General features: G+C 35.8%; 8 protein-coding genes across 12 annotated transcripts; 5 read left to right on the forward strand and 3 right to left on the reverse strand.

Moving 5' to 3' along the window:
* The first annotated feature begins 4,198 nt into the window (after positions 1-4,198).
* Positions 4,199-11,299, forward strand: LOC143469181 (glycerol-3-phosphate dehydrogenase, mitochondrial-like). The gene is made up of 15 exons (XM_076966777.1): positions 4,199-4,390; positions 4,759-4,927; positions 5,124-5,208; positions 5,492-5,629; positions 6,050-6,213; positions 6,424-6,588; positions 6,917-7,061; positions 7,155-7,348; positions 7,663-7,797; positions 8,135-8,299; positions 8,501-8,646; positions 8,737-8,946; positions 9,069-9,203; positions 9,459-9,557; positions 10,670-11,299. Exons 1-15 carry the CDS (start codon positions 4,283-4,285, stop codon positions 10,793-10,795), a joined length of 2,184 nt encoding a protein of 727 aa, XP_076822892.1. The 5' UTR covers positions 4,199-4,282; the 3' UTR covers positions 10,796-11,299.
* An 875-nt stretch (positions 11,300-12,174) lies between these two features.
* Positions 12,175-15,817, forward strand: LOC143469397 (protein FAM98A-like). Its single transcript, XM_076967076.1, has 13 exons — positions 12,175-12,308; positions 12,594-12,742; positions 12,846-12,980; positions 13,219-13,292; positions 13,396-13,515; positions 13,602-13,799; positions 13,888-13,987; positions 14,116-14,192; positions 14,269-14,356; positions 14,501-14,542; positions 14,908-14,970; positions 15,232-15,288; positions 15,398-15,817. The coding sequence occupies exons 1-13, from the start codon at positions 12,262-12,264 to the stop codon at positions 15,520-15,522; spliced, it is 1,275 nt and encodes a 424-aa protein (XP_076823191.1). The 5' UTR covers positions 12,175-12,261; the 3' UTR covers positions 15,523-15,817.
* LOC143469395 (voltage-gated delayed rectifier potassium channel KCNH1-like) lies at positions 15,815-31,323 on the reverse strand. 2 transcript variants are annotated; one of them, XM_076967075.1, is made up of 15 exons: positions 31,057-31,323; positions 29,194-29,424; positions 28,718-28,846; positions 27,070-27,191; positions 26,423-26,659; positions 25,108-25,302; positions 24,765-24,878; positions 23,062-23,209; positions 22,697-22,849; positions 18,928-19,127; positions 18,544-18,629; positions 18,311-18,477; positions 17,935-18,131; positions 17,162-17,283; positions 15,815-17,042 (listed from the first exon to the last, which is right to left on the reverse strand). In XM_076967075.1, the coding sequence occupies exons 1-15, from the start codon at positions 31,142-31,144 to the stop codon at positions 16,364-16,366; spliced, it is 2,868 nt and encodes a 955-aa protein (XP_076823190.1). In that variant the 5' UTR covers positions 31,145-31,323; the 3' UTR covers positions 15,815-16,363. The 2 variants fall into 2 exon arrangements, with proteins under 2 accessions (XP_076823190.1, XP_076823189.1); XM_076967074.1 differs by having other exon boundaries at positions 26,420-26,659.
* A 2,021-nt stretch (positions 31,324-33,344) lies between these two features.
* On the reverse strand, positions 33,345-37,483 carry LOC143468821 (CCR4-NOT transcription complex subunit 9). Its single transcript, XM_076966241.1, has 7 exons — positions 37,208-37,483; positions 35,220-35,281; positions 34,764-34,927; positions 34,575-34,684; positions 34,252-34,350; positions 34,044-34,135; positions 33,345-33,812 (listed from the first exon to the last, which is right to left on the reverse strand). The coding sequence occupies exons 1-7, from the start codon at positions 37,370-37,372 to the stop codon at positions 33,647-33,649; spliced, it is 858 nt and encodes a 285-aa protein (XP_076822356.1). The 5' UTR covers positions 37,373-37,483; the 3' UTR covers positions 33,345-33,646.
* Positions 37,484-39,803: 2,320 nt separating this feature from the next.
* On the forward strand, positions 39,804-47,571 carry LOC143468820 (uncharacterized). Of its 3 annotated transcripts, none has more exons than XM_076966239.1 (19): positions 39,804-40,013; positions 40,909-41,017; positions 41,110-41,178; positions 41,721-41,906; positions 42,125-42,212; positions 42,297-42,395; positions 42,593-42,657; positions 42,789-42,896; positions 42,974-43,042; positions 43,232-43,378; positions 43,437-43,508; positions 44,407-44,511; positions 44,882-44,997; positions 45,109-45,276; positions 45,723-45,816; positions 46,129-46,350; positions 46,481-46,537; positions 46,672-46,773; positions 46,881-47,571. In XM_076966239.1, exons 2-19 carry the CDS (start codon positions 40,909-40,911, stop codon positions 47,102-47,104), a joined length of 2,100 nt encoding a protein of 699 aa, XP_076822354.1. In that variant the 5' UTR covers positions 39,804-40,013; the 3' UTR covers positions 47,105-47,571. The 3 variants fall into 3 exon arrangements, with proteins under 3 accessions (XP_076822354.1, XP_076822352.1, XP_076822353.1); XM_076966237.1 differs by having other exon boundaries at positions 39,808-40,013; positions 44,383-44,511; XM_076966238.1 differs by lacking the exon at positions 39,804-40,013 and adding an exon at positions 40,680-40,828 and having other exon boundaries at positions 44,383-44,511.
* A 1,571-nt stretch (positions 47,572-49,142) lies between these two features.
* LOC143468856 (sialate:O-sulfotransferase 2-like) lies at positions 49,143-51,759 on the forward strand. Its single transcript, XM_076966306.1, has 8 exons — positions 49,143-49,313; positions 49,444-49,522; positions 49,806-49,914; positions 50,006-50,172; positions 50,301-50,496; positions 50,581-50,843; positions 50,916-51,116; positions 51,278-51,759. The coding sequence occupies exons 1-8, from the start codon at positions 49,218-49,220 to the stop codon at positions 51,625-51,627; spliced, it is 1,461 nt and encodes a 486-aa protein (XP_076822421.1). The 5' UTR covers positions 49,143-49,217; the 3' UTR covers positions 51,628-51,759.
* Positions 51,760-52,947: 1,188 nt separating this feature from the next.
* Positions 52,948-56,357, forward strand: LOC143469778 (annexin A7-like). The gene is made up of 7 exons (XM_076967594.1): positions 52,948-53,077; positions 53,500-53,594; positions 55,033-55,167; positions 55,243-55,392; positions 55,557-55,727; positions 55,865-56,053; positions 56,128-56,357. Exons 1-7 carry the CDS (start codon positions 52,948-52,950, stop codon positions 56,245-56,247), a joined length of 990 nt encoding a protein of 329 aa, XP_076823709.1. The 3' UTR covers positions 56,248-56,357.
* A 5,149-nt stretch (positions 56,358-61,506) lies between these two features.
* LOC143469683 (carbonic anhydrase 6-like) lies at positions 61,507-67,803 on the reverse strand. Of its 2 annotated transcripts, none has more exons than XM_076967462.1 (11): positions 67,482-67,803; positions 66,466-66,614; positions 64,968-65,129; positions 63,779-63,941; positions 63,404-63,451; positions 63,106-63,267; positions 62,868-63,001; positions 62,703-62,765; positions 62,434-62,546; positions 62,096-62,246; positions 61,507-61,970 (listed from the first exon to the last, which is right to left on the reverse strand). In XM_076967462.1, the coding sequence occupies exons 1-11, from the start codon at positions 67,543-67,545 to the stop codon at positions 61,878-61,880; spliced, it is 1,302 nt and encodes a 433-aa protein (XP_076823577.1). In that variant the 5' UTR covers positions 67,546-67,803; the 3' UTR covers positions 61,507-61,877. The 2 variants fall into 2 exon arrangements, with proteins under 2 accessions (XP_076823577.1, XP_076823579.1); XM_076967464.1 differs by lacking the exon at positions 67,482-67,803 and adding an exon at positions 66,740-66,878.
* Positions 67,804-68,721: the final 918 nt, after the last annotated feature.

Here is a 68,721-nt window from a genome sequence, read left to right on the forward strand (position 1 = left end):
TTAGCATTAAAAAAACGATACGATACGATACGATTAACCATAGTCAAAATGTTTACCTGCATTGATTATGGATTAACTAAGCCTATTAAAACTACATAAATCAAACTAATGCAAAATTACTATGAAAAACTTGTTCATTTTTTTGCTAAAAGTTCTACCAAAGGGTTGCGAGGATCACTATTTGCTGATGCCCAGAGGCAATCGCCTCAGTGTGCTTTGTAGTAAACTCAGTGTCGTACCAAATTTGTTCCAGGAATTGTTACGTGGAGGTTTGGCATGACTTAGCGTAATTTTTTCGCTGGAAAACCTCCGAGCTTGTCCTCGTGCTCGGGAAAACTTACAAACAAGAAAACCATACATACAAATTTATCGGGAATACAAGGTTTTAGATCGAAAAAATTGTGACATTTTTTCGTCACAATGTCACAAATTTTACGTTACGTCACATAGGGGTCAATATTTGGCAGGGGTCACTATTTGGCACGAAACCGGAACGAATTTGGCACGACACCAGTCCTGCACTTGACCTTGGACCTCACTTAGTTACGGGCTGCAGACGGTTACATCTTTCGAAACTTGCACTAAAAAGGTCAGTGGCTCAGACCCCAGCACTGAGGGATTATCGGTGCGCTAGAAAATAAAGGTAATGACAAAAACATCGCGCAGTTTGGCGAGAACCTTCAATTGACTTCAAATTTAGTTCGGTGGTAAAGCAAAGAAGAGCGATCTGGTGTTTATATAATATCTATGGCTGTAATCTGAATGTCAGCTGCTTAGCCACCCCATAAAGGGAAGTACCGGTACTTGTTTGGACAAGTGGTCAACTTGAGGTTTTGCGCAGACTGAAGAATTGTCCTTGTTCGTATCTGCAAAAGGTGTTGTGTTGTGTAGTGTTGCATATCACTGTAGCTTGCGTAGGCCTAGCTGGTAGCTGCACACTCATAAAATCGAGTGACAGGTTTTAAAATGTAGAAAACCGGTGTAAGTTTTAATGTAGGCCTAGACTGTTGAGAGGTTTTTTGTCCTAAATAGTCGGTGAATTAAACTTTTTGGCTCTGAGAAGTTGTTTTATTTCCTTAGCACACTTCGAAATTAGATAAAAGCAATAGGCCGAAGCCTCAGAGTTTTTTTCACAGTCTCGGACATGTTTATAAAATCTTTACAGCACCGTTACTATACCATACTATTAATGAAAACTAGCCTACACTGCATGTACGAGATATACCAATGCATTAAAATTTTTTATTCAATTACAAACATATCATAGTTTAGTAAATTGTAAATTTTAAGTCGGGTTTGCAATTAAGGACCACAGCAAAATTGCTCCAACAGTTATTTTTTCGATAAAGTTGTGAAATCTTTAATTTTGTGTTTGACATAATATTACAATTGCTATGGTACATACATAAGTCATAAGTCTGCTCTAAAGGACTTCTTTATTTTTATTTAAACATGGTATTTAAGAATAGTGGTTATCATACCATACACATTATAGGGTATTAGGTTACATGTTAAACAGAAAGAAAGATTTAGGTTAGGTTTAGGCCAGTACGATATATCATAACGTTAAGATATTACACTTTTATATAAGTTAGTCAAGAAACTGTAAAAAACAGCTTCAAACGCTTGATTTGTTTTTGTGATATAGTTGCAGCCTTTTATTGAATAGGTAATTCTCATTTTTGACCTATTAAAAGCTCTGAAGTAAAAGCCTCAAATCTGTAATTAAAATTATGGACGTCATTGTAGAATATATTATGTGAGCTAGCCTGTTCATTCTGCAGTGAGTACATTTTTTAATAGTTCTATATAAATATTGTATGTTGTATCTTTATCATTTGGTTATAAAACTCTTGCATGTTTTAAGCCTTTGAGCTTTGCTACTTTTTCCCTGTTCATTGTTTGCTAGTGGAACTGTTATTTCATCTCGCTATAATGGTTAGCATTTTATTTTTCGTTCCCCTTCAAACAATGACGAAAAATAAACAATACACTATCTAGTGAGTGTATCTGACTGTAATGAATTGTAGTAACATCAGTGTCCTAATCAAATTCACTTTAGAAATTCACGTATGGTGCATGGTTAAGGAGGCCTATGGCTTTCAAAAAAGGATCAATTTGTTAGTTTATTTCTATATGTAGTAAAATTATTAAAAATATTCTTACTCAAAAACCATTCCATGGGGATCCCTTAAATTTTGCATGTGAGTTAAGCTTGTCAGATACTATCTCAAACTGGAATATGGCAAAAATCACAGATCTCTACATCCTGTTGCATAAACACACATTTTGACTCCTAAAGCCGATTTTACGTTATTTAGGCACAGTGACACAAGAATGCTCTTTGTTGGTTACTCATACGTGCTAAATATTTTCTGTTAAGATAGTTAGGTTGTTTGTTTGTGTTTTTTATACACAAATTGTACAGGAACAAAGACTGTGGAACTTTGGTTTATAATGAATTTTATTCTGCAATTTAACTTACGTTTCATTATGTTTCTTGTAAGCATATTGAAATTGTATCTTTTCCAAGTGCTACGAACAAACAATAGCAGCATTGGATATCTGCTGTGGATAAATAACATATCCAGCAGGTTTTTCTGGGATGAAACCACCGGATTAAGTGGATAAAAACTCACTGCCTGTAACCGATATGCAAAACGCTGTGTTAAAGGTTTATAAGAGTTTCAAAGCTTATTTATTTTTTTGGCTTTTATTTATTTGGGTTTTGTGGATCTTTTTATCTTGAAGCGCCACGGCATAGTTAACATCTAGTATGTTTTAAGCCCTTAAAGTTGGGCCATTTTTTCCCTGAAGTTGATAGTCAGCGAGCATTTTTTTGTTCTATAAGAAGTTAGCATGATTTTTCTCACCCCACAGTCAACCTTATTTTGACTTTCGAACTATTTAGACTTCATTCCTACTAGTATTTAGTGGATAGCTTTATGTGTAGGCTTTAGTACAGTGGTTCTTAAACTGGGGGGCGTGTAACATTTATAAGGGGGGCGCGAGAGATGACAAACTGTCTATTATTTACATATGAGCTATGTCTAAACATGCTTTCTTGACTTTCGCTATAGGTTCATTTTTACTAAAATTTTAAAGTGTGTCACGATGGCAATTGTATTTTTGAGATTTGGATTCTGAAATACGTCAATGGTTACGTCATAATATTTGGTGTCTCCGTTTTGAAGCATATTGTTTTCGTTTACTCATTCACGCACTACTAGCTCGACTAACTGTTCTCTTGTGTTCTCTTTTTGCGGTGACCTGTTTTTCTCACAACGGGGGGCGGCGTAACAAGAAAAACTTTTACAAATGTATCACTTGTAGAAATACTTAATTTGCACTAAATGCATTTTCTTTAGTTTTACAATTATCATGTATACAGGAAGCCAGATGTTTTTGCTACTAACCTATTCAGTTTACAACGTATAATTTTGGAGTCATTAACGATTGAAAATTTGTGTGCAGTGTCGGCCACACATAATAAAAATAGTAATGTCGCGCACCTGGTTTAAATAGGGTAAAACCAACGTCAGCCAATATTAAAACCGTAAAATGAAGTAAAACGTAAATTTAGTATTGATTTAATAACCAGGTATTTTAGTAATTAAACTAATTGTATTGACACAAAATGAGTGGAAAAAAGAGAAAGTATGACCAAAATTATCTGAAGCATGGCTTTATAAATACCACAGTAAACGGAAAAGTCGTATGGCAATGCGTGATATGCTTAGAAAAGTCGTTTTCAGCGTCATCTTCATGAATATAAAGACAAAGCCAAGGAGCAAACTTGACTGTGAAGCCGACCTAAGATGTGCATTATCTTCTACAAAGCCTCGAATTAAACGTTTGGTTTCCCAAAAACAACTACATCCTTCACATTAATGAAAGTTAATTGAAAATAAATTGTTGTTTTGCTTAATGCTTTTTTATTTTGCAATGAGGTGGGGCGCGAAATTTTTAGGTACCGTCAAGGGGGGCGTGTGCCAAAAAGTTTAAGAACCCCTGCTTTAGTATATTATACCTTATCCAGTTTTGTTAGAAACTTGTGAAAGTAAGAATTATTTTTGTTTGATTTTGTGACATATATGATATGATATCTATATACTGGTTTGGTAGTACCAGTAGTAAATTTGGTTGTAAAGCCACTTACAAGTTTGGAAACTAGCCCAGGCTAAATAATTATGTACAGTTGTACATGCTCTTTTGCAAATAGGATTGAAGCCGTCTACTGCATTAATTTAACTAATGAATGTGTAATTTGAGACTGTAACCAATGGCATATCGACTACTTCAGTGGGGAAGACAACACAGGGGCAAAATTTTTGTTGGTGTTGGTGTTGGTGTAGGTGGTTTGCTGTTATGGCAATTAAATGGAAGACAGGTAAATTGTATTTTTAGGATTCAGTTTTTTTATAGTAAATACAGGCCTGATTATGCTTTTCACAGATTATATATTTGCAGTAGTTTCTCGCCAATATGTAAGTGTAATTATGACTGAATTTATTTCAATTTCACCACACACAAAGTATGGTTATTATAAAACTGCTTATGCTGAATGGGGTTGGGCAAAAAATATCTCCTAAACAGGTTCTTTGACGTTTGTTGCCCTGTGAGAAGTATAAGCTTAGTGTTCAATTAACTGCATTTTCAATGAAAATATACAATAATTTTCAATAAACTTAAACTAAACTACAAAAATATGTTTGCCAATCAATTACTTTGCACATCAAGTTGCTGATCTTTTTTCAGTTACCGCTTCAAACTGAAGGTTATATTCAAGCCCCAGCATGGACTCAAAACCCCTTGCCAGGTAGAGATGTTCAGTTAAAGACACTTGCCTCAACAAAAGAGTTTGATGTCCTTGTTATTGGTGGTGGGGCAACTGGATGTGGAGTTGCTTTGGATGCAGTTACAAGAGGTGGTGATTTCTGGGAATGAATGCATTTTTGTTTGACTTTTTTCATCTATTTTTTTTGAATTTTATGTTTCCCTGTACCTAAACTTCCTAAAGTTGTATAAATATTTAAATATTAAATAAATATTAAATTTCATATTTCTTTAAATTTTATTTTTATCAGTATCTTAATAACATTCTTTTGAATTTTATTTTGAAGGTCTATCTACTGCTCTGGTTGAGAAATATGATTTTTCGTCTGGCACCAGTAGTCGCAGCACAAAACTCATACACGGAGGTGTAAGGTATGGTTGTTTGGTTGTAATTATGTTGTTCATGCAAATAGTGCAGTTTATTTTTTTGTGTATTTTCATGTTAGCGTATGGGGCATAATTGGGTAGACAGTATGCAGAACGCAAAGCAGTTCATTGTACTGTACTTATACTAAAATTATGCAAGTATCAGTTTGACTAATGCAACACAGTTGCATGATATAGTTATTTCTGCATTAAATTTAAATCTTATACTAACAAGTAAGTTTAAATTGTTACTGGTTTTGCTATAAGTTAATTTATGCTTTTTCCTCAGATATTTACAAAAAGCAATCATGGGGTTAGATTTAGAGCAATACCATCTTGTAAAAGAGGCACTGCACGAACGTGCAAATTTGCTTCAGATTGCACCTCATTTGTCTGCGCCACTTCCTATCATGCTGCCAGTATATACGTAAGCTCCGTTTTTGGTTTGGTCACTTTAATGATGTCCTTAATCAAAACAAAAACTGTTTGACCAATATTTTTGTATTGGATACTGCAACCCGCAACACTTTAACCAACCTATGTATTGAGCTGCAGTGCCCAAGAAATGACATCATATTATTTATACATAATTATTTATGATGATTTATGACAGGAAATTGGTATCATTGATACATGTCACATGTCCTAAGTTTATAAAAAGCGATATGTTTTTTTTATATCCACAATTTATGTGCAAAAACTGTTGTATTTTTCTCTCATGTCTTACTTATTTGCAGCTCAGTCTCAAGCTAATACGCCATTATAGGCTATTTTGTACGAATTTATTTTATGCTGCCATTAGTTAAGCACATAAATGATCTTAATCAATATTCTGTTTTGCATCAAGGTGGTGGCAGGTGCCTTATTACTGGGCTGGGATTAAAGCTTATGATCTTGTTGCTGGAAGCAAGTGTGTTAAGCCAAGTTTCATTCTGTCAAAGAGTAGTGCCTTGGAAAAGTTTCCAATGTTGAAAAAAGATAAATTAAAGGCTGCTATTGTTTATTATGATGGTAAATAAAATTTTGCATTGACATGTTTAAGCCAATATACAATAGTGTTTTTAGTTACATGATTTTTACTTCTTTTCATGCTCTTTTACCTGCATTGCTAAGAAGATATTATTATCCCATTTTTCACAAACAATGCATCCCCATTCGCAGGAATAAGTTTTCCATTTCCATAAATCTGAATGACTATTATGAATTATGCATTTAATTAAGGTCAACACAATGATGCTAGAATGAACATTGCCATAGCTTTGACAGCTGCTAGACAAGGTGCCTGCATTTCTAATCATACTGAAGTGCTAAAACTTCTGAAAGAGAAAGATGTAACAACTGGCATTGAACGAATATGTGGTGCTACTATAAAGGATCACAACACAGGTTTGCTGTGATAATGTCAACAACTTGTCAACTTTAAGTTAAATTGCGCCTGTAGCTGTTTATTCAGATTGCTGTACCATGTTTATGCAGTTTTTCATCACTTGTAAATGTCATATGCAAAGTTTTTGTACTAATAGTTTACAACAAGTATGATGTAAGTTTATATGTACCAGTTATAGAGTTATTAATTTCAAATCAGTTTTTTGAAGAAGTAATTTGATGTGTTTCTTTAAAATTTGCTTGCGAATAATTACAGTTACTTTAACTTCAAATATACAGATAATTTAATTTGATTTTTTTTCTGAATGTTAATTGTTTATTGATCAAGGCAATGTTTTTGATGTTCGTGCAAAGTGTGTCATTAACGCAACTGGTCCGTTTACCGATGGTATAAGGAAACTAGATGATCCTAAAATTGCAAATATTTGCCAACCAAGTGCCGGTGTCCACATCATACTACCAGGCTATTACAGGCAAGGGCATGCACAGGATAAAATCGTTGATTGGAATTATTTACATTCCTCAGCTATGTAGTGGCATCTACCCTGGAGTTTTTATGTATTTAGTCCGGACGCAATGGGTTTATTGGATCCGGCGACTTCTGATGGTCGTGTTATATTTTTCCTGCCGTGGGAAAATCTCACAATTGCTGGAACCACTGACAGTCCAACAGGCGTCACTCATCATCCTGCACCTCGGGAAAAAGACATCCAGTTCATCTTGAAAGAAATTGAAAATTATCTCAGTCCAGAAGTGCATGGTAACCAATGCACAAGACTTATTTTATCTGAATTTACTTGTGTATTTTACTCAAGTGTGTTGGTCAATTACATTTGCAAAAGGCAAGCCAAAATGATCGACTAATAAAGAAAGCTCTATGTCAAAAGCAAAATATATGTACAATTATAGATGTTCCGATACTGAGTTCCTTTTGCACTTACTATATTATGTACGGCCGACTTAAAGTGTCTTTGCAGTTGACTGATCAATAGCACTGAGATATTGCCATTGAAGGTGTATATACTTCACTGATTAGTTTTTTTGAAGATTACATGCTAATCGATAACTTTGCAGTGCGTAGAGGTGATGTACAAGCAGCATGGAGTGGCATTCGTCCATTAGTAACAGATCCTAATTCAAAGAACACTCAGTCAATATCTAGGAACCATGTTGTAGAAGTGAGCAAGTCTGGTCTTGTCACAATAGCGGGTAAGCATTTATTGTAATGTATCATTTGTATCGTAACAGTATTTTTAACAACATCATGCAAATACGCACAAGCTTGTAGTAGTACATTGCAATTTTAAAAATTTAGAGGTAAAATACTGAAAAGAGAAAAGTTTGCCTAGTTTAACTACTAGACTTAACATCAGTTGAGTACTTGCTACAGGTAATGTCCACATTTTATGCTGATAAGTTGAGCAGTTTTTACATTTGAAACATCTGCCAGTACAATGGCTTCTGCTGTATTTTGGCTTTTATGTTTATATTTCATTCATTCAATATGGCAGCTATTCGATTCCGTTTTAACTTAGAATTCTTTCAGGTGGGAAGTGGACCACATACCGTTCTATGGCAACTGACGCAGTGAACGCAGCTGTCAAACATTGTGGTCTTTCACCAAAGCGTCCAAGTGGCACAGATGGCCTCATTCTAGATGGGGGTTATCACTGGACTCCAAATCATTACATTAAGCTTGCTCAGGATTACGGTAAATGTGTAATTGTGTATGTATGTTAGTTATAGACTAATGCTTTGCAATTAGTTTTGCTCCTCGCACCGTATGGGCTGATTATTATCACCATTTTATTATTATCATCGGGACGAATTATCATACTCTCAGCAGAGAAACGTTGTCATAAACAGATATAATTGGCATTTCCACTGTGCAAAGTGATCGCATTGTTTGTAGGCCTTGAAACTGATATTGCAAAACATCTGTCACGTACTTATGGAGACAACGCTGTCAAAGTAGCAAGAATGGCGAAAGTAACGGGCAAAAGATGGCCCATAATTGCTGAACGTTTGGTTGAAGATTTGCCTTATATTGAGGCTGAGGTAGATATTTAAATCGGGATTATTTTTCAACGGAATGCATACCTTAAACTCTTAACCGTCTCGGATTTTACTCAATCCTTGTTATTCCAGGTTAAATATGGCATTGAGGAATATGCGTGCACTGCAGTTGATATTTTGGCTCGCAGAACCCGGTTGGCTTTCTTGAATGTGCATGCTGCCGAAGAAGCATTGCCAGCCATCCTTAAGATCATGCAAAAGGAACTTGGTTGGTCAGAGCAGAGGGTGGAGCAGGAACGTGCTGAAGCTCTTGAAATGATCTATGTTGAGATGGGAACAAAAGTATTCTGTTTGCTTATATAAGTGCTAAGTAGTTATAAACAGCAATGATATGTGTTTATTAACTGGAATAATGTAACTACGTTTTGTTTAAAATGAAATTCAGCCCGTGTCGTTTTCCATAGGCAAAAGAGGGTGCACACACAAAGGGAATCACATTAAGTGCGATTGATATACAGAAATATAAACAACGCTTCAATATAGTTGATAGAGACAGGAAAGGGTTCATAACAAGACCTGATATTCAGAAACTTCTTCAAGTGAGTTTCTTCTATTTGATGCTGTTTTTGAAATTATTCCCAAAGTTTGTTTCTATCAGCGGCTATGTTACAACAGGGTTTGTAGATTCATAAATAATATTATGATTTCGAAAACTTTACTTACATTGAAGTGTAGCACTAACAGCAAATGGCAATTTTTTAATTTTTTGTGTTATTAATATGTTTAATTTCTGTGTGATGATGATTTTGCCATTTTTGCAATGTTCTGTGTTCTGAAAAGATTCCTGTTTGCAGGACATGAATGAAGGTCTAGATGAAGACGCACTTAATGACATGTTGAAAGAAGTTGATCTTAATCAGAATGGAAAGCTGGAGCTTGATGAGTTCCTTGAGGTATAGTAAGCTTAAGTAACTTAACCGCTTAAAATTAGTCTTCCACATTTATGAAGCAGTCACGTAACCTAATTTTTCAACTAAGTGAAACATTGATATTGATATTTTTTTCTTGAGCGTTTTTAACATGAACTATTCATTCCACAGCTTTGCATTTTCTCGCTCAGGAAACAACATTTTTTAATGTTAGAAAAGGTTAAAGAATAGTAATGGTTGGTGACATTCTTTAGTTAAGTCACTGCATGAAAAATGCTTGGATCTTTAATATGGAATAACTAAGGCAGCCTGTAATATTTTGCTTTGCGCAGTTTTAGCATCCAGCATTTATGCTGAACATGAGTTGAGTCTACTACTCGGTAACAACTGCATTCCTGTTTGATAGAAATTAAAATAAGAAGTACTATTAAAGTACAAGTATTGCTGTCTTTAGCTATTTTTAGGCGAGAAACATAAGTATTTGGGACTACTGAGAAACAGCTGGGGTGTGCAATACTGCGTTTAGCTTAAATCTATATTCTCATAGCGATGTATGGGCAAATTTGGGAGATGCATATCAAATAGAAACCTGGCAGAACCAAAAAATATTACCTACGATACAGTGTTTCTCTACACCTTTTATTCCACATTTGCTTCTCACTATTATGAAACATAATTGCTTTAAATTTTCTTTTTTGCTTTCCCGTATTTTCCTGCCTATTCACGTTTTAGAACTTGCTTGTGGTAATGAAAACTTTTTTGTTACTTCAGTTTTTTTCTTAATGTGCTTGTGCACTTCCGCTTGATTTCCTATTTGCCTGAAGACATAACAAAACTTGTCTTCAAACCTGGAGCTTAATTGTTGTATAGCATTCTCCTGTTTTTCATGAATCAATCGTCATACTTAGAATAAGAGTTATGTGTGCGGTTTTGTTTAACACCTTTGTCATATGAACTTGTACCTTCAATGAATTCTACGCAAAAACTATCTTAGTTTTATCTGAAGATTTGTTTTGATTGATTAGTGGACAAGTAAAACGAGTTCATGAAAAGTTTTTATTATTAGGTATAAATTATTTGCACATTTTATTAAAATCTTTATTGTATTCATGTAATGAATTGAATAAACTTTGCAGCTCATGAGTAATGTTAAATCCGGCGAAGTGACACAAAACCGCTTGGCAACTCTACTTAAACTCGGAGAGGAACAACAGCACCAGAAAAAGAACATCTCAGTGGATCGTAGTGGGGGAGGCTTATAAAATTTGCACTAATGCTTATAATCTTCTGCATTTTTTCTCTTTCTAAATATCTGCCGCTTTTAATTTGTATGAGATTCTAGCTTAATTTTTTTCTGTGTATTGTATTCGATATTGCTATATAGCTAGTAAAATTGGGCACGAATGACAAAAAGCAATGTTATTATACATCAAAAACTTAAACATTTTCACTGTGATTAGTTTCTTGGCACCCTGTTGCTGCGGTGCCAAAATTGCGGTTCCTATAACCTTATACGGTTTCATGATGTGCACTTGAGTACTGACATTGCAAAAAATGTATGTCTTCACTTAACTCCCTTGTTAATACACAACATTTGTTTATCAGATAAAAATGTTTTTTCGTAAGTATTTTCTAGCAATGCCCTGTATGTTTTCGCTTAGATAATTCTTCTTTGCAAAGATTTTACTAACCTGTACAGTGTATCCCATTGCAGTATTTTTTGCAATAAACAGGTGAAGGCATGACAGATTGGTGTCTTCTGTGTAGCTAAATTGTGTTTTTTACAGGTATATGAAATTTAGAGATGAAGGCTGGATTATGCTTAGTGGTTAGTAAGCGTAGGTTATACTAGTTGACAGAACATGCTGACATTGCTGAGATTATTAAATGTATTAAGAAAGTGAGGATGTAAAAGAATAAGGAAGGCAATGCGACAATATAGAAATCACTACCGAATAGAATGTGAAAATAATTGGCAAACAGATATGTATCTTTGCACAAATAGATATACCTATTAGTGCGCCTGTGAATGAACATATCTAGTTGGTTTGCTCAGCATGAGCTAATATTTTCACAAAAAAAACAGGCTGGGATTGCTTATAAAAACAAAACCTAGTTATTGAGAAACGAGGTTTGACACTGTTACCCTAATTTGGATGCGATGAAGCTAACGTTTATACAATAAAGAATTAACTACGACATGTCATTTTATATTTCTAAATGCAACGTATCCAGCATATATAACGTGCATTAGTAATTCATAATTGGCAAAGTCGCATAAGCACAATTTTCTAAACTTATGTTACCAATATCACTGTACATTTGACAAGATTATTATGGGGAATACCCTAAACTGAAATGTTGCAAAAGCTCAGCATCAGTTTTTATTAGTAAGCCTACATGCACAGTTCTCACCATTAGCATGAATTTTGGCATTGAGACTATGTAGTCGAGCTAGTAGCATGAATTCATATTCAGATATCTTACTAGTAGACTCACAAGCTAAAATTCAGATTACTCCATTAACTTTTGTTGAACTCTGCTAGTGCAGTCGAGTCCAGTCTAGAACTTGAACCACACCAATAGTTGCCGTTATTTAGCCTAGTTTCATTAAACAGCCGTCTTTTTCTCAATCAAATTTAGGGTTTATTTTTATGAATTTTTTTTATCATTAGGAAACACTTAGGCATGCAATATTCTGATATTCAAATAGAATCAAAATAAGAGAATGGCTTCCATAGAAAATGATGTGCTGGATGCTTTGGATGATATTGGGTAAAGAATCCTGTTAATTTCAATAATTTGTTGGACGTAATTTTAACGCTGACTATAGTATAGGGTTATTAGGATGTTTGATTTAATGTCAACAGAGTATAGAAATGTTTGTATAACTTAGATGTAAAATTAAACATTAATAAATGCATAATTGCATATATATTGGACAATATTTTGTTTTGCACAGGTAACACTCATAAAAAAATGTTTGTAAACTTGCCAAAGTTTCTTTAATTTTGCTCTTCCCAAGTTACTGTATATCACCTAACTATTTTGCAAATTTAGGTGCCCTACTGAGCTAAAAAATGAGGCAGAATTGGTTGAAGTAGTGAAGTTAGGTGTTAGTTCCCCACAGTTTACTGGATTGATTTCATTGCTCACATCAGAACTGCGCAGTTTTTATAATTTAGATGAAATAGTCAACCCAACAACAGGTTAGTTGTGAAATGAAACAGTTTTACTCATTATCTGAAAAATGGAAGAATTTCTATCAAGTTTTTTTATGCTATTTTTTAAATGCTTACTTCTTTTTTTTAGGTGATGAAGATAAAGAAAACTTTTTGTTTGAAATAAGCAGCTTTTTGTCAGAATATGGATGCCCTTATAAGGAACTTGTGTCGGGGGTTCTTGCCAGCAGATTGCAGAAAAAAGAAGACTGTTTATCACTTCTATGTAAAAAGTTTTGTTTCTGTGCTTTTTATGCAAAGTATTGTTAAAAATACTTTGCATAGAGTCTAATTTCAAGTAAATCTAAGGCTAGGTTATTATTATAAACCAATATTTATTGAGGATATCCACCAATATTAATGAAATACCGGTACTGTTTTTTTCCAAATTGTTTTTTTAATTAAGACCAGGTATAAATGGATAGGCTCATTGGATAATCGAAATTTACTTTTTTGATTTTCAGTGTTTCTAACATCTGAAGTACAAGCTGCAAAGATGTACTTTCACAAACATCCACCAAGTGGAGCTGAGAATGAGGTTTGAAGATATTTTTTGAAAATCTGTAACATTGCTCATGCCCCAGTTTGGAAAATGTTTGTTTTCGGTAGAGCAATTTAACTTTTTTGAACATTTTTAACAGACTGATTCCATAAATAATGATATGTTCAATCAACTAAAGAGAATTTGTATTGCTTTGAGGATGTCTAAGCCCCCAGACAACATTGGTCTTGAGAAATTTTTCTCTGGCATTCAAATTAAGGTATTGTAATTTAAATTGTAGATTTAGAACGAGTTATTTTCACTTTTCACCCAAGATTGTTTAAACCAATTTGCCACTTTGACAAGTTGACAGAATCGGTAAAGAATACACCTGCAAAGTATCTAAGCCAGCCTGTGATAAAACAACAAATGGGCCCAGCACACTGGGAGAAATTGGAGGCTATAAACTCTGCGCTTACGTCTGAATACAAGACTCGCAGATTTATGCTTCTGAAGCGAGTTGATGTGACTTTGGCATCGTTCAATTGGTCTGATCGGGCAAAGGTGAGATGATTGTATTGGAAAAACTTTATTTCAAAATTTGATTTTATTAGGTTTATTTGGCAAAAATAACCTAATGTTTTATTGACAGGCTAAACTGAATGAAATTGCAGAAGCATATCAAAAGAAACGTCGTAGTTTCAGTGTCAACCCAACCATTACTCTTTCTCATCTACTTGCTGCCAGAGATGGTAATATTTTGCTCTAATGTGCCGCACTGCTATTGTACATTTAACTTTATGACATTTCATTTATCAGTACACATCTGTGTGCATACGGTATAAGGTTCATTTAAGTCACGTCATTCTCTTAAACACAGATCTGTCTCAAGTATGCAAAACGTCATCTGGTCCAACCCGCCATGCGTGTGCAATCAATAAAGTTTTAATGGGAAAAGTAAGTAGGATTACTTCCATTTAAAAACAGCAAGCACATTTTATTCTTCTCTTCTTGATCTTTATAAAATATTTAGGTTCCTGATCGAGGAGGCCGTACAAATGAAGTTGCTCCTCCGCCTCCAGAGATGCCGTCATGGCAAAAGAGGCAGGATGGTGGAGGCTGTAAGGATCTTTGTAAAATCTTTGCTCTTTAATGTCAAAGCAGTGCTTACAAAAATAACTTGCTCATATTTGCTACTTGCTATTGTGCAGTGAAAAGTTCCATATTGTTTAGTTTCCAATTTATTTTTATTCACAACACTTTAGATGGGCAAGGTGGGCGCGGCAGGGGTGGAAGAGGAGGGAGAGGTAAGATTTAGGGCTACAACTTTGCTTATAATGAACTAATGTTGGTTTCTACAGTTCCTGGGATTCTGATTAAAAATAGCTCATAGACGACTTTACACTACCATGTGCACTATGCACATAATTTGTGCAATAATTACATCAAGCTCTTGTACCGTAGTATTCGTAAATAATAATAGTGCACAAGGTGATCATAGTAAGCTTAACGCACAAATAAAATAGAATTGAATCCTATACTTCGTCCTAAAAGTTGGCGCGATTGGTGTGTTCCATCGATTCGAAATTTAACCTTGTTTGATATGATATTTACAGTGCATTTTTAGCCCAACAATTTTCCCAAGAAAGTTTCTTATGGTTTCTCATTTTAGGTGGAAGTGGCGGTTGGGATCACGGCAGAGGAGGACGTGGTGATAGACCTCACAGTGGCAGAGGTAGGGTTTAGATCACCATTACGCTCAATATCTGCTGATTTGATACAATATATTTTTGATAACATAAGACTGATGTTGCTGCAAACAAAGTGTTCGAACTAACTACAAGCTAGCTATAAAATTAAAAAATTCTTGCAAAATGCTATCTTTACATTCCTAGACCTTGTATATGTACAGTACGTATGATCTACATGCAGTCATACTGGGAAGTTCATTATTATCTTCCTCTTGTAAATGATTTATATACACTTTTTTTAACAGGAAATCGGGATTATGGTGGAAGAGGAGGTCACGGTGATAGATCACAAAGTGCAAGAGGTATCTGGTTACATTGCGAGTTATGAAAATAATAACAATAAGGAAATAGGTGTCAACAGTAAAATTAACTAAAAGTAACACAACTTAAAATTAATGCTCTTCATCTCAGGAGGGAGCAGATGGGGAAGAGGAGGCCGCGGGGAGCAGGGAGCTGGAGCTCAGTTTTATGGTGACGGAGGACAGGGATACGGCAGGGGTGGTTTCGGGTCGGGCAGACAAGTTTATTCCAGTTAATGTGGTCGACTATACTGCTTGGCTCTATGAATCTTGCCATTCGAAATAATCATTAGAAGCCTTCGCTAAGCGCGGTAGAAGTAGTTGAGCACAATGCAATAGTTAGGAGGATCTATACCGCAAAAAAGTTCGCTTTTTTACCTGCCTGTTGCCTGCATTTGTCTTTGTTCTTCTGTAAACTGAAATGAACTATATTAGAGAGAACACTTGGACATGCAATCGTAAACACCTGCAAAGTGGTAGGAGTGTTGTATTCTTGAAACAAAAACGATAATAAATGTAAAAATCACTAGAATTAGTCTGTAAAGGGAAAAAAGTTGCACATGCTTTACTTTTAAAGGTCTTCATTGAAAAACGTAATGATAAACGCCAAAAATGGTAAAATTCAGAAAGTTAAGCATCTATGTACCAAATTTGCAACATGGCAAAAGCGCAAACACTTACAAGTACATGTCATACTTAGGCCCACTCGCAACTAAATTGGAAATGCAGAAGTCGTCATCAAAACACTGTTCAGCGTTTCCAGAACGACAATTCAGCAGGTAGCAGCATAGCTGACTGGTTTGGTCTCATGGTCTTCAATAAGCGTTTGCTAGCAGAAAATAATTCGATAAAAGTGTTGCCAACGGCTTGATAATTATACATGACACACGGTATATGCGTGAGGGATAGTGTGGAACGTATAATGTCTTCGGAAAAACGTTAATTGCGCAATACATAAACGCAGTATAACGTAACTTTGCATACAGTTTTTTCATAACTTTGCATACAGCCTCGTACATACGAGAATAAAGTTCATTTTTTCATTATGAAAAGTCAATTTGAAGACGCCATAATAACATCAGCGCCCCGAACTAGTGTCGTCAACACTTTCTAAATCAATGACCACGACATCCGACGAAGCGCTACTAGTCCTAGACGAACTTGAATAAGCCGTTGGGTTTTGCGTTATACTGGAAATGTTTTGCGTGCGTTTAACGTATTTTGTTGAGGTTCGTATATTTCGTTTAATTGTGGGCAGCTGAACTTTCTCATGGCTGAGCTTCACCACAGAACTGTTTGTCAAGAAATCCCGAGGGAGTTGACCTCTGTTTTCTTCAAAACAGGTGTTACTGTTGTTATTATTTCGATTTTTGTCCTTAGAGTTGGCTGAGAGCGTCTTAATACCGACAGATATATCTTTCAAGAGGTTCGTTATATCTTCATTCTGCTGAAATATCTTTTCTACCCACGGCTGCAATTTATTCACGGCGTAAATTATTTTCTCCGTGTCAACGACCAAGTACGAGTCGTTTTCGCTGTCCGCCACACTCCCATCACTCCTTAAGCTTTGAGGTCGTTTTTTATGCTTTATCCGACGCTGGTTTTTCACGCCGGAAGTCCCAGGTGAGCTCGCGCTGACTTCGGAAGATGGGGGTGCCTTCATCTCGCTTGCGTTACGAGAAGTGCTGTCGCATGATTCCTTTTTTTGCTCTTTTTCATTTTCTTCTCCGTGTCTTTTTTTATGTATCTCCATGAGTCTGAATCAATTTAGTTAGGTTTTAGGATTTAAAGTGGGACATTTTCAGGCTGGAAGTTGGTAAAGTTAAATTACTTCTATCGCGTTAGTCGACTTTTGATTGCTTTTGCATTCACTAACTTTCGCAATGCTTTTCGAGCTGGATGGTCATCTGGAAAATTGCCTTCCCAGTCGGGATCGTTTTTACACCTGATCACTTCCTCTCTCTCTCTTTGAATCTCTGATACTTTGTGAAAAAGGTACTGAAAAATTCAAACATGGTTTGATGATAAAAATGTATCCTACTCGCGTCAGCGACAAGACAAAAAATGCAACTTTACAAATAATATAGCGATGATTAAATATCGACTATTCCAGTTATAGCCAGCTCGCAAACCATTCGGCGGTTTTGTGCGGCCCAGTTAAACGTTTTTGTCATATAGACCTGCGTGCAGTTTATCAACAACGATATTCTTAACTTACACAACCAGAAAACAGTTGTCAAGAGTTTTTCGCCGATGGCAATTGACTAAAACGAACCGATTGTATACTGATGTATTTGTTAAAAAATTGTTTTACTCTCGAAAACGAAGTTCTACACGGTCTAAACTAAATAGTGCTTTTGTTATTTGGTTTGGATTTCTGTAGGCTGTTTGTTTCCATTTTTTTTGTAGGCTATTTTCCATCAATATTGTATTATTTTGATTAACAATAGCAAACTATTATTTATCAAACTTGATCAGATGTAATAAGAAATTTAGTGCCAAGTCTTCCTTAAAATAACGACATCATCTTTGATGGGACATAGCTGGACAACACAAAGAACATAAAAACCTATTTCAGTACAAAACCATACGAACTATCACTAATTTTAAGCTACAATTCAGCAAAGTGTTTTGAAATATAGTGAATACCCTCTTTCTCAAGTTAAAAGTGAGAACCATCTTCTTGCTAAATGAAGGTGCAAAGGACTGGTAAAATCTCAAAACTCGAATCAGCACATCCCGCTTTATTGAATGTAGATCGCAGTACGTTAGCGCCCTCACGTGGGATGCAGATTGGCCGACATTGCCGTTTTCCCAAAACGTATCTCCAAATACGTCGCCTTTACCTTTTAGTGGAAAATGTTTTATTTAAGACAATTAATAGGCTATTAAGGCATGACGCACGTTTGCAATTAACCTTTATACTTTCACTGGCGTTTAAAATTGAAGCAAGGGGAAAGCAATTTGTTTTAGGGTGCTTAACAACGCTTTAAATTTTTTATCGTTGTTTATTAATGTTTCATACTTAAGATGGCGACCACTTGATCGTCTTGTATTACTTCGAGTGAGCCGGAGACCACAAAATTCAAGGCGTCCACGCTTTCCCCTTTGTGATATATCATGTCTCCTGGTGCATTGTGGGTGGTGACGAACTCAATAGCAAGTGCACGTAAGCAGCTGTCGCTGGCCAGCCTAAAAACAAGCAAAAAGTTGTTATTTTTATTTAAAGTTGTTCCCTGAAATTAGCATTTCTTTTACCGAAATGCGGCGTGTTTGTTGAAGACTTTTCGGTTCAAATGAACACAGATATCCGCCTTCATGTCCTTGGGACAGTAGTTTAATACCTGCAAAAAAATCATAATTTCATTACAAGAAAAAATTTGTTTTCAGCGAAGAATAAAGTAGAACAACAAATAACGTTGGTAAAGTTTTACCCAAATTTAAAATTTCACTGTATAAAAACGTTAATTTAAGCCTAAAAGTTATAATCTGCATCATTAATACTCGTTGCAACTAAAAACGAAAGGCTAAATCGGAAACAGGCAGATGAACGGGGATATAAGCATGCAAAGTTTGGCTTATATTTAGTCAACACCCTGTGATGAGCTCAGCTGACACCAAAGAAAATGAAGAAACTGTCACCTTGTTCGTATCAATGCCTTTACTCATTGACCATGTAGAAACAATGTAATCCATTATCCTGTCACAAAGCCCCTCGGGTATTTGGTAGAGCTTCAGAAACTCTCGCACGCTGTTCAGTACGTCATGATATCGATTGGTATCAGCGTACATCTGTTGGATGATGGTCGTCACGTTACCAAAAATAGTCGCGTAAAGCAGAGCTGCGAGTTAAATGCATCGTAGATTAAGGTGAAATAATACCTCCGTGAAGTAATTGCACGTCGTAGCGTGCTGTTTTAATTAGTCTACGCGAGGTCACATTTACCGTGAGTCAAACGTATACCTATACTGCTATAGTATAGCCATTTATAAAAGCATCACATTTCGCTTGGAAGAGTTTTAGAAAAGATACCAAACCGTTAGAATATGAACGGCTGTTGATATCTTCAAGTACCAAGTCCAAATCAAATTTGTTTAGTTTGGTTATTGTGAAAGTGACAAGAAGATGGAATCAATAATGTTTCAATTTGTTTACTTTTGAGTTTACAAATTTTGCAAACACTTTTGCTCATACTAACTTTCTTAAAAGTTTTGTAATCATTTCACCCTCTTGACCAGCTCCTATGAACAAAGAATTTTAGCAGTAGGCTATTTTGTCATTCCACTCGCGACAATAAAGAACTTGAACTAAATCTGAGCGCCAAATTCGTATTCATTAAATTGATTAGAACAGCAATAATCAGGGTTACCACCGTCCGGACTCAAATATAAGCACAAATGAAAGAAGAATACTACCTTAAACAGTGCACAACAAGAGGAGGCAATCAATGTTCTTAAAAAATTAAAAAAAAAACAAGACACAATTTTCATGTTCTTAATTTTGGCGTCTCTTCAGTACAAAATGGTATTCAAATGATATACTAAAGACGTCGAAATGCCCAAAGTAGGAACCTCTGCCCAAAAAATAAGGACGCAAGCGAAAATAAGCACGTTTCTTAGACACAAGTACATTAGTATTTTCTAAGACATTGTACTTGAAAATAAGTACAAATCTTAGAAATAGGCACGGAATGGTAACCCCGACAATGAACAAGGTGGAGTACTTAAATATCTGTCCACTGCTCTCTTAGAAAACCGTCCTGGTGTAATTGTTCAAACTGTTCATAAATCAGAAAGCTCTATACAAACTCGATAATCATGCGTCATATTCTGATCTGTGTTAAACTCCGTTATAATAACTTAAGATTACAATATAGAAGGCAATATGACTGGATAAATGTATTGCATAAAAACCATTTCTGATGTCGACTTGCATTAATTTTTGGAATCTTTTATATCCGGATTTTATCTCTCGACAACCGTACAACACAATTTCACTTAGGGCCTATTTTGTAAAATTAAACTATGACTGGAAGTTTTTGACCTGCATGCACAGCGCCTCGGAACAGAAGGTCAAAAGAAAAAGACTTTGCTATCAATACACTTAGGCTTCAATCAAGTACGTACCTCAGTTTTAATCAATTGTAGTTATGACAATTTTTTTACCAATGTTGTTCACTTAACTGCTATTCCTTTGAATATACAATACAACACCAGAAATATGCATAAAATTATCACAGGTTAACATTTTTTTTCATTTTCACTTGTAGGAGTTTTTTTCAGTGATTCCGTACAATTTTTGGATACTGATTTCAAATCTGCAATCAGTTTCTTTCTGCATACTTTAGTTTTCAAGCAATCGACAATTTCACATTTTTTAGTTTGTGGTACTTAAGCCTACCTTCCACAAAAATCTCCTTCATTGGCACACAACACTTGTTAACTATTCCGCCCATTTTCCTGTTGTATACGTGTTTCTGAACCATTGTTAACATTAGCTTGTCACAGATAACTGATTTGCACTAGGTGACGTATTTTTTGCAGGTTTGAGAGCTCAACAACACGCCATAGGCTTATTCAGATTTCCTATTTGTGCGCCTTTTGTCTGCAACGTGGTATCCTACTTTAGATAAAATGTTTTTAACTCTTCTAAGGTTTAGGCATAATGAGGTTTAGGATGCATCTGCTGCCTGATAGGAATTACGTAACTTGCACGTAACATGAATCTGAAGACTCTTTCTCTGAAACCGAACGAACTCCTGAGCAATTTAATCAGTCAGAGCTGAATGACTTGGTACGTGATTTAAATCTGGTCAAGCAAGCAGCTGAGCTCTTAGCCTCCAGGATCGATGAAAAATGTGTACTGGATAGCTCCGCAAAGGTATCCTTTTCCCGAAAAAGAGATGAAATCTTCCTATCCTGTTTTTCAGGGGAAAAGCAGCTGATTTAATGCAATGACATACCAGGCCTTCTTGGGCAATTAGGCATCTCATCATATGATCCGGGAGGATGGCGATTGTTTTTGGATAGTTCCAAGCGTCCTCTTGCACAATGGAAATATTTATGGAGCTGTTCCTATTGATCACTGCACTGTCTTGAAGGAAAAACATGATGGTATCAAAATAGTCATTGATTGCTCAAGTAGCATGAGCATAAGTGGATCACTTGCGTTGACCTGAAAATGGTTAGTTTTCTTCTTGGCCAGCAAAGAGGATTCACGAAATTCCCACGTTATCTCTGTATGTGGGACAGTAGAGCACGTGAGCAACACTGGACTCAAAAGGAGTGGCCCATACGCAATACACTCGAAACCGGCATGCCGAATGTACCAAACAAGCCAAATGTAAACAGAAATAAAATTGTTTTTCCTCCCCTTCACATCAGGTTAGGCTTGATGATACAGTTTGTCAAAGCCTTACGTCTTGACAGTGAATGCTTTCATCACCTTGTTTATATTTTTCCAGCTTTGTCGTATGAAAAAAATTAAAGCGGGGGTGTTTGATGGGCCACAGGTTCGTACACTCGTGCATGATTTTTCATTAAATTTCTCAAGGAGATGAATACCAAGGAGAAAGCAGCATGGTTGGCTATTGTAGATGTCATGAAGAACTTTCTTGGGCATAAAAAGGCAAAAAACTATGAGATTCTTGTTTCCAAGATGCTCTTCGCTTTTCGTGATCTAGGATGCAAAAGTTCAAAGTTCCTTTTCTGTTCAGCCACCTGGACAAGTTCTCAGAAAACCTTGGAGCCGTCAGTAACGAACAGGGAGAATGCAGGACCTCATGACGGTGGAAGAACGCTACCAAGGTCGATGGGACCGACATATGAAGGCCGATTACTGTTGAAGCATCAAACGTGACTGTCCTCAAAAAGTCTACAAACGCAAAAATTACAACGGCAAATTTTTTCCCACATCGTGCTAGAACGTAAAATACAATTGACATTTGCGTCTTTTCATCAACAGCTTTAAGGTAATTGACTGCTATCATTCTTTTCTTTGGCATTTGCATGGACAACTTGATTTTTTCATGTATTTTACTTGCAAAAAATCCCCTTTCTTTACGTTTTTTCCCCAAAGTTTGGTGCATATCTGTCCGTAAATACAACTTTTCGTTAAACAAAAAAATAAAAATATTCCGGCAGATGTTGTTACCTTGAGGCTGGTTTTTAGACTGTCAGCAATAAATTCATTGGACATGTCCCTTTGCGAAAAATTTGGATATTTTCAAAAAATGAAAAATCTTAATTTACAAAAAATTACAGCTTGCAGAAGAAAACTAAGGTCAGATTCGGATTGAGCACCCCAAAATTACCTACGAATAAGTTTTGGTAGATTTGCAATAAATTTTTTGTTGACCAGTGTTACCTTTCCCAAAAACTAATGAACAAAACACAAATATCGCCAGTTTACCTCCAAATATTAGCATGATGACGCAAAATATCTGTTCACTCTCCGTATTCCCCGCGACGTTGCCAAAGCCAACCGACGTGAGACTGGTCATAGTAAAGTACAAGGCAGCTGTGTAGCACTCGTGAAGGGTTGGACCTCCGATTACTACATCGTCTTAACAAGATACATTTTAAGTGTAATTATTACCAAAAATACAACATTTTTAAGAGTGCTTTCAATGGAAATTGTGCGATTTTTCAAATTTCATCATTGATAAGTTATTTTTGTAGTTTATGCAATAGTTACGTACGGAACCAGCTTTCGTAGAATAGAAAACATTAGGCTTTGTTAATATGAACAAAAATTTATGCTGCTTGCACAGTTACCTTCCAAATAATATCTTTTCCCTATCGTATTTCCGAGCAAAACTAACCAGTTATGTTGTACAATTGTTCCATTCACAGATATCTGATTAACAGCAATGGTATACCAAATGCAAGCAAGCCAGTGACCGGAAAGCACAAAGAAACACACCTGTAATTAAAAATATACGTTGGAAATGAAGAAAACTCGAAAAATCTCAGTTTAGTGGTCACAAAAAAGGCTATTATGATAAGCATTGTAGGGCTACAACAAAAAAAACAGCATTTAAACATGCGTTGTTCATAACAATATCGGCAAACAGTAACGTATGGTTAAAGATTAAAATTCTAACTTGAATTTCAGAAAACAGCAAAAGAAACTTGCCACAAAACTCTTGCCCATAACACAACTCAATTACACGAGTACACTCATTAATAAAACATAAAGTCTTATCTGTGATAGCATCATGATGTGTTCATTTTTGTTTCGAAACAATTTCACATGCAAATTAATTATTAATAATGCAGGTAGTCCGTTATGCATAGCCTAAGCTTTTAAAACCAAGAAAAACTAAGGGTTGCTTCTGGCGTGTATTTATTTTCTTATTCATAGATTTATCATTTATTTTAAAATTAAACTACCACATATACTATGCCCCCAAGATAACCCACTTACATTTGACTAGCATTTGCAATTAGCAGCAAGTACATATGCCTTGGACTACAAGAGGCGTGGGGATTTTTGTTTTGGAAATTTAGGGTATGCCATAACGTTAGCAATTGCATTTGTGTGATCGTCGGGAGAACTTAGTCATTTATACTCTAATTAAGCTCTTATTACACCGTGACTGCAATTACGTAAATCATGATTAACTCGACTTGATTTAGAAATGTAATTAACGTGACTTCAACTTGACTTTACTTTTGTCACATCCATTATGACTTCCATCACAGCCTAAATCCTTTATTCGAACCTCATCAGAAACGTCGATAAAAGATTTTCCTTAAGTAAAAACATAAATTTTCCTGAAGGATTTCTAGCTACTAATTTACGGTGTAAAATTTGGACAAGTATTTTTTAGGTGTTGATAACATATTCACAAAACAATGTTCTCCATTTTCATCCATATACGTGGTCCAACAGTAATAATAAATCTAATAATAAATAATAAACCTAATAAATCAGTTGTTAAATTAAAGGATAGGCAAAGCCACATTAGCGAGTAAAAAGGTTTTCAATTTGTCGTGCAGTGAGGAAAAATCGCTGTCATATTACACAAGTTGTGTACCACCTTTTACATCATGTTGCAAATGTATGAAGGTTAAAGATTCTTGCCGAAAAGTTTCAAATGCAAATACAACTCTTTCGCGATTTGTAATTTTTATATAATTTGCTTTTGAAAGAAATATGTCGGCATATGTCAACTTATATTCCTAAACCACAAGCTAAGCAGGGTTGTATCAACCAAACCGCCTGAGACTATAACACACAGACGTAGTAGTCTTTCTCACCTGCGAGAAAATGTTTACAAAGTTATGGGTATACTAATAATGTAGTATTTATTGCTCTATTTTATGGTTGCGGGATTTTGAAATGACACGATAATATAGAATGTTTGATCTAATGGCGTTTAAAGGATATACGTTGGAGCAAGAATGTGTTTATAAACCAAATGACTTTAAACAGTAAAGTGTTTGTGTGTTACCATTTAGTACTCAATACTTACCAGTAACACAAGCATTGCGCCGCCATACTCAATGTAGTGATCTAGCTTTCTTGCTACTCTACCCAGTCTAAGTAATCGGGTAACTTTAAGACTGCTGAACAGACTGCTAATTCCCTGCAGATTCAAACATGCATAATATAATAAGAAATAAGGTTTCTCTGCAAACACTAGAGGCCTATACATAAACTGTGCAAAGTTTTATGAAATTGGATAAAAACAACTAAAATGATTGTGAAACATAACGGCTAAAAGACTAAGGCATTTTTAAAAATAAACCTTTATAAACGAATATAATTTCTATTTAGTATTCGGTAGTATACCGCTGATTAAACCACGAGCTTACGTCATCAGCTATGCCCTCTGAATGCGAAAAGAGAAAGGTCACCAGGTCGTACGGGAGGCAAGAAAGAAGATCCACAACAAACCAACTTTTGATGTAATTCATCCGGATAACTTTCGGATCTGATATCACTTCTCCTCCGGGGCCAACAAAAGTCGTCTGGAAATTGATGACAATATCCACGAGGAAAATTAAGTCCTATTATAAAGGTCAAAGTTCCGGTTTACTGTTGAGACATACCCTATATACTTATGGTATTAACGCCTACAGCTGAGTACGTATATAGATCAAACAGTCAGTCAGACAATGTTATTGGGCGTTTTCAGGGCAATATTGATCAAACCTTGACAAGCACATCGCTTTTTTAATCACTTCAAAGGTCACCTACTGTATATAGTGAGCCTACGAACGCCTCTTAAGCGACAGGTTTGTACCATGACATTTGACATTCGAATGTATTATTTTCAGTGATACAGCCAACATTTTAATAAGCACATTTTGCAAATAAGAGCGTTTTGATTACTTGCATTGATGGCTCGGAGGTGGAGCAGTTGGCGTATTTGCCTCGTAATTATTTGCCAACCAGGTTTGATTCCCAGATGAGCTATTGTTGTAATGCCCTTGAGCAGGGCATGAACCATGCTTCTGATCAGCAATTCTGGGGAACAGTTTCAAATTAAGGTAATATCAAAAAATCAAATAAAAAATTTGTGCCAATCGGAATTTGCAAAAAGATTATCTCGTTAACCTGGGCTCCAGTGGTGAACATTTATCGCCAAATTTAAGCCATACAAAGACTTCCGTCAGTCTGAGGATTAAGATTGTGAGATGCCAAGGACAAAGATATTATCAAATTTGAAACAGGCAGCAATGTAATTACATTTTTTTTTAAATCGTCATTGGTGTGTGTTTTTACTGTTAAAACTTGGGTTCAACAACAACACTCCAAACAATCCTATGTTAATAACATGGCCACCAGAAACTTAGCCTGGAATCGGGTTTCTTTTAAGGTTTGTTTTCTTTTCCCATCCGCTGATGTATTTGGTTCTACAGCACTGAAGCGATTGCCACCTTCTGCTGCTTAAACACATACACCACCTAGTTGTTGTGCTAGTTATTATCAGCAGTTACTTTAATATCATTATAACGTTTGTCCATGTTCTAAACCTTTTCGGCTTTCCACTGTTTTCCTTTCATTAGCGCATGCTAATCACAAGGAGTTTTATTTTTTCGTCTCCACCGCGCTAATGACATAAATAAACTAATTGATTAAATGATTAACTGCTTCCAATTGCAAAAAAAAACATAAGCATACTACCACAGCGCTGTCTGAAAAGAGCCAAGCTTTATTTGTTTCTTCCGTTTCCTCTGGCGTGATTCCTTTGGCTTGAAAGGCGACATTATACGGCACGATGATAGCCGTATAAAAAGTTAAAATTAAAATAAACCAATCCCAAATGGTTTTAAACAAGGAATAATGGAGAATAATATGTGCAGGCGTTTTCGGGGCTTCGTGATGATACTTGGGTAACATATCTGGACTTAGACTGAAGATCTGAAACAAAAAAGCGTTGTGAAGATGTTTTTATGCAAAAGGCAAAACTGATAAGATGTTAAACCTGAATTACTCTACTATTAAAACAAAATATTCACAGTCCACATTAATTTGGTATATCTTATAGTTGCACATTGTTTTGTATGATATATGACCTACACTAACAGTTATGATGAAGACGTTTGTTATATCGTCATAAACTTGTTGTAAATCAACATTCACCTCCAGCAGAGGCCGAATTAGCCGTTTTCAGGTAACAAAACAACGCGGAATTGTAGTTTACTGGAACGTTTTGAACAAAATAGCCTATGCCATGTAGCCTACATGTCGTGTTTTAACACAACAAACCTAAATGGACCTAAATAGCTTCTTATGTCAAATGATAAAAGAATATGGTTCTAATTGTTTACTTCAGTGATTTTATTCTTCTTTTCTCCTTGTTTTGAAGTCGGTGGAACAAATTGTTCGTCTAAAACTGCCTCCTCCTGCTTTTGAATGTTCTTTAAAAGATTTCGTATCTTATTTCCTCCCACTGTTAAATGAAGTTTGAATTAAATTTAGAGAAAAAGTTTACGGATGTCAAGTTACCGGCGTGAAGTTGGTTATTCGTAACTTTACACATGGCTCACCTATGTAAATCACTAGGGCAAGTTTTTGCAACTTTTGCAACTTTTTTTTACAGCTTCCGGCAGCTTCCTAAATACTCACAATTTACGTAGAATGATGTTTTAAGCTGTTTGTAGGAATTTTATATTGCAACTTTTTGCAACTTTTTTCATTTTTTCATGCAACTTTTTACTGCAACTTTTATCAAGTATTGCGCAAAACGTAAAGGAGTGATTTAAAAAGCATGCTATAAAACTATTTCTAGTATGGTTCTATTCCTTTTAATTTGCATAACAAAGAGCTATGTGATGGATTAGCTGCATCTCAATGTTATCTATGACGCAACAGTTGGCTTACAAGCTAAAAGTTCACCAACCCGTTCAACCCGTAGAAGTTCACCAACACCGATTGTTGCGCAATAATGCTTCTGAGACTGATTGAATGAGGTTAGAGTGCTAGTTGTCAGTTAGGACACTTGTTTTTATAGTGCAGTGTTGATTGACTGTTGGTATTTTTTAAATAAATGCAACTTTTTACTGCAACTTTTGTTAAAAATAAATGCAACTTTCTCACGTTTTTAGTGCAACAAAAACTTGCCCTATAAATCACTTTCTACCTGCTATAAAAGCCATGATTTAAAATAAAACCATAAAACTTAAGGTAAATTCAAATAATTATATACTGATTAAATTGTATTCATTTAAATCCATATTAATATAAAAGGTTATAAAAAATCGAGCCAAACTTGAAAAAGTTAAAATAAATTTTATTAAAATTGAAATTATTTATATACAACCAAATAATATTTACAAAAACTGAATTATATTAAAAAAACAAATAGGCCTAAATCAAAACGAAATGCAACAGTTCATTTAAATTTGGTATACACTATGCAGTAATTCTAAAATTTATATAAATTAAGCTTGCACCAAATACTTGATAATAATTTGCCAGTTGTTTTTCCTGATTAATTGGTGTCGTTCTGAGATTAATAATGGTTTATATAAATTATATCAAACATATACACAAATTATAACCGATTTGTTGGAAATTATATCGATATTATTAGGTTTTTTAAAATTTTTCTACATGCATCATTTGGTGTAATAACTATAAATTAATCCGAATTTGTTTGAATATATCTTAATTTTCTAAACTTTAATTTGTTTTTAATTGTGTTTTTCATGTCCATGAATAAAAAAAAATTGGTACAATTTTTTTCAAATTTACCTTTATATTTTTGATTTTATTGGCCAGTATCAGGTGATTTTATGGGTAAATTATTCAAACTGCGAATAAGCAACTAAATAAGCAACCAGGTAGCTTAAATGGCTACCATTTTCTTGAACAAGTAACCTGGGATCCGGTATCAAGCTTCACACCGGTGTCTAAGCTTCGTTTCCGAACATTTGGCGATTACGAGCTATCATACATTTTCTAAACAGATCTTACTTTGCGTGTTTGTGCCTTGAATTGGATTCTTTAATGAGGAAATGTTCTTAAAAGTTAATAAAAATAGGACCGTGCAGTCGACATCGTTTTTTACTGTTGCCAATTGAATCAGAAACCATAGAGGTGTGCCTGCAATAAAAACAAGGTTTGGAAAGACTACAAGGACAAACAAAATTTGCAATGATGTCATAGATTAACGAAAGCATTGTTTAATTGGTTAAGTAATACTTTAAAGTTGACGTGGGAATAATAGAAACTCTGTTGACTAACAAGAACTTTTACATAAGAACAAAAACTTTTTGGGTAAAATATTTTTGATTATATCCAATAGCATCACCCAAACTAACCCATACCGTCAGAATTATCCCTAAATATTGGAACTATAACTGAGTGGGTATTTATTTCAGCAATCTTTATGTCGTTGGGGTTTGCAGGTTTTAGGTTTACATAAGTGTTCCCACTAAATTTAGTCAGACCTTGTTTATCGTAAAGTACAATCTCGTATTTGGATTGTCGATGGTTTTCTAAGTCTTGTTTCATCTGTTCTACGGTATCGAGGCTGGTAAAATGGCCATGCATGAATTCACACACACATGAACGCGTCATCATCTCAGCACGGGAGATTCCCGTAGTTTGACAAAATCCTTCATTTGCATATACGATGGGCCAATCGTATATTTGGGAGTTTGCCAGCAAAAAGTTGCTATCTGAAATTTGAAAAAGATTCCTTATAAACCTATAAAAGCCATGAAGCATTTCTTTATACTAATTTCAAAAGTAGGCTATGGTGTGACAAAGACACAGGTTCAAATACAGTACAAAATTTGTAAATTCATCAGGTATATAATGATCTATCAGCTTTCTAATTAACCCCGAATATTGCTCTTACTTTGGACCAGGAAAAGTCCTATCTGTCATTTAGGTTTCGATGTTTGACTTATTCAAAAGAAATAGGCTTACAGTTGCCAGTTAAATAATTGATGACATGTCGATGGGTTGCAGCCCATATCAAACAAGTTTGTTTTCGGAACTCGCTCTAACTGCAATGTTGAGTTACAAAGAGTCATAATATACACTAAACAGCATCTATAACAAACATTAGTACAAATGAAATGAATCTTTTGCGGCAAGATGTAAGACTTTAACAAAGTAAAGCGATCAAATCCGGAAAAATATGCACTAAGGGTTTATTTTTAAGTGATACTTTTATTATCTTTTATAAAACAACCAGTAGTCATAAGTCATGTCATCTTTGGAACAACTCATTTCATGCAATCTTCTGTCGGTGTTAAATAATATTTGCATGTCGTGCAAAGATCAAACAAAGATGTCACTTTTGTATTTTGCGCAGCTCACTCTCGCATTTGCAATTTTCTCATTTTAAAGAAATATATTTATGAGTTATTAAGGAACAGCTTACAAAAACTATATTCATGTGGAATATGAAAACGCTACTATACCGAATATTAGTTTTAATCTTGAAAATGTCTGCACACTCTGCACACATACAGCACTGGTTAATGACACTAAGATTTCCGTAACTAAAATTTAACGTCAACGTTTAACACAAGGTTGACTTTTCTCATATTCAACAGCGCTACAAAGCAAAATGACAACGACAAATCGAGCCACAAAAGTTCATAAAAGCTTCGCTTAACGCCCTCATCAATCTGTTCTTTATTTAGACCTAAATGAGTTTCATTTTACTTTCGCAACAGATCAATGAGAAATAAAGCCATTAGGTCAAGTTCTGTCAAATCAAAAAACATAACCATTTGGTTCTAGCACTGCTTCAATCTGTGAACACGTGTTCTGTAAATTGTCTCGACATTGCGCGTTAATTTTGTATAAATTACTGATACGCAGACGAAATGTTTGTTGAAGCAGCCGCATCCACGCTGTACCGACCGCAATGTCTTTGTTTTTATCTTTTATTGATAAACATAATTCAAGATCGTTGATTATGGAGGCAAGTTAATGAAGGAGTAAACACGAAATGAAGTACTGTGATTATATTCAACGAGTCGTGTACACAGGAATATGGATAGAAAATAGGAAAATATCTGCAGCCCTGCAATAGCTTGGGCACCATCAAACTTGACATCACTGCATGTGTTTAAGCATTTAAACGCGCGCATTAACAAACCGGTTAAAATATAAGTCTTTGTCCAATATTTATCAAAACTGTTTGCATTGATATATAAGAAATATAATGCAACCAGCCTATAAGCAAAATGATGAATAAGACTTCGCCAAAATGTGTATGGGTTTTACGCTATGTAAAACAAACATGACGTGGGTACTTTATTCAAACTACAGTTTCTCATTTATATACTTACGACTTTCATACTGGTTGGTTTTTCGGATAATATTTTCCAGAAATGTATTTTGTGGTGCGACTAATCCTCGTTTTGAACCTGCTGGCATATTTTTATAACTCGCCAGATGAAGCTTATTAACGATCCAGAAAAACCGACAAACGTTGATCTTTTAATTCCGCTTTTGTTCAGATGTGCAAATATATGCTGGGTTGCAACTCAATTATCCACTTCAGTGCATGCTCCTCTTTGCTTGAACCGAACTCGGAAGTCTAAAGTTTACTTGAATTTTCTGAAATAATTTGTGGCATATAGTTAGCATACATATATAAAAGCTATGTATATACGCACAGTATAGGATATATACGCTATGCTGTATCATATATTAATGCTCTTTGTACATAGAACATATACGAAAAAGGTAAGTCAAAGATTTGTTTCTTTTAACTTGCTTGTTTTCTACCCACAGTGTTGCTATTACTTCAAGTTAGAGCTATTTCGGAAATCTCCCTTCAATAAAAGAAGTAGGCCGCTACCTCTTCAGTCTTTTGATAATGTCCGTTTAATATTAATAAACAACTGATTTAAGGATAATTCCCTGACCTCAACTATTGTCACTCTGCAAGACATCATCATTTAAGGCCGTTATTAGTGTCAACATCGCGTTAAAAGCTGAAAATTTTCTGCTACATGCACTGGTAGGAATGAGGTTGGGAGCCAACATTCGACTGAATGGATTAATTCTGCACTTCGCTCGACATCTGGTCCTGATAATCTCTCTCTTCTAGCATAAGGATTTATATCTCAATCAGTAATATTGCTCCGTCGACGATGTGCTGCCATATGCACTGCGTCGAGCGCTGTTACACGTAAACATTCATCTCACCTTTCACACAAATTTAATTCTTTCCCGGTAAGTGTTTTCTGTATATGGTTTGAGTCGCATTCGAAATTGGGTCGACCGGAATGAAAAAAATTCTGTTCAAACTCACTTTCGTGAACGTATAGCAGGGTTATTATGTGTTATACACGTCATAAATATTTCATTTTAGCTTAGACGGACAGAGTGTTGTCATCACACGCTTTATAGATGTGGTAAAACATAAAAAGTAAACAACTTGTTTTTTATAGCATTTGTGTTAATATTGTTTCTTTTGCATATTACCCTATATTGACCGTCGGTCTGCGTCCAACGGTACGGCCCTAATCAATTATTGAAACGTTTTCCTGTCTTGGTACGTTGACGCAAAAGGTAAACAAAAATTGCACTTTAAACTCCTATAAATCTTTCAAGGAAATTTCCCCAAAATGTTTTAAATATTTCCAAACAAAGTCACGCAAAATTCGTGCGCTCCGTTGGGATTATAAATTCGTTAAAACTATAAGAACTGAACTTTGCACAAATTGTTTGTTGCGAAAAATAAAGCAAAATTTTTAGAACGAATACCTTCCAATATCAATGTACAGTGGTTGCATACAAAGCAAAGGAGAAATTTTTTTCTTCTCATAAATCACCTTTCCCTATGTCCTGTTTATCTAAGATCCAAATCATATTACAGTGAGGCATATGTCGTAAAAGAGGACATTAACGTATCACAAACTTTCTGTTATTCTCTTAAAATTTTTGAATCTATCGCCGGTTATTGAAGCAACTGTTTACATACAACATTTTGGGTATAACGTTTTGGGTATAGTGAGTTTAGTTTCCGTTTTGTGTAAAACTTCTGTTCAAAAGCGACTAGTTGTACTAACTTCTGCACGTTGAAATCTTATTATGTTCGCAAGCAAAGTTTCAAGGAATACCACACTGGCTTTCACTCAGTTCCATTTAAAAATATTGTTCCCATGCAAACGCTGTCAAAACATGACTTTGCCAATTGAACTTATTTTAATTTTACGGCCGACCATCACCATTTCAAAAGAAATGAAAGTTATACAAATACATTGTTACCTTTCCTGTAAAGTAAATTATCACTTTCGCCCAAGTCCATCTCATTTCCTCGTAGTTGTCCGACAAAATAGCCGCTTGCGTACGCCACGTTCAGGCGTTACTGGACAAACAAACTGATTAAAACACTGACACACACTGTGGATTTAATATTGATCAGTTGACCTCCGGCTAAAAACTGCTGCAATATGAGAAATTTAATGTAGCTCTCGCTTTTACTTGCATTTTTTAAAAAGCAATGAAAGCAGCCGTAAACTGATTTATCTTGTAACTTTCGCATTGGTAATTAATCTTTAAGACTGTTTGTAGCGAGGACTAAGAAGAAATGCGACACTCTGCCTAAACTAAACAGAGCAAAGGGTTAAAAGGAGAATGTTTTGTTTATTCTCGAAATTTCTTTATGAATTTTGGAAAAAGAGAAACGACTGGTCAATTAGATATACATCGTACAAAGGGAACTCGGCTCCGACATCAGAACAGATATTCGTGGCACTTTAAGGTAATTTTGTACAGTTCATCAATTTTGATATCGTGCGTAGTGGACTTTCCTGATTGTAAAATGAATCCAAGCAGAATTTGCCTCCACGTAAACTCAACTCAAACTGCAAAATACATGGCTAAACATCATGCAACGGTTTGCACATAGCGTCAAATTGCAAATGGTTATTGAGGCATTTGGATATTTCTTGGGTCCGCCAGTCCAGGTTCTTGCAAGTTCTTTATGAGTTGTGTTAACCATCGTTTGGTTGTGTTGTCGTCTTTTAAAACAGGCAAAAACGTTTGATCTTTTAGCTGGTCTGGAAGGCACTGACGCAAAGCTTCTTTGGCTCTGCAACATAGTAAAAAATCATTTAATGGTGAAACTAGAAACCTTTTTACATATTTATTACGAGATAAATGTTGCAAGGTTGTTCTGCTTATTCTTAATTTATGGTATTTTTTATTTTTCGCCGTTGACTGTGTGGAGTGATTATGTTGTCCTGCAGCATCTAAATAGTCAAAGCTGTTTGGCATTGCAGTTTCTGTGTCTTGCGGACTTTCAAGGAATAACTATGTATACCTGGGATTGTCAGATAAACGAAGGTAACATCGAACAACGTGTTTTAGCAATCTTGCAGACGGGTCTTTTGATAAAGCTAGCACCATTTTCCCCTAAAAAATGTAAAAATATCTAGTTAAACAAATAATTGAAATTACAAAGCCAAAACGAAACGATAATTTTCTAATTACACATGAAACTAGTAATAATGGAGCTATTAAACAATTACCAAAATCATTGCAACATGAGAAAACCGTTCATAAGTTTGACAAATATATGCCAACCCGGTGTCATCCAGCAATATTTTTTGTAGAATAAATGTCGCGACCTGAAACAACAAAGTTATTTTCTTACGACTGAAATACATGTACAGTGGTATGTTCATAAAATGGCATGTTTATAAAAAAAAAACTTGCATCCAATATTCTTTTAAAAGATCAGGGGTTTAAATGTTTCCCGCAAAAACTGGCAAATGAAAAAATATTTAAGACCTATGCAAGTTTAAAGCCACATGCATCAAATCTATAATCTTAAAGTTACTACAGCATTTACAGTTTTCGAGAGTTCACTTCCGGATTCCATGATGCGAAGACAAAGTGGAATGATTTCGGTTGTAAGCAAAAATGTAATTACTTCTTGTTCATCTGTTTTCACTAAAGCACCTTGGAAATAAAAATAATGAAAGTAATTGTAACATTTACACGTGTTTATTTTTGGTATACAGTGAAATATATCACTTACCAATAACTCCGAGACTAGTAAGGCGAAGATATTCAAAAGGCCTAGTTTTACTCGTAGTGTGCAAAAATGGGTATAAAAACAATGGAATATGGGCAGATAAAAACGCAGTCCGTGTTTCTGGATGTGATGCTACACATTGCAGAAGAGCTAAAGCATTGCAGACCCTGTAACAGAAATAGCATTTAAAAACTATATTTTATGGACTTTTTAACTTCTATATTCACGGCTTCAACAAGGATCATTATCGCACTGTTGCAGCAGGAATTAAAACTTTATAATTTACTTGCTAAAATTTAATAACAGTAACCAGTACAGTTTTTAACAATATATACATAACATATCAAATGTATTTTTCAAAAATAATTTAAATACATTTTATTTTTAACACCAAACCAGCATCACATGTAAGAAAAGCATGTAAGTGTGTTATGTTGAGACTAAACTTGTCTTTCATACCTGTTAGACTGATGAGCAGTTAGTGTTGGAGGATTGATGGAAGGATAAATGTTCACTATTTCCTGAAATGAAAAAAAAACTAGGTAAATAAACAAAGCTCCCATGAATTAATGACATTCATACACTGAGAAAAGTTTTAATTGGACTTTCATGAGATGTGTGTGATGAGAAATTAAACTGTTTTATTGTTACACTATGTTGTGGATCATTATTTTAGCCAACTTACTATTTTTACCTCTCGTACATGCAAAAATGGTTGAGAAACTGTATGTAGTTACTATTTTATATTCAATGCACTTTACGTAATATTTATATCGGTTTATATTGTTTTCAACTTTTCATTATGGAAATCCACTCTGTGGTCATTACTTAGTTTGTCTTCATAAAACGCTTTTAGGAGCTGAAATCTGGTAATTTTATGCATTATACCGAAGTTTAACTGAGTGTGTTTCAGTGATAGTTATTGATGTAATTGTTCATAAATTACATGATGTCATTTCCTCTAATGTGACAACGAATTCCTGCAGATCCCTTAACGCTCACGGAACCTCACTAAATGTTTCAAGAAACCTCTGAGGAAGAGCACTGTTATACGTAGATGGCTAATTGGCAGTGTCCAAGAGAACAAATCAGTTTGACAGGTGTCAAACTCACAGGGGCACCAATGCACAACAATCGTAGTGTTTTTCTTTTGTATACATTTAAGGGACGGAATGAAAATCAAATTAAGTCCGAGTGTCTACTGGTCGTTGGACGTTACTCGATCGACCGAGTAACAAGTACCCATATATGATGTCACAATGCATTTTGACGTGACACAGTAAAGAGCATTGCTTGTATTAGCTGCATGTCACAAGCAGCCCGTCATATCCTTCTTATGCCAAAATAAACTGCAGTATGATTGCAGTATTTCTTACGGCTTCAACGTGAGCATGAATGTTGAACTTTTGAATTATTCTAACGATATTACAGGAAGCTTTTCATCTCAAGCTTTTATTCTTTTAAATTCCTTGCACCTACTGTATTTTAGCGCTTGCTTTTTTGTTACGCTTCAGTTGCAACAGACCTTCAACACGTTTAATTGTCTTTGTTTTATTTGTGCGTGTTGTAGTCTTCACACTACACACTTCTCATTGTTTATCTTATCGTTCATTGTTAACTTGTACATGTTAGTCATAGGGGGTGGTAGATAAAATATTATTACTGAAGTAGCCTATAGCACTATTGTACTGCTTATATCGAGCACAATCGTTTGCATAATGAGTAATTAATACTTATCAAAAATGAATATACGTGTTAAAAACAATAAAAACTCCGGGTATGTTAAGTATAGCATTCATACAAAAAAGTATAGCTTTCTTTAATTTTCACGTGTAGAATATTACTCTAAATTCTAAAAGTTATTTGCGCTAGGTCAAAAATGTCACCTTCAAACTTTGGCAATGTGCTGTGAGGTAACCTTGGTGATAAATTGCATGGGCTGTTGAGCGACAACAGCATGCCATAAATTGGGTTCTGCATAAGTGTCCGAAAAGCTTTTGCACTACTGTACTACTTAATAATGCTAGTAGAAGCTGATCACAGCAATTCTAAGTTACAATGGTAACACCAAATACTGGAGTAATAATCGAACGAGTCCGAGAAATGCAAATGGTCTAATACTCCATCGGGTACGAGTACTCAGCCCATCCCTATCACATTTAGAGCAATTTCAATCAAAATAGTTAGATTGTAATATTCAATGGGCATTTGTTTTGCAAGTAGGTCAATAGACCTAGAGAGCGGTTGTAAGTGGTAGCTAATTTATCAAATGGTAACTTTCCACTCCGAAACATGTCTGTGTCGATTTATACCAGACTGTTAAGTTGTAGCATGCTCGGCATATAACATACACTTATGCAGTATAATAGAAAACGTAATGTAGGAGTTTCAAAGTTTCAACAGGATAGACTGACATATACAAAGCCTGCACTTTCTAACATTATTACCTGAAGTAAAGCAGCAATTGTTCCAAATGAATGCCATAGCATTGGAGCTAAATCCTGAACTGTTTCACGTTTTTTGCTCAATTCCAGTAAAGCTGTTTCACGAGTTTCCAGACTTGATAAATCATTAATCCATTGGTATATTTTTTCACGATCTACTCCAGCCATTTTACCATGTCATTTCCAAATTAGACTAACACTAAAATCAATCAGTAGTGAAGTTCATCAATAATTTACCTGATAAAGCACAAATGTGCACATAAGAAGCTGCGAAATTCCATAGTAATGAAACTAAGTTAATTTCAGAGGTTAGGAATAGAAAATGACCTAATGAAAGTTTGTTAGTCTACATTTTTAGTCGTGGCATTCTTGGGCAGAGTAAGTTGCCTAAAAACTTAAATTAAACACAACCAACTATTTTCAACTGATAACATCGAAGTTGTGGAATCGGAATCGAGGAGTCCTATCTTTTTACAAAATAAGTAAATCATCAAAAAGTTTCAACCTGCTTCTAAGCAAGTTAACCCACATCATTTATTTATGAGTCGAGTTGATGTGCTCAGAAGGACACTGGCTGCATAGAGGACAGATGAGTGCTTCTGATGAGCACCAGGAGAGAAAAGTTGTGTGTAGAGCAGGGCATGAGTGCACTCGCTTTTTTGCAAGTAACTTTCATTTGCCAAAATTGAATACGTTCACGAGCTCCCTCACATCTTTTCAGTCTTCCACTCGGGCTTGTATACTTAGCACAAAAACTGCTGTGAACGCCCTTTGCAGCTTACAAATTACAGATGTTTTGAACGCTTTGAGATTGACTGTAATTTTCAGTTGATGGGGGTGTACAAAGCAAAGACAGTGACCTAGTCACAAGGGGTTCTACATCTCAAACATAGGCTAGCTCGTAGAGCACAAGTTGATAGACTAAACGTTTAAACTAAATTTTAAATTAATTTAAATTTTTTCAAATAAATTTAACGTTTAATTTAAATTTAAACATTATGATCACAACTCACAAATGAACACAAGTTCAGCATTACAACATGCAATTGTTTATCGAAAATGTCAAGAAACAACAAAAATAGCTTTTACCATAATGAATGCGAGCATGCCTTTTTCTTTTTTGGTGAGCGCTTAACTTTTTATTGAAAAACGTGAGCAGGAACAGCACTTAATTTTTCTTCGATGAGCGCCGCTCTTTTTAAACAAGCTTTACCCAGTTTTGGTTGTATGTTTAGTTCGTTCGGGGCCAGCATCTGTAACGATTGAGCTCGCCTGCCACATAAAATCCAGTAACGGCATAATTCTAGGAGCAAAAATTTCAAAAGAAAAACTTCGAAAAAATTTGAAATATTCGCAGCATGACGAATGAGCAAGGTTGGTTTCATATGAACTATTTAGTCTAATCTTTAGCCAATCCTCGATAACAATCGATGATAATTGATCCGGCCCACAGGATTTTTTGTTAGGGGGTTAGATAAAACTTTAGCTACAAGTGTTAGTCTAGATATACACTGGAGTCTTGGAGAAAGACTGAATAGGTGTACACCTTGTATGCTCAGCTTGCATTGTAGCACAGGCAGATTTACGCCAAAAATTAGTGTTTTAGTTTTACCAGAAAACCTGAAGTTGATATTTACACCAGTGATCCGGCATTGCTCCTTTGCAACGCCGGACATGATTGGCATATTGTACAAACTTTTCATTCAGGGTGCACACATGAGTTGACAGGTCTGCACAGTGGTAATCTTGATGAATCTCACCATGAAATACAAACGGTATTAACTGCAGTAGCCTAACTGTTACAATGGAGGATGGTAAGCAGCAGCCATTTGGCAACTAAACCTAGAAAGTATTTAAACTGAGAGATAATTGACTAAAAACAAGAGAAAAGAAAACTAAAAATTGAAAAAATCACAAAAATATGAATAGCTAAATAAAATAAAAACAAATTTGAGAAAATAAAGGGGTACGCTTTCGATTTGCACATGAATGCTCGTTAATTGTTCGTGAGCATGTGTTTTATTGTGACTACACCAGTTATCATCCAACTTTGCTCCACACAGTTAATAGCGAAAAATACACTGTATCATGCAATAGAAAATACTGGGTAAAATGGCGAACCAACCAAACTTTCTTTGTTTATTTATTTATAAATTGATGTAAAGATAAAAAAATTCGGACTGCCAATATTTTATCGGAATAATCGTGCGCTCGAAGCTAGTTTTCAGTTTCTTCTTAACCTAACTTAAATGTTATAACATAGTAACCTAAATCCCAGACTGCAGAGTTTAGGAGTAGACCCTAGATTTTTTTTTACAAAACGGCATTGTACACCATGAAAAACTGATGTCTCCAAAAAAAATGTATAATCACACAAGCTACTAGACTTAGTCGCAACCATGCTTGACGAATTGTACGTCATAAAAAACAAAAATATTCGCAAGCATTTTATAGTAGTTAGTATTGTATGATATTACCACATTAACATATAATCATGGCCTGCTCAAAGAATTTTAAACAAGTGTTTAAATCTCTTAGGACTGCTATAAGAGATGTAATACGATAGGATGGTATAAGATGTAATGTAGTGTCTATGAAGCAACATTGCTATAGACATCTACAAAACCTTTGAGTAGAAAATGGTTGAAATAAAAAACAGTTCCTCAATAAGCTAGGGTAGCCGAATCAATTGTTGTAGTTCAGGTAACGGCTACCGTATTTGTGCGTAGGCTGTATGTCTAGACAAGTTTTGTACATTTCAGTATATTGATGATTATGTTTTCTGGGATCAAGAACGATAGAAAATCAAGTAAGATGTTGTTTAGCCTAGGTTTACTTGCTACGGTTTTAGACTGTTTGCCTGAAATACCGAAACAACCCTGGGCTAAGTTTTTCAGGAAATAACAATACAATATCAATATATATATACAGCATAAAAAAGCAAAAAAAATGAGTTTTTTTATCAGAATTTGCCCAAGCCTCAAAGGCTAGCTTGGTATAACCGGAGCTTTTGCGATGAGGAATCATCGCTGAGTTTAAGTCGTGCTAAAACTGCAAGACTTGATACCATACGAGTAGGCTTGATATAACGGTACCAGGTTTATTCAAACAGTTTCTTACACTGCATAGCTAAACCTTTATTTCATGCTCTAATTCATTATGACGTAATCTGGTTGTGCACTTGTTTATTAGACCTGTAAAGGGTGGCACATGCACACACAAGGTTTCGTTCATCAACGCGCATGACGAACTTTTTTATCTTCATGCCAATTGATAATAAATAAAGAAAGAGTTGAGCCTTCAGTGCACGCTTAAATTTGCATATTTGAACGCACAATTTCTTGTCGAAAATTACCACACTTTCCAGTCAGGATTCTTTGCATGTCATGAGTTTTTCAGTGATCCTACTAAGCTTCCCGATAGAAAAGTACAGCAGTTTTTGACGAGAAATCGTGCGTGCAAACACGCAAATTTCAGCGTTGTAGCGTGCACTGAAACCTTAAATTTTTGTTGATTTATTATAAACTAGCGTTAAAACAACCAGCTTTTCCTTGTTTGTTTATTATAAATCAGCAAGATGAGTAAAACATTCGCCGTGCACGTTGATGAATCTCGTGCGTTAAGGTGACACACTTTCCACTATGGCTTAGCAATTAGCATCACATCATGATCACTAAATTTGCAATTATTTGTTTTTTTTTCAGATGAGTAATCGTCAATCAAGCAATCAGAACTATGCTGCTACCAATCCGGCAACACATTCATTTGTAAATATTACTGGCACTCGCATTAGTAATTCGCCAGTGATAATTGGTGAGTGAATTTATATATTGCAATACTACTTTCTACCTAAACACTGGTTCATTGTGACTGAAATGTTACTCAAACTGCCATTAATTTTTTAGGTTCAGGAAATGTGAACATTCGATATGGCAGGCACCCAGGCGGTTGTTACAAATCTATTGACAGTGAAGGTTTGTTTTTCGATTAGGGCTAGGAATTTAGCTGACTTTCTTTATCAGGTTGGCATTAGCTTTTTTTCTGGCAACTTCCTGACTGTCAGTAATTTTAAAGTCATTTCGTTACTTGGTACCAAAATTGCTTTTTATTGTTAAAAATTTGAATGGTTGTACTGTATCACGGTAACAAAATATGCCATGCCAGTTATTTTATTGTAGAAATAAAACATTCAAGCATGATAATCAAACCAATGATTTTTGTGAATGGATAGATCAGAAGAATTTTATCCCAAATTCTTTTCGACATATTTATTTTCAATTAACGACTTAAGTGGCAATTTAATTATTAGCCAGATATATTTTTCCGAATATAATTTTGTTATGGTTTTGTCCACACAAGATATGTAACTTTTATTATTTACCTTGGATGTGGTGTCATTGATTTTTATTGCTTGCCACTTAAATTAGGAAACTTACCATAAAGTTTAAATGTACCGTATATATTTGATATGTATAATAATGCAATACACAATTTAATTGGAAACATGTTGTTTTAGGTTCTCGTAAGGCCAAACTGTATTATAAGGCAATTGCACTCATTGACAATCGGGAATGGGTTAAGTTTGCGAGAACCAAGCTTGCATTGGAACAGAATGTTATAGAAGACATACAATATGATAATGTATATAAAGGTGTTGAGGAGCAAAAGTACCAAATGGTGCTCAGATGGGAAAGAAACCAGGGTAAATAGCCTGATATATTCATTATTATGACTTCAGGATAAAGTGACACATTTTGACTACCTTTAAAGTGTCATTACCATATTCCATATATTATACTCATGTAAAATCTGTTGTCTTATGACACATGATTATTCCTGAACACTACGTTATGTATATGTAATATAATTTGCATTGTGTGGTTTAGATAAAGGCAAATTGAATTGTTGTCGTTTTATTAGGTTTGACTGGAACACCTGATCAATTGACCAAGCTCATCAATGATTTCTGTCAGGGCCCACTCGAATGTATTGATGGCCCTCCTTCCATGTTCGTGTTTGTTTTTCTTGAATATGCCTCCTTCTATAATAATTAATCAACTACATATACTTTGAATGAAATTTTCTGTTTCAGGGATCAGGCAAGCTTTAGAAAGTTGCTGTTGAAGATATCTCAAGGCCTCACCCCATCAAATGTTTGTGATTTAACTTTATTCCACAGCATTAACGACAGGTAACTCAGTAGTTACATGAGATGATGTTACCCCAATCCTAGACTCACCTGCTTGCTGTCTTTTTATTTATAAATATCGTTATCAGATTTGACTTGGTTGATTTGAAATGAAAATATTTTGAGTAATATCTTCTTTAGCTCTGAAATTGTTTAAACCTTTTTCTTCGAAAATTTTCAAATAAGTTTTGTGTTGACAGACAGTTTAATCGAGGATCAGAGTTCTTATTCTACGTAGAAGACAACGATCTCTGGGGCTCCACAGGTTTATTTTTCGTAGTATGGTGGCAAGAATCCTGTTCATAAAAATTAATTTGAAAGTGTTAAAATTCATCCATAGTTGTGGATATATATGGATTGTTACATCACACTCTTAACCTTGTTAAACCTTTTTAGATAATCTAGAAAAGGTTGCCATTTTGAAAGGACTCATGGAGGACATTAACCGAACAGACTTGTGCGAAAAAGTTGATAAATTCTGCCAGGACTTGGGTTGCAATCGAGGTAAAACCATACAAAGCAATGCATCTCCTATCACTAGGATTTACACTGTCATGTTTCATCAAATATGTTACTTGCAGGTAGCCTTCAAAACTCCAGGGTCTTTTCTCCATCTGCTGGAGTTGAGTTGACCAAAAAGTCCCATGATGGTATGACAAGTTAACGTTTCCATAACCATGTAATATGTGTAAAATCATTCTTCGATATAATTTTGACTGGCATGAGCGTGCAAACTGAGGTTGTCATTAATAGCATTCCTGATCAACTACTAATAGATTGATATAATAGAGCGGCTTCATCACTACTAACCCGACTTTTATTTTTTGTTGAAATCTCAGAACTTGATGCGCAAAGAGAAGAAACAGGATCATCATCACAACCATCTTGTTCCAGCAGTACACCTGAAACAAATCCACAAGCATCATGGCGTGTTTTGGATTTTACAAGTGGACAAAATGTGCGGCAGCAGATATCTTCTTCATCAGGTATGGCAACGTCTGCGTCGCTGTGTGTGTTTTAGAGACATGTGTTTTTCTGTTGTAGAGACCTTTATGGATTGTGATGATCCAACGGCTGGTGCCTCAACGTTTCAACAGTTTATTTCATCCAGTATAGGTATGTCAATAGCTCCTTTTATTAAGTTACATTACGTCAATTCCAAGCGGAACAATGTTTATGAACTTAGATACTGACAACAAATACAGTAATCCTGGGCAACACCTACCTACCAACCCAGAGCTTGTTTGTTGTTTTGTTTATAAAATGTTTCTGTTTGTTATGTTTGGTGTTAATTTTTAATATATGTAGTAGGATGTTTCATTTTTTCACCATTTTGGAATTTAAAAAAGCTTGGGGTCTCCCTAGGCGGTATTTTGGGCACAATGAAAGAATCTAAACTTTTTTTTGATTTATGATGTCATTTTGAGGTTGCACCCCCTTGTTGAAATTTCAGTGGAGGTGCATTGTTCTAATTTGGCGATATCTTGGTAACCGATTGAGCTAGGGCCATTATCAAGGTGTCAAAAGATGCAGAATGGCTGGTTTCCTATAACCACTCAATACATTTTAATTGCATTTTCGCTCTAGAAAAAAAGTTATTTGAGAAAAACCTAACTTTTGACATATTTTGTATGTTGGGAACTACATTGTGATTTGCATACAAAATATGTCAAAACTTAGGTTTTTCTCAAATAACTTTTTTTCTAGAGCGAAAATGCAACTAAAATGTATTGAGTGGTTATAGGAAACCAGCCATTCTGCATCTTTTGACACCTTGATAATGGCCCTAGCTCAATCGGTTACCAAGATATCGCCAAATTAGAACAATGCACCTCCACTGAAATTTCAACAAGGGGGTGCAACCTCAAAATGACATCATAAATCAAAAAAAAGTTTAGATTCTTTCATTGTGCCCAAAATACCGCCTAGGGAGACCCCAAGCTTTTTTAAATTCCAAAATGGTGAAAAAATGAAACATCCTAATATGTAGGCAACATTTCGACGACTGATACAGGCTCTTCAACCATAAGAATGATGCCAGGGAATATTACTGTAAACTCGGGAACAGGAAACATTATCATTGGTCAGTCGACGCAAAATACTCGAATGGGTGGAAATGGTGAGAATTGTCTGCTGGTAAAAATGGCTGCTATGATCATTGATGAGCTGAATATGCCACCATCCTCGGCAACATTATATATTTGGAATAATATTTTCATCACTAGATGAACTTTTGCTACTTTTGATGTTGTTATGCTATTGCATTTAAATGGAAAAGCTTATAATTATTGTGCTGTCTCTAGACACAATATGACTTTTTTACTGAAGCACATAAACACCATAATTCTAGACAAATATGGAAGGTCGGAAAGGCTCTTTGGAACCAGTTGTTTCTCATAATGCAGTTGACTTGTATTCTACAATGATTATTAACTGCTGAAGCTGTCTCTAAGCTTGAATGATATTCTGCATTTAAACTAACTTTTTAGATGTGATCCAGTCAAGCTTGAGAAATATTTGCTCCTTTGAGGGAAGTTGCGAAGATTTAACAGTTTCGAGTGCTCAAGTGGTTGATTATGAAAATCACAAGACCAACATTAACAATGTAATGAACGCTTTGGCAAACTAACACTAGATATGCTTTTTTAGCAAGTTGTTTGAATGAAACGCTGAAGAAAAAACACAGTATAAACTTCAAAACTGTTTTCTATTTCAGATTTATCCCATCAGAAATAAACCTAAGGGACATGTCCTAATCTTAAACAACATCAACTTCAGGCGAAGTCGTAAACGTGATGGGGCAATAAAAGATGGCGAGCTCATGAAAACTTTGTTTGAGAAGCTCAATTTAAAGGTTTCGGTAGAGCAAGACAAGACAGCCAGGGTTGGTGTAAAACAGCACTTGTCAACTTAATTTATATTACAGTCACAATTGTTTTAATTTTTTGATTGAGTGTAACAAAAATTTTTAATTGCTTACCGTTATTATAACTTTACTCCATTTTGCCCAATGCAAATTAGTGTAGTTTTTAAATAGGCCATCAGGATTTAATCCTATGGTAGCCAGGTTTTGTGACTGATTACAATTGTCATTCTTGGTGTTTTGGCGGAAATATCAATTTTCAAACATAAATGTGTATCAGAACCTGAGTGTTACAAACTTTTATTGCAAACATTAAAATATCTTGTTGATTTACTTAGTTTATAATGAAATTGGGTAGAGCAGATATGGATATGTTCTAAACAGTTGTAAACCAACAGAAAAATTCCTAGTTAATTTGTCCAACAGAAAATTTATCTTCAACTACTTAACAACAATTCTGTGCGCAGGAAATGAAACAAATTGTGAAAGAATTTGCCAGCCAAGAGTTTCATGCATCTGCAGATATGTGCGTTATATTTGTTATGAGCCATGGTGGAATTGGTTAGTGGCTGAACATTTTCATAGCAATATATTCTTGCAAGTGCTTAATAGTTACAATTATATTATTCTGTTGCACTTATAAATTTAACTCCCAGCTTGTATACAAATGATAACTAAATAGCCGCATGTTGAATGGCAACTTATTTCTTTAAATATGTGCTGCCGTTTCACCATTATTAACCCAACCCTGATCTCGTAAATCAACTGTATTATCACGTCAGTTAACAGACTACGAAACTAAGGACGTTTTAATCAATACTTCGTTATTTCCCCTCCTTCGATCAGTTTTTAATCCTGAAAGTACTCTAACAGGCAGAATACCCACTACCACTGACCGTGTCGATGCCGGTCCACTCGAGACAGTGGAAGAGGAACAACGACCACAACCAACCACGGCTGTAGAAACTGATGTGGTTTATGGCGTCGATGAAGAGTTCTTTCCGGCCGAGGACATAGTGCGTTGTTTTGACAATGACAATTGCGAACATCTTCGCGGAAAACCGAAGCTCTTTTTCTTCCAGATGTGCAGGGGAAGTAGGTTAACACTTTTTACTTTTTAACACTTGGCTCTCGTTTTGCTTATCGGTTGCTTGCTTTCTAAACTCTGCTGGAATGATGTGATATTTTTGATTGAAAGAAATAATGATTTTCCTGTATGTTGCAGGCCAGGCAGACCGGGGTGTAATAATTGATGCTCCAGACTGTGCTCAAACTCCTTTAGGTAAGCTTAGAAATTTGTAAAGTAAATGTTTTTTGCATTGGATTAATTATCTTTCCGATTGCAGTTTGCGTTCTGTGCTGTTCTGACTTAAACAAGTTACAAGTTAAGTTGTAATACACCTCTTATTGCTAAAGAGAGCCTGAATCGGCTGCTGCCAAAGTATGATCGCACAGATGCACCGTCAGAGCATCGACCAACCAGAGAAGACATTCTCATTGCTTTTGCTACACAGAAAGGTACATCTTATACATAGTTTGTTGTTTAACCTTAACGAATAGATACAATTCTGGAGAAGCAATAACTTTTCCCAAAGTTAACATCGATGTCACACAACTGTACGCAGGGAATTGCTTGTTCCGTAGCTGGTTCACGAATGCAATCGCCAACGTGTTCTCTAAGAAGGCAAGACAAGATCACGTTTGCGATATGCTCAAGGAAGTGAAACGTGGTCTAGGTCAGAGGATTTCTTCCGTTCCTGACGACCCGACCCTTCATGAATGCAAAGTTATGGCCGATGTCCGCGATATTCTGCTGAAAAATGTCTATTTTTTTCCGGGTTTTCCCTAGGTTTCAGCAATTTCTTCAACAATCTTCCGTAATTGACTGTTTTTAAAGGACATGAGAAGCCTAAAATAGTTCAAGATTTGACTTAACTGTACATAAAGTGTGTAAAATTCCTTTCGATCTTATCTGTAACTGCATAATCCCAATCCTGTTTTTCTTTCTGTTGCAAATATTGATCTATTATTCTGTGTGTAATGCAAATGTTAGCGAACGCGTCTTTGTGACAATTTTGGTTAATTCACCTCAAATATTGTTCGATACAAATTCTGATCATGTGACTATGTGAATTGCGAGATTGATTGTTTTAGGTTGGCCTGAAGCCAAAAGCTTTAGTCGTTCTTCTAGAACTCCTTGTTTATTTTATTTTTGACTCAGTTGTTTATGCTATCTATGATTGTTTCTTCAGTCAGCACAACGTTCATAAAGTCCAAATTCTTATATTCCAAAATATAGTCGTAATTACATCAGAAGCAATTTCATATCCATTTCAAAATCCGAATAGAGCTAATGACTTGAATTGAATGATGAATAAGAGAGAAGGGAAAAGTGTGCTTTGAACCAAGCCTCAGTTTTTATATCTCTATGATTGAGCCAGTCAGCGAGAGGCATCGTTATTTACGTCATGCTACGTGTACAAGGTATTTCATAGTAATAACTAAAAATCTAACATATTCTACGTCACCGAGATTCTTTACCACAAGTACCATATAACTTCGTACACTCTGAATATGTGACGCCACTTAAACACTTGTATACTGGGTCAAATATGTCGGTTTAAGAATTAAATGTTTGAATGACATGATTAACGAAGAACAGTGCAGCTTTCTTAATAATAAATTTTATCTAGCTGGAGAACTCGCACGCTTATTAAAATGCCAATAATATGAATTATTACAATCGCAATATGACTGAAATTAGCACTTCCTGATTACTGACTGAGACACCTACTATGTTTTATATTATCGTTACTTGTATTTAGTATTCACAAAAGAAATTTAGTGAGTCACAAAGTACACTGGTTTTAATTTAGCTTGTGCTGCTCAAATCTGATTTGGAACCGAAACTGTGCTTACTTTAAACGGCTTGTACTCGTAAGTGACGATATTACGTCGTAAATTCTTCGCAATTCTTTAGGTGACGTGAAAATTTGTTCCTGGACGATATCTTACGGTCATGGATTGCACCCTAATGTGTGTTTAACAACGTATAGACGAGGATACACTTGTTTTGCAAAGGAGGGCAATGAGCTACTGTATAGTTGTAAAGCAAAGTTAGAAAAATGTGTGAAAAAGTAGCGTCTTACTTGAAATTAATTAACTATTTTCAAACGACGCCCTGTTTTAAAAACTTTTCAGTAACTTGATAACGTATTTTGAACAAGAAATGTAAAAAAGCCTACTTCCAACGAACTTAATTGTAGGCCTACAGTGTACCGGCTATAATCTTTTTAAGTAAACAGCATTTGCTAAACCGTGAATAAAATGTATGCAAGATCGATGATTGCCTCGACAACAACTATGTCATAGTTTAACTTAGCTTTCTAGTTTGTATTTACAAAGGATCCCTACCAATTCCATTGTAGAATAATCCAACTCCGTATAGCAGGTAAACTCCTAATTGAAAACGTTTGATAACTTCTTTAATTTTCTTTAATATTTTTGGCTAAATTCTCTTAAACTCTAAAAAGACGTTTCTTAATTTTACTTGACCCATTGTTTTCCAAAACAAGGTTTGTTACTTTTTCCATTAGATGCCATTGCAGGAAAAGCAAGTTGGTCCAAGTCAAGGAAGACCGAGAGTAGGCTATTATCACTTGAGATATCTATTGGCAACAAATATGTGGTGCCCGGGGCTACAGAAGGATAGTCAACGTTTATATTGGTTGGTATAGATCTCAGTTTTCAGAAAAGTGTAAAGTGAAATGTTCAGTCGAAGAATGATTTAAATGGTTTAGGGTTCTATATAGGCTTATTCAGAAGCATGCTTAAAACTGACCTAAAATAAAATCATCTAACTAACCTTGCTATTCTGTTTTAGTAGCCTATAGATTGATGCAGCGACGGTAATTATGTAGCAATGCCAGGTAAAACGAATTGATTACTTTGCGAAGAAAAACATGCGGTTATTTCCGAAAGGTCTCTTGCTGATCAGCGTACTATTTCTGCTGTCAATACTTGCCGTTTTCAAGAAAAGAACAACATCTAATTCAAAGGTTAACAACTTAGACGAACGTGTGTTCTCAGTCTCAGAGCTGATGGTGCTGTAATTGACTTTTATCTAACACAAAACGTAAATGTATCCAACACATTAAGTTTCTGGCTATTGATTGCTGCTTGTCTTAGGTTGTCACGAAGGCTCAGAGTCCAGACGCTTTACAGTCAGAAGGCACAGAATCGTTTGAGATCCAAATCCGTTGCAAAGGTTTGCAATTCCATACAAATAAGGTGTTGTTCTGCTTACAGACGTAAATGGACGTTTTAGACTTTGAAAAACAAAATATTGAAAATGTGACTTTGCTCATTTGTAAAATGGACTTAAGCTATATAATATATGTTTACTTTCAGGGGCTGTGTAAGTATTATATATATATATAAACTATTGAACTTCTACATAATGTTTCATACTGCAGTGCGGGTTTTTGTACAAAAGTTATATAAAACGAAAAGCTAAGAATATGATGATTAGTTTTGTGTATTTTTAATAGTTCATCGTGTGGGTTGTTTGTTGCCGATAGACGGTTTTTCATTGCTGAATGACCAAAGCAAAGAGCCGTTCACAGGTGTACCCGATTGTATTCATCATTGCTCGAAAAAGTAGGCGCACACCAGCTTGTTAATTACTGCATATAGGTAAAATAAAGTGTTTGCTGTAATTGAGTATTTAATTCGAACATTATCGTTATAGTAACTTCACTTATGCCGCCACAAATGAAGACAAAGAATGTTTGTGTGGAACCTCGGTTTCCTATAAATACATTGAAAACGATGGTAACCTACTATCAGCAAGTGCTAGCAAATGCAAAGAACTGAAAGGAGCTTACGTTAATCGCATCGTTAAAAAATGCAACACGGGTATGACCATAATACTGGGTATGGTTTATGGATGGCAGAGTTGTAAATTTGCAAGTTCTTAACCCTAACTCTTAGAGATCAAGAGTCGTACAGTCTAAGCTAATACAAAACGATTGATGTATGTTCAGAGAAATTGTCATCGATCCTAGAACAGCATGACATGGTGGGATGTTTTCCCACACCGTCCACCTGGGGTGATGATTCGCTTACTTTAGGAGAAGATCTGTCGTTGCCCAAGTGTTTACTGACTTGTGAAAGCAATAGCTTCGCCTACGCGATACTTGTTGGAATGAAGTCGTGTGTTTGTTGGAATCCCGTCCTGCGGTAAACTTATTGTATAGAAGTCATTTTGTTTTAAATGTTATGAAAACTAAATAAGCACAAACGAATGAATTTGGTGGTTTCCAGGTTACATAACTTCGGGTTTCCGCACCAAACATCAGACTTGTTACCATGTCATAAAACCAGCAACAACTTTTCAGCTCTATTTCGAACGTACGTACAAAACGTTAATTGCAAAAGCAAAAGGTTTCTGCCCACGAACTTTACGCCCAGAGTTGCCCTCCTGAGTTTTCCGGGATCGGGAAATACGTGGCTTCGTCACCTTCTTGAGATGGCAAGCGGATTTTACACAGGAAGCATCTATCAAGATGAAGCTCTTTATGGCGAAGGTGAAAGATCATGTTTATTGCAGGGTCTCGTGTTCTAATAACTAAAAATTTGTAGCAATTGTGATTTATCAGGTTACTTGGGTGAATATCTTCCCTGGGATTCGGGTAGAACAATTGCGATAAAAACGCATAAACCCGAGTACAGCAATGATAGACCTTTCGACAAAATCATTTTTCTGATTCGAAACCCATTTGATGCAATCGTCGCAGAGTTTAATCGACTTCATGGAGGGCACACTGGTCTTGCGGATCAGAAAGACTTCGAAGGAAAAGGTATTTTAACTCTTAAAGCTTATTACTGAGCCAATAAATGAATTTGCAGTGTACTTAAATGTAGGCTAATCGTCAGCGCAATATATTCTTTTTCGTGTAATTTTACTACAAATATAGAGGCCTACTTGTCAAAAACTACTTTTATGTTACAATCTGGGCAGAATGGGAAAAATTCGTACCTTACAAAGTGGAGAAATGGTCGCGTACAATATATTCGTACCTCAATGCCCCACTGCCTGTTTACGTGGTTTACTACGAAGACTTATTAGTTGATCCAATAAAGCAAGTAAAATCGATGATAAAGTTTATTGCCATTGGGATCACTGATTTCAATCAACGTTTGCTATGCACAGAAGAGAATTTAAATGGAAATTGGCAGAGGCGGCCAAAGGATAGTGTTAAAAATTACTACTTGCCATGGATGGTGGAACTTATGAATAAATACATTCGTAACGCGAGAAATTTATTGAAACTAAAACACTTTAAAGATCTACCTAAATACGAACGTTAAACTTTAATTAAAGACTTAGGCCTATATGTTTTTGGACTATTGTTTTCAAAACTAGATTTAAATTTAGATTAAATTCTAGATTTAAACCTAAACTAATTAATGGTATTTTAATATTAAAAAGTTGTCGTTTTTGCATTTGTTATGTTTAATTTCAAATTTTTCATGACAATGTAAATATACGGTGTATATGCAGGATAAGGTTTGTATTACAGATGGCGACATGTTAGCTTATAAATCAGATTAGATAACAACATGGCAATTAGGCCTACATAACGGATTACATCCAGGTGCTACATAAATGAGAAATCAACATATAAATAGATGCGTAACTCTTCACACATTTTCGAAACCCTAGGTTGTAAATGGAACACGAGTAACAGGCATCAGTTTGTTTATATAGTTTTCCTTTCAGGTGGCTTTTTCCGGTTTTATTCTGGTAATGAACTAGCCCTGGCCCCGTCACCAGTGCTTTTGCCCGCCTTTCCACGATTGTTAATCTACCAACAAGTTTTGATAAAAGTCGAATCGACGGGGGCATGTATTTCTTACAAACAGCAGTAGCCTATACCACCAAACTTCTCGTTCCCCACAGTGAATGGCGAAAAATAAACAATACAATACATGGCTTCCACTAACCTAGTAGTAACAAGCAAGCCACAATGTTTGGTCCTCGGAGGGTCATATCTATGTTTGCAGCAAACATGCTTAAATAGTTTCGACAAGTATCTAAACAACCATACTGAAAGCAACTGATTTCTGTGATTTGGTGCTAGCAGACATATAGCAGACAGAAAGTTCGCAGACGTCGCCTGTGAACAAATTAAACGCAGAAGATAGGCTAGAAAACGTCAGGTACAAACACAAACGTGCTAAGGCGTCGCCCATACATTGCTGTTCATACAGAAAGGCTTGCATGAATTTGATTGGTGCATCTTTACATTGATGATGTTACGTATTTCAGATGCGCTAACATTAAACAAACACAAATCCTTGATTAATATGGTTAATGTTTGATCATAACTTGTGTAAATAAAATCGTCTGTGTAAGTAGGATTACGTGAAAAGCGTAGGCTTATTTTACTGTTTGTTTGTCGAACGATCGCGTATTCCGTCGAGTACCGTATGTCTACCATACAGAATGTTTTGTATTAGACAACTTACATCTAAGAAGAGAACTCAGTGATTTCCGAGTCAATGTATCAACTAGAACAGTGTGTTTGTTAAAATATTCTTAACAAAAGCCTTTTAATTAAAGGGTATCTTAATCAAATCAAAGAAGTTAAGGTTAGAACTAACAACTTAATAATAATGGCTAAAGACATGGCTAAAGACATTGCTAAAGCTATGGCAGAAGTCTCTCTCGATCATTGCCATGGAACTGTCAAGGACCATTCAGATTTTCACGCTCAAGGTGACGCAGAAGTGTTGAGAAAAGCTATGAAAGGACTTGGTGGGTTACTTTTGATATTTACAACTTACTTTATAGCAGGTCCACTTTAGAATAACTGGTCTCATGAAACAAGTACCTTGCTGAAATATTGAGATGGTTAACAGAAACTTTGTTTTTAAACCACACTGCTACCCAGCTATATAACAGCAAGCGATTTCCACCAAACGCAGTTATTCACACATGCTATGTCCATTCCCGTAATATTAACTGAATTGTTAACGGGGTATAGTATTATATTTGATGTTTAAGTTTTGAAGATGCAGAAACTAAAAGTTTAAAACTTCTCTCTTATTTACAACTTGTTTAGTCAATTTTATGTTACTGTTTCGCTGGTACAAGTTAATGTAACCAAACAACGCAATGGAATGATGAAATCCAACAAATAGGATTAACGAGCTCAGGTAATTTCTCTCTCTTTTCAGGTACCAACGAAAAACTTATCATAGACATTACATCGACCAGGAGCAACAAACAAAGACAAGAAATAAAGGTCGCATACAAGCAAGCTTTTGGAAGGGTCGGTTTTAAAAAAGCTTCTATTTTGCTTTTCTTTTTGTATAGTGATCGCTAAAGCAACCGATTTTTGACGTATGCGTAGGTCGTGCGAAGAAACCCAGGTCATCTATGTGGGCGTGTCTCTCATAAAACTCCCCTAGATGTCTGTCGATTTTGCATTTTTTATTCCAGTAAGAGTGCGGGCGAAGAAAAATTCTTCATTGATAATGGCTTGTTTAAGCAGTCGACATGTATAACGGTAGTTCACAGATAATAATTTAACTAAAAAATTACACGCCACTAAGTCGTGGCATCGGTTTGAGGTGGATACTTTACTCGTTTACTGTATCTGTTATTTGATGAATGTAAATCTGAACGAACTAGAAGACCTGCCACCCGCTGGGTGGCGTATCGCTATCAAATCAAACCAGTTCCTGTCCGTTATGTTTCCCGCGTATGAGTTTCTTAGCAACTATTACAACATGACGTACTAAGCAACGTAAGCGAGCCAGACACTGATCATAGTAAAATAATATTCGTCGAACTAAGAAAAGTCCTGCACAATTTAAACTGGGAGATGATTTCTCATCGCTCAAACCTCAGTAACAGAGCATGGAGGCTATTGTGCAAATTTCGACAGACTATCACATAGTAATTCTTCTCGTTGACCGCTCTGTATTACTGCGCTTAGCTTGATTTTTGTGAAGGAAAACAATTTTCAACGCAAAAGCTGCCACTATTTCACCAAATAAATGGCAGGCCTACGTTCATAGCTATTTTCGAAGTTTCTTAAGTAACTAACTTAAATGTTACAACGCAGAAACCTAAACCTAACTTGTATTTGCATCTTGATCTAAATTTAACTTGAATCCCTAAGCAGCTAAAATCAACTTTTGCGTGCTTTTTGCCCTAAACTAACCGCCTATCTTTCACATTGGGCTGAGTGACTTATATACGGGAAAATAGTCACTTTCATATTTCAAATGCTACACCTATAAACTCTGCTCTCTTGTACCCGTTAACGCTCAAGTCTTTTGCGTTACATCCCATAAACTCCTAGCGATCGATGTTATATTATTCTACTTTTGTCTAGTGATTTGAAAAAGTCATTTGCTACATGGCCGTAAAAAACTTACAAATAACCGCCAAGATGGATAAGGTTTATTCACGAGTCAACATCGAGCTGTCCCAATGATTTTCTCGACCGAACTACCTATACCAGGGGTGGGCAAACTTGTTCAATGAAAGAGTCACTTGCGGAAAACTGCAAACACCAGCGAGCCGCAAAATCAGTAATGTCAATACAAATACGGTTAACAAAGCATGGACAATGTTAACTTGCAGTGTCTTATCATAGTGATCAACAACGTCTATTAGGAATAGCGACCCATGTCAGATTATTAACTTCATATAAATTTCTGTGTTTAAATTTTTTTGTTAATATCTCTGTTCGATTGCAGGATTTGATGTCGGATCTGAAATCGGAGCTTGGCGGAAATTTTCGTGATTTAGCATTGGCTTTGTTTACTCTTCCTGCGATGTATGATGCTCGATGCCTACATGACGCAATGAAGGGCGCTGGGACCACTGAAACAGTAACGGCGTTATTTCGAATAAGGTTAAAAAGTTTGAAAAATTTAGAGTATTTACATTCTCATCTCTTTATTAAGACTTTGGTGGAAATTCTGGCCTCACGCTCAAATGAGCAAGTCAATAAAATCAAGGAGGTGTACAAGAAGGAATATAAAAAGGACCTGGAAAAAGCTCTGACAAGTGAAACTAGCGGAGATTTCAAGAAACTTCTAGTCTCTTTGTGCAACGTACGTATCTTCGTCCTGAAGTGGACAAAAAGGGCAAATTTCCTTTTTAGCCCGTGCTTTCGCTAATGTTTGCTTAACCTTAACATTAAGTGAACAAAATATTCATTTAGATTGATTTAGCGAGTTCATAAAAAAGTAATAATTTCATATCCACCCATCATCAGGCTGCTAGGGATGAGTCAAGCAGCGTTAGTGACAGCCAAGCAGTTGCCGACGCCGAAGCTCTTTATAAAGCCGGGGAAAAGAAATTGGGAACAGACGAGGCAACCTTCAATCGCATTTTGTGCATGAGAAGTTTTGCACAACTTCGTGCTACTTTCCGGGAATATAACAAGGTATAGCCTCATAGTAGGTTCAAGCCAGAGTCTAACGGCGCACTTACGCCAACCGTACTAATCAAAGTCTTCAGCGGGTACACAATCTTGTAGCTAACATTCCAGTTATGTTTTGCTTGTTATGACGTAAATAACAGATCGCGAAAAAGGATATCGTTCAATCGATAAAAAGTGAATTCAGTGGAGACGCCGAGGATGGACTGATAGCTGTAGCTGACATTGCTCGCTGCGCTCCAGCCTATTTTTCCAACCGGCTTTATCACGCCATGAAGGGAATGGGAACAAAGGACTCGACTTTGATCAGGATAGTTACCACAAGGGCGGAGGTAAATAAGCTACTACAGGCGACGATTTCCATAAGTTTTCGAAATATTGTTCCTAAAACCCTTAACATTTTAAGATTGACATGGTGGAGATAAAGCAAATATTCCCAGCGCTTCACAAGTCCACGCTCGAAAAATTCATTGAAGGCGACACAAGTGGCGATTACAAGAAGCTGCTTTTGGCTCTCATAAAGTAAACTTAAGTTCACGTCTCGTGGATTGAACACTGTTTATTACTCATGGCTCAATCGTGTGTGCATCGATAAAAAAGTGCTTTGAGGTGAAAATAAAAGTTCAAGGCACAGCTTTTAAGGTCGTGTGGTTTAGGTTTCAGTTTATTCAGAAAAAAAGTCCATTAAAACATTGCACTGGAACTTCGCATGCACAGTATTGGGATAAGGATTACCCGATAAGCCATTACATAGAAATTGTAGCCTACATTCACAGGCAATCTTTTAGTTCATAAGGAACTTAATTCATACTCGTATAAAAGCAATACAGCATTGATTGTACGGAACGTAGATCAGGTCAGAAAGCTTCACGTGTTGGCCCCGGACAACGTCTCCATTGCGAGAACAACCGAATCTAACACCAAAAGCCTCCATCTAGTAGCCTACGTTTGGCAACAAGCGGCAAGGAAACGGCCCTTATAACAGTGAAACAAGTATCTTCGACTGATAATACTGCAGCAGAACGTCAAACCTATGACCTGGAGCAAGCTCACAAGCACTTCACCCGCAAACAGCAGGACCTTGTCGTCCTTCTTCAATAGATCTGCTGCACTTTGGCCGATAAACTCGCTCTTCCCAAGTCCTCGCTAGACGGGTGCACACTAAGCATGAGAAACGCCACAAGAAATGTTTATGAAAGCTTAGCATTGTTTTTCCCTCAGCCAACTTTCATTGCCTGCAGAAATTCAGTGGGTGTGTGACCGTGGGCAGACGTAAACAAGTACCCATACTCGTGGATGTTGCTCTCATCGCTGTCAACCACCAACTATAGCTCGCTTTGCATCTCAGTTTACTTTCTTGTGTGCCTCAACGGTCTCTTTGTACCTCAGTTTCATTTATTTTCTTATTTCCTTTCTTTTTTCAATAGCGTCTTCCACTTCTTCGCATCAATACTAGGTCTATTTCTTTATTGCACAAATCCCTGAGGTGTTCCCTACTTCCTTTCTTGCTTCTTGCACTGCGGTACCTAACAACCACACAACCTATCTTTTCTCCCATGAAAAAACACTTTTTGGACAAACTTTTCCATGTGTTTCCTTCTAGTTTCTACCATCGCGTTTGTTTTTATGTTGACCGATTTTTGTTATCCTTTTGTCTGCATTATCTTTTACACACCAATATCTTTGGCGTTGTTTGGCCACATCCTCCATCCGTAGGCAATACTTAACAGTCTCGTACGCTCTGTAATTTTTTTCTCCTGCCCATAGTACTGTAAAATTAACTTGTGTGTTTTTATCTCGCCCCTGCTGCAAGTTGTTTTGCTGCATGAATCTTGCTATGAGCTGCACACTGCATTCCTGCTGAACACATATTTCAGTTTTAGGGATTCTCATCATTACGCTTCCCCTTTGTTTCCAGAAGTCATTTTTCCCCACACTGAGCACCACAGTTTTGGTGCGCATGCGCAATCCACATTCCCTACTCTTTTCTCCCCCAACCTTTACCCACATGTTTCCGTCTGACTTTCTGTTCACCTGCAAGACTTCATTTTTCATTTCTGGACTCACACAATTCCAACTCGTTATCGGTTGTTGTATTTCCTCTTATATATTACAACTAATATCTGTTGGCGTACTTTTTCGCCTTCCGGTTCTTCTAACGCGTTTCTGGCAAGCAAAGCATATAAATTTTCATTTTTTTCCATCCCATCCGTAATTTCCCTTTTTTGTCATTACCTCATGTTCAATGTCTCAATGAAAAGAACTCTCTTGACAACTTCGGTTTAATTTTCTCTTTTCTTTGAGAAAAATGAAAAAAAATTATCTCGCTCTTGGTAAAGTAGTTGCATTCAACTTTTTTCTGAGTCATGGCGGCGTTTCAACTGCAAATAGCTTCCATTGTACGCCCTACTCCTAGTCTACAATCTACATAAGTCAATCATGGTCTGCCAAGGTTTAACTGCTGTAGTGTAGACGATCAAGAGCTGTCAAGCTAGCGGCCCGGATGCGGCTCCCGAGGACTTGGAGTGTGAAAGTAGCATTGTTACACCATAGATTACTTCAAGTGTTCCTTAAAGTAATGTATGGTTACACCATGTTTGCATAGAAGTAGCAGAATTTCATTATCATGCCATTATAACCAATGTGAGTATAATCGATGAGTCAACAGCAAAAGTACCGCAGCCCCTATGTACGAGCCGCCCCTGCAAATAAACGTGGCTAGTGTCTAACAATTGCAGTTTTCTTATGAAATCGTTTGTTTATTACTGTTTCCTAACGGTTACTACAACTTCGGCAAAAAGCAGAAAAGAATGCCACTAGCACAATGCCGACGTCAGACGATAACGACATAGTTCATTGCGGCCCTAGTTCATTGCTACTGTAGACGAATTCCGCTGCATTGATGGCTGTTACAACCAGATGTACTTCCTGCCGTCAACCCTTCCAATTTATCCGAGCCTAGTACTAGTTATTTTGCTATAACCTACTAGTCAGAGGCAACCAACAATTGTTGGTTGAACCTTTCCGTCCAGCCGAAATAGGCTAGGTTTGAATATCATTTGTCAATGTCCCTCATACATCAATCAAAAGCACACTAAAAGCGCAAATAAATACTGCCGCCAAATGCTCGTGTTGTGAACCAGTTTAGAGCTTTAGACCATTCAGATTATTACGCTCAAGGTGACGTAGAAGTGTTAAAAATATTTGTGATTGAACTCTATGAATTTTTTTCCCACCTACTCGCGTTACATCATAACGTTACAAATGTAGAGGTGTACTTTAAAGCTACATGGCAAAGCGAGGCATCTACACTAATTCTTGTAGAGAACCGTACAAACACGTTTTTGTTTCTTTATACCTTGAAGATTCAAATTATGCGAAAGGGCGTTTTCTTAAATAAACAAAAACAATTTCGAATCAACTTGTTGTCAAAACGCAATAACTACTGCAATTAATAAACAAGAACTCACCAACTGTCCTCAAATCCAGGTTAATAACTAAATAACTTCAACCTTTTTAGCAAGCAAGAAACAGAAGAAAAGAACAGAAAGTGTCTAGGATTCCGTTTTATACATAAGTTATTGTGATGTCATGAATTGTTTGATGGACTACGGAAAACAGTTAATTAAGCAATATGTAAAAGCTAAGCGCCATTTCCACAAATCAAACTATGAGCACATTTTTTGGTCATTGCTGTAATGGTAATATCAACTGAATTGTTTTTGGTATTTTACATTCAATGGTCAAGTTAAGTAAAAAAACTTTTACTTTAAAACTTTCCACTTATTTAGGATTAAATGAGTTTAGTCAGTTTTACGTCAATGTTTTGCTGGTACGAGTTAATATAACCAAACAAAACATTTGAATCCGGCGATTGGAATCAACCGACGTAACAATTAACTTCTTTCTTCTTGCTCAGGTACCAACAAGAAAGTTATCATAGACATTGCGTCGGCCAGGAGCAACAAACAACGGTGAGAAACAAAGATAGCATGCAAGCAAGTCTTTGGAAGCTTCGTTTTTTTAAAAGCGTTTTATTTGTTTTTCTCCTTTGATTGTCACTGCCAAAGCAACCTAATTGTGACGCAATGCCCAAGTCGTGTATAAAGCAGCATTCTAAAATTATGGGTCAAAATTTTGGAAACGTAAAACAAATTCAACATTTATAAATTGAATTGCTTTTTTGTTAATTTCTTATTCGCTTTGCTGTTTCCATTACCCGGTTATTTTATTACTGTACAGCTACTTTCGTGGATTGTGTGCAATTGTATGATATCTCCATAGACAAAAATACGACTTGAGATTTGTGACGAGACGTTCGTTGTTTTAAAAATTTCTTTTCTATAATGGGGTCGCAGAACAAAAAAGTTTGAGAAGCCCTGGTATAAAGAAACCCAGGTCATCTACGTGGGCGAATGGGCGTGTCTCTACTAAGAATCCCAAGATGTTTATTTGGCAGTTACTATAGTAAGATTGCATGTGAACAAACAACTCTTGGATACAATGGCTAGTTAAAGCACTAGTCCTGTATTATGAAAGTTCACAAGTAATCTAATAGGATCTCGCCACTGGACCGTACTCGGAAATAACACGGTCGATTTGTTTGCGATATATGCCTTGCTGTGCCTGTTAGGGTCAGGACGCACGCGTTGGTGAGCGTAAATATAAACGAACAGAATTCCACGGTAAACACAATCTGTAGGAAACCAATTCTTGGACAAAAATGTCATCGTCGATACTAAAATTCACGTAAAGAAACTAATTTAAGAATGCCATATGCTGTACTAAAATTGACCATGTAGACCTCATAGACTGTTTCTGCAAGCATAGATATGATTGCAAAATACTAAATAAAACTGCGACAAATTCCCAATCGTGCTTACTTGTTTTTTACAATGATTTCCCCAGGCGCGTGTATTTTGCTTATCAGCTTCAATTTTCTGTAACCTATATGGCTGGAAAAATTAGCTTGCAGTGTCCGATAAACAACATCAAACAGGAATAGCGATCTTTATCAAATCATTAATCTTTGTCGATTTGTTGCATTTTTGAATAAATTTTAGTATTTTGCCGATCGTAAGATTATATGTCGGATCTGACATCGAAACTTGGAAGAATTCTCTTCGTGATTTAACATTGGCATTATTTGGTCTTCTTGCAGTGTATGATGCTCGATGCCTAGATGACGCAATGAAGGGTGCTGGGACCACTGAATCAGTAACTTTAAGGTCGAAAGATTTTGACAAATCTTGAGTATCTTCTCGTTTATCTAGACCTTGGTGAAAATTCTGGCTACTTGCTTGAACGAATAAGAAGTGTACAAGAAGAAATGGAAAAAACTAACAAATTTCTGGTCTCTTTGTTTAACGTAGGTGTGTACATATGGCAAGAACCTAGTTTGCTGTAAAACTTTGAAGGGGACAAACTTGGTGTCATATGCAATTGGCAGTTACAGAATACAGTTCCAATTAAGATAAACTGTGATAATTAAATTGCTCAAATGTTGGGGGGGGGGGGGGGGGGGGCATGTCCCCTGCGCTCCAGCTCCAGCTCCAGCTCCAGCTTATATTTTGCCAACTGGCTTTATCAAGCCATGAAGCGAACAAGAAAAAAGAAAAATTTATTGAAGGCGACAAAAATGGTGGTTACGAGAAGCTGTTTTTGGCAATTATGAAGTAAACTTAGGTCAATTTCTTGTGGACTCAAGAATGTAATCAGCAATGATTCATTTGTGTGTGCATGAATAAATAAAGTGCTTCGTAAAAGTAAAAGTTCAAGGCAAAGGTTGTGTTGTTTTAGTTTTATTGAAAAAGAAAGATCCATTAAAACATTGCACTGGAACTTCGCATGCACAGTATTGGCACAGTAATTGTATAGAGGCATGCAAGCTTTCAGTCCAAAATGAATGTAGAACGTACACGTATAAAAGTAATACAGCATGGATTGCGACAATAAATTATTGTAAACATAATTTTAAAAAGAATTAGTCAAACAACTTTGATACGTGGCGTTCAATACCGAACACTTGTCTTAGCACCGTTATCTTTATTAATACCTTGCACAAGAAAAAATAAAACGCACAAAATAATTGTAAAATTTCATGTATTAGAGCCTTTTATCATTACAATACATTGTCGAATGTGATTTGTCAAACTGTCAACAGTTTCGAGAATTATGCTGAACTGGTCTGAAGTTATTTTCCATCAGAAGACTTCCGTCTTCCATGTGTGTATGCCTCAAAACGGACAACTAAAAACAATGACGTTACAGAATTAAATACTTTTAAACAATGTTGGCAAATGTTTTTACAAACATCTACATGTTGTGAGTGGCGGCATTTTTATGAAAATCGAGTGCAATTTATAGTTAATTACCTGCTGTGTAGAAACCACCAAGGGCGTTTTGAACACCGTCCAAATTACGTCTTCAGTACATGGGGGGTATGGCAATGAGCCCTTGTATTGCACGAAATCATTTAGCACCAGGTTAGCAGGTATACCATCTTCTGCGCTATCTCTTAACAATCTGTGTGTGAAAACGTATTTAATATTTGTACCTTGTCAAGGTTTTATTTTTTTATTCTAAGCTATGCAAGCAAAGCAAGTTGATTCTTTGAAAAGAAAAAGTAAGTAAAAAAGAAATACATATTTCTACTGAGCTTTAAGGTGCATTTGTTGATTTGCTACTTTCTCAAAAATCTAGCATCACTTACTCTTTCAAAAACCTTTGTGGCGCTGGCATAGACTTCCGTAATCCAGTTTCCTGCACGAAGTTGACAGTTTCCAATAATTCATTCCAGTATTGATTTCTTACACCATCTCTATTCTAAAAACAAGTCAATAACATTTTATTTCACGTATTACGAATTACAAAAAAGCTGATTACGCATATTAAATGTTTCTTTAAGGTTTCAAACTTTTCTTAAGGATGTTGTCATTGTTGCATTCATATAGGTCTACATATATCAAAAAGCAAACTCACTTTAATGAAAAATGCAAATGCATGTCTTTGTCCTAGTTCGTGATGTTCATGAAATACTTGTAACTGTAAAGTAATGAAAAAAGTTTAGTACCTGAAAATGCTACCAAAGAGCACTGTTACCATAACTATACGACTTGCAAATCACAACAATCTCAGCGTGCTTACTTCGCCCCAGTAGTGGGTGTCGTCAACAGTGTGATCGGAACCACGTTTCAAAATCATGTGATCTATGTAGTATCTCTTTCCACTTCTGCGGAAGGTTGTCCACATCGACCGCTTTGGCTGGACATCGATTTTTACTGCATGACAAAAAATACAATTATGTTTTTCCAAAAATTTCAGTTGCGATAAATCCTACTCAACAACAGTTTCGCTTAATTCGTAAGGCCAATATTATTCTTACTGAATCTTCCAGTGTTTTGCACTATCCACTCATGATGTGACGTTCCTAAAAATCCTCTAATTTTTGGCAGGGATGAGCCATCACATGCATCCTTCAAGTCGATGGGAGATTGTCTTGTTCCGCCGCAAGTTTTGTAAAGATCGACCCAATTTGAAGGAGGAACTTTGTTAAAACAAAATTAATCGAACATTAATTCTCATGTTAACTGACAAAATCAGCCGCCGATATTTTAGCGAAATGTATATTCAGCTGATTTGTGTGTATGATATCAAAAGTCCTTAACGGAAAAACCACTTACTTGCGTGAAGGTGGTTTTCGAATCCCCATAAGAACTCATTCGGTATAACTGCAAAAGATTTCAATGTTAGCCGACAGTTATATGAGGAAAGTCTTAAGTAATGTAAACGAAGTTAATATTAACCAATGACTCAACTGTAAACGTGAGATGTGTGACCAAAGATTACACTTACTTTATAGATTACTCTTAGAAACCGACAATTGATAACGAAACTTTACTGAAAATTTACAAAATAATCGTATTTCTGTTTTGTGTTTTGACCAAAATGTTTGACGAAAACAAGTTAACTTGAGTACACAATTTACTTAAAATCAGACAAAGATCACAGAAAAAGACTAAAGCTGAGTCATCAGTGGCTTTTCGATTGACTTTTACCTCGTTCGCAAACATAAAACTTGCGGCTGGAACATGAAACGTCAATCCATTTTCCAATGTTGTAATCGTAGAAGTCGTTGTCTACCATCAATAACTGGACGCAGTGTTCCCCGTAACCGTAGTTGTTTGGTTCCAGCCTTGCCCAGTTGTTGTAAAACCACTCCTAAAAATTAAAAAACAAACGTTACGATCGTATTTAAATCCATGCTGAGTAATATCACAGCTTGTAAGGCAAAACAAAGACAAAACTCTATGCTAAAGTATACGTTGAAACGTCGCGCAACTGCGTCGTAATTAAGTTTTTTATTAACCAATGCTGATGGAATGTTATTTATGGAAAAAGTAATAAACATATCTTTGTAAGAGAGTTTTAAGCACGATCTGCATCAAATATCCGCTTAATTAAAATTTTTCCATTAACTTTATATCCTGAGGAGCCTTGTATGGAAAAATAATATTAAGTGTCAGCCAAAGAAAGAACAATTTATGGAAGCGTATACGATCCCAAAAATTAAAACTTTTGAAAATCATGAGAATCAACTCAAATTAATAACACATTTGTTTTTCGCATTGGTTTTACATATAGGCTCGTGCAGACGTGTGCATGCCCCAATATTACACATGATAGGGCAGAATATTTATAGTTAGAACTGCGCAAATATCAACGACGTAAAACGTGTTTGGATGATTGAATGGCAAAAGGGATATGAAATCATTTCGCAGCGTATGACGTCAACATTTTGCGTCAAAACGCACCTTTAGTTTAAAAAGTGGAAAGGTTTTTTCGTTTAAGGAAAATTATACCTTTGGGCTATGACCAAGAAAAATGCAAAACCTGATTTGGACTTAATATCGCGATTTTTTATTTTTATTCAATGTTTTTATTTCTACCAAATAATTCTTGCGCACCGCTTGAATTATCACTGATGTGAACAAGAAATGTGCGCATGTAAACAAGTAGTTATGATAAATCACACTTCATAGCATTTATAGATAGAAGTATTGACGTATCTATGTTAATCAACGTCACGAATAAACCTTTCTTTTTCTAATCAAATAAAAATAAATGAAAATGAATGAAGCCGACAACAAGAGTTCAGTGATGATAGAAAGTAATGTTTATATCAGAGTTATAACAGATATATAAGTTGTAAGAAAATATAGGAGTTGAATGAAGATAAGAAATTACTTCGTCATCATCTTTGTTAGGCCATTTCCATTTCCCTTCTTCAGCTGCGTCAGTAGCCCCCACAAAGTAGCCAGGGTCATACATGTTTTCACTCCACTGGTTAGGTTTGTAATTTTCGGGGTTAGCGATCATTTCGTTTATACAGGTTTGGTCTTCCGCGCTCTGTGATATACAAAAAGGTCAGTAAAATTTTGCAAATAAAATAGCAACACTATTTTTAAAATCTTGCTATAATGTCGATTTTGTTGTATGTCGGCCTGCGATTGCAGTGCATGAGCAAAGCAACGTGTCGTGAGCAGCAAGTACTATTTTAATGTATTCAGCAAGTGTCAATGTATTCCCAGAAATCCCACGCAGGGCAACAGCACATAATCACAACAGGCTTTTAAAGACTTATGGCAACATTCCAGTTCTAGACGAAACATTTCACAAACGTCATAGTATTAAATACTTGATTATTATTTGTACATACTTGTTTAACAACTACCGAAAGCAGGTTTTTTGTGTTGCTAAAAATAAAGTTACAACCGATTTCGCTTCTAAGTAGCTTAAAATTACGCAAGTCAAACTATCTTCGAAACACAACCGCCACCACTCAAATTAAGAACCGGATTCGTATTAAGTTTAATTAGTGTACAAAAATTACAGCCTCTATAGCGTAGTTTGATTTATGCAGTCTTAGCAAGTAAAACTAACATTTACAAAGAATGACTAATCGACATGAAGATTTTGTCACCACCGTGCCAATTACAACGACGATTACGACTGAACCTGATTGATTGTACTTTAAGTCCAACGACAGCAATAGGTACTTATCCACGAGTCAGTGTACCGTCGTATTACATCTTTATATAATTACTTCCTTGCTAGTACCAAACATAACCTTTGATATGCACCAATTTACGACAAATTCCTTGACAGCATTGAGACATAGGTGTCAGGCTTAAGTTGACTGGGGATTACATTTACTATTTCTGCTTTAATGTTAGGGGAATTCTACGTGACAATTAAATAAAATACGAGCCATTTTATCAGCTTATGAAATGTACAAGGTGATTTATACGTCACTGCATGCTAATTATATAAAATATTCAGACGACTTAATCATTTCTGCAAAAGTGTTAAAACCACCAAGCCCGACGAATTACACCAGTTGTCACGCAAGTGGCGAACCCACGCTTATTTTAACTACAAAACATACCAAACTCTTAACGTCATTGCCCGCCTAAAATAAATTTTCTTTGAAGTTAGAAAGAAATTTAAAGCGATTTTTCCATTTTATGACTTCCTTTTATGCAGACCGCACTGAAACGTTTACGTTTGATAACGCATGCAGTAAGCCCGCCACTAGAAATCGACGTAAGCTAGCAGACACGTTTTAAGTTGGATTCTAATTTTTGACGTGTTTAATGGTGTGATCTATACTTAGTCAAGTAGCCAATCTAATGTAAAGAAATTATCACACAAGAAAAGATATCTTATCATATTTTCCACTTACTAGTATGGAAGCGAGATGTGCTGTTTTTTCGCTTTTCCACTTCTGGCCCCATTCCATGCAGCTTATCAGCGCCTCATCGTACGTCTTTTTCTCATTGAACAAACGAATTTCGCGGTTTCCAACAATAGCGTGATTCTTTCCCGAACAATCTGAAAGAAAAATTCCAAGGAATATGAGTTTGGTAGGTGTCAAGCTAAACGCCATTGAAAATCCGTTGACACTGAAACGAGACTAAGCTTCATCCTAAACTTTCATCGGAGAATGAACAACTTACAGTGAATCACAATCGCCCAATCAAATTTTGAGTACATTGGTAGGTTTCACATTCAACGTAGCTCAGAAAGTTTTTTTCCCAAAGCTATAATTTATATAATATTCGATCACATATAATTTACCATACACGTGTACAATCACAGTACAACGTTATCGACGGAGTCGTTTGCAAAATTTAGTCGAAGGCTATTTCATTAGCTTCACACTCGTTATTAAGGAGTGATAATGTTGAAGCTTTCGTTTTTGCCGGAGGTGTTATCGCAAAATGCAGCTTAAGCGTTTTTGATGAATTGTTTACAAAAACAGAAAACCTGCCAACGTCATATTTATCACCATCCAGGAAGATAGGAAAATACTAAACGATTTTATCAAATGCAACGTAAATTATTGAAAAGAGAACGTGACTTAAAATAAAAAATGTTTAGCCTTGAGCCAAAAAATTGCCGACAAGAATTTTTTAACCCGGCTAAATAGTCAGAACTGGAGATAAAAATCAAACATTTTTCCTAAAAAAAATCACTTTGCTCGCATGCTGTCACCAAGAAATTATATAAAAGCTGATTTTTTATCAAGAAAAATAAGTTTTGGTTCAAGACAAAAAGAAAGTTATAGTTGAAGGCACTGTTCTGCAAATACATTTTTTACAGCATTTAGATCGCCGTTTTTTCTTCAAGCAAAAGCTTTCAATTATTCAATTACGAAATTAAAGAATAAAAATTACAAGAATGTTTTTCGTTGCTTACCTTTACTCGAAGATCTGTGAGCAATTGAAAGAAGACTAACAACTATGAGAATTCGAAAGTACATTTTTTGAGATCTTGACACTTGTTAATCACTTCAAACCGACTATATCTAGGTTTCTGCAACTTCGCAAACTGCTTTAACAACTCTGGGCTAGTCACGTTAAATAGCCAAGCAGGGAAAGCAAAATTTGAAAAAGGCGATCACATCTAAATATAACGACTCTCTGCGCGCTGAGATGAACAGCACACTAGGGCCTAATTAATGTTATACGTCACGTCACACACCCGCAATCTGTCTATTGCTGTTGATTAAATCGGTTTTAAAACATACCGGCAAGAATTCCTTAACACGAATAACGTTTGATGTAGAAAGATAAACAATTGAAAAATAAGGTAATTCGTGTCATATGTCTCACTGACTACGTGGAAATACGTTCATCGCCGAATAATTAAGCCACAGGCGATATGTGCTTGATGATGACACAAGTTCTATGCAACTTTTAAGGTGATAGCTTTTCTCTTCTCAAGAAAAGGTGGCACGCTAAAAGCAGCTCAATTACGGTGCAGCCTTTTTTAAATCACTGTGAGACGCCGACGACCTCGCCTTAAAAATCACAACCCGAATTAGGCCTAACACCAAATATTAAGACCAAATAAATTTATTGACGCAATAACTCCAGGCAACGCCAATATTTCATTGTAGGGCGAAGAACATGCATTATCGGAACATTACTGCATAACACACCATACCTGCCGGCAATGTTGCCATCAAAACATCACGACTTATCAGGAATAAAACGATCTTAATATAAACAAAGGAAACTAGATTAGCGTTGTCATTTTAAACGCACGCGGCCTACACAATGTGCAAATGCTACTGCAGTCTTAGCCGATATGCAATAATGCCATGTAAATCGAAGACGTCAAGTTACTGTCACTAACGATGACAATAGCACTGTAATGTTTAAAATGAAAAGATAGCGCTTTTGAATACAATATACTGTTTATCGTTGTGCACAAGCAGCATGCTGCTGTTTCAACTGAATAAGTAAATAATTCATATTAAGCGTGTTGCGAGATAGTTATCCGGCCCGACCAATTATATGCAGCGCATCTGTTTTTCATTGTCCTTCCGCTACAGTCACGATTCTAGCCGAGAAGCGTTTCAAAATGTAGTTGAAAGTGAAAGGGAACAACTGTTAAACAAAGACAAGACTGAAACGTTATGTTAGTGATGAAT

The sequence above is a fragment of the Clavelina lepadiformis genome, chromosome 8, assembly GCF_947623445.1.
Source record: "Clavelina lepadiformis chromosome 8, kaClaLepa1.1, whole genome shotgun sequence".
NCBI lineage: Eukaryota > Metazoa > Chordata > Ascidiacea > Aplousobranchia > Clavelinidae > Clavelina > Clavelina lepadiformis.

Bases quoted from the DNA above. Each gene is read 5' to 3' on its own strand.
- LOC143469181 (XM_076966777.1), top strand. From the start codon at position 4,283: ATGGCATATCGACTACTTCAGTGGGGAAGACAACACAGGGGCAAAATT. The intron at 6,589-6,916 runs GTTTGCTGTGAT...TTATTGATCAAG, and splicing joins TATAAAGGATCACAACACAG to GCAATGTTTTTGATGTTCGT. The intron at 9,204-9,458 runs GTGAGTTTCTTC...TCCTGTTTGCAG, and splicing joins ATATTCAGAAACTTCTTCAA to GACATGAATGAAGGTCTAGA.
- LOC143469397 (XM_076967076.1), top strand. From the start codon at position 12,262: ATGGCTTCCATAGAAAATGATGTGCTGGATGCTTTGGATGATATTGG. The intron at 12,981-13,218 runs GTAAAAAGTTTT...TTTGATTTTCAG, and splicing joins AGACTGTTTATCACTTCTAT to TGTTTCTAACATCTGAAGTA. The intron at 14,543-14,907 runs GTAAGATTTAGG...TTCTCATTTTAG, and splicing joins GGGTGGAAGAGGAGGGAGAG to GTGGAAGTGGCGGTTGGGAT.
- LOC143469395 (XM_076967074.1), bottom strand. From the start codon at position 31,144: ATGCCAGCAGGTTCAAAACGAGGATTAGTCGCACCACAAAATACATTT. The intron at 22,850-23,061 runs GTAACTGTGCAA...TATCTTGTTAAG, and splicing joins GAAAAGATATTATTTGGAAG to ACGATGTAGTAATCGGAGGT. The intron at 18,630-18,927 runs GTGACAGTTTCT...ATTTTTTTGCAG, and splicing joins AAGGCATTGATACGAACAAG to GTATTAAACTACTGTCCCAA.
- LOC143468821 (XM_076966241.1), bottom strand. From the start codon at position 37,372: ATGGCTGGAGTAGATCGTGAAAAAATATACCAATGGATTAATGATTTA. The intron at 35,282-37,207 runs GTAATAATGTTA...TTTTCATTTCAG, and splicing joins CAATTGCTGCTTTACTTCAG to GAAATAGTGAACATTTATCC. The intron at 34,685-34,763 runs GTAAGTGATATA...TTTATTTCCAAG, and splicing joins TACTAGTCTCGGAGTTATTG to GTGCTTTAGTGAAAACAGAT.
- LOC143468820 (XM_076966237.1), top strand. From the start codon at position 40,909: ATGAGTAATCGTCAATCAAGCAATCAGAACTATGCTGCTACCAATCCG. The intron at 43,043-43,231 runs GTATGACAAGTT...TTGAAATCTCAG, and splicing joins GACCAAAAAGTCCCATGATG to AACTTGATGCGCAAAGAGAA. The intron at 44,512-44,881 runs GTGAGAATTGTC...CTAACTTTTTAG, and splicing joins TACTCGAATGGGTGGAAATG to ATGTGATCCAGTCAAGCTTG.
- LOC143468856 (XM_076966306.1), top strand. From the start codon at position 49,218: ATGCGGTTATTTCCGAAAGGTCTCTTGCTGATCAGCGTACTATTTCTG. The intron at 50,497-50,580 runs GTAAACTTATTG...GGTGGTTTCCAG, and splicing joins TGTTGGAATCCCGTCCTGCG to GTTACATAACTTCGGGTTTC. The intron at 51,117-51,277 runs GTATTTTAACTC...CAATCTGGGCAG, and splicing joins GAAAGACTTCGAAGGAAAAG to AATGGGAAAAATTCGTACCT.
- LOC143469778 (XM_076967594.1), top strand. From the start codon at position 52,948: ATGGCTAAAGACATTGCTAAAGCTATGGCAGAAGTCTCTCTCGATCAT. The intron at 55,728-55,864 runs GTATAGCCTCAT...CGTAAATAACAG, and splicing joins CTTTCCGGGAATATAACAAG to ATCGCGAAAAAGGATATCGT. The intron at 56,054-56,127 runs GTAAATAAGCTA...TAACATTTTAAG, and splicing joins TAGTTACCACAAGGGCGGAG to ATTGACATGGTGGAGATAAA.
- LOC143469683 (XM_076967462.1), bottom strand. From the start codon at position 67,545: ATGTACTTTCGAATTCTCATAGTTGTTAGTCTTCTTTCAATTGCTCAC. The intron at 65,130-66,465 runs GTAAGTGGAAAA...TGTATATCACAG, and splicing joins CACATCTCGCTTCCATACTA to AGCGCGGAAGACCAAACCTG. The intron at 63,942-64,967 runs GTAATTTCTTAT...TTTAATTTTTAG, and splicing joins CTAACAAAGATGATGACGAA to GAGTGGTTTTACAACAACTG.